A 72,089-nucleotide genomic window follows, 5' to 3' on the forward strand; every position below is an offset into this window, starting at 1 on the left:
GACCACAGGTAAAAATGAATTTAAAAATCGAGCCTTAGCCATCCTTGGATAAAAATACAACTGCTACCAAGTTTTCCCTATTTTTCAGTGATCTTCCTCTCTCTTTCCATTTTGAGACTAGTTTTTTAAATTCCAGTTGTGATTAATATGTCTCACGAGACTAGGTATGGTGTCATGTGCCTATGACCCCCAAGACTTGGGAGATGAAGGCAGGGGGATAGCTACAACTTTACATCCAGTCTAGTGTACATATTTCCTATCAGCCCAGCCAGAACTATAAGGTGAGAACCCACTACAAAAAGTCAATATCAGTCTGGGGAAGACAGTTCAGCCAATAAGTGCTTTTTGTACAAACATGACATTCCAAGTTCAAATCTTCAACATACAAGTAAAAAGCAGATCATGGCAGATACATCTGTAACTCTAATGCTGAAGGTAGGAGGACAGAGAGCATGTGTAACTCCAGTGCTGGGCTGGGGCAGAGCTATGCAAGTCCCTAGAACAGATGTGTTTGCCAGTCTAGCCTTAACAGGCTCAATGAGAGACCCTGCCTCAAAAACAAGGTGTCTATCAAAAAAAAGAAGGCACTCAGATTTAACCTCTAGTTTCTTCTACACACACACACACAAATATATGTGTTTATTTTATATTGCACCATATACACACACAGCCAAAATAAAATCCCAGCACTTGGGAAGAGAAGGCAGGCCAACCAAGAGTTCAAGATCATCACGGCTGCATAGGAATTTGAAGGCTAGCCTGAGCTTCATGAGACCCTGCCTCAAACACCAAAAATAAAATAAAATAAAATCCCATGAAGTCAGATCACCCTGCCCTAACCTTCCCATGGCTACTTTGATGTCCATTTCCATGCATTTACACATGCTGTCTGGCAGACGCATGTTATAGCCACATACACACACTGGAGACCATTATCACTCGGAGAGCAAGGAGCTTATGTTGTAAAGGTGGAGCAACCAAGAATCCCTTTCAGAAACAACCTTGGAAACACTTCTCCCGTGTCACCAGCTGAGTGCCATAGGCTGTATGCTGTGTGCCCTGTGTCTTGTCTTTAAAAATATAAATAGGGAGCTTCTGGACTGAAAAATTCAATTTATAATCGACTCTGCTACGCCCTATAACCACCATTAAAAATGATAGACTTTACTATTACCTACACCCCTAGACAACTATCCGGCAACGATGACAGGTCCTGTGTTATGAACTGCCTCATTCCACAGGCCTGGGTAAGTCTCTAGATAAAGTAAAAGACTATGCAGAATGGATGTTTCCCCTGCTCTATAGAATGGCTCCGTGTCAAGGTGACTATCTGAAACTATCGGGGTAGTGGGAGCCCCACTGTGCTGAATTTTCGGCAGCAGGACACCAGGGGCACACAGGCACACAGGTCTGACAGGCCTGACCTGGACCACATTGACTCAGGCTGTAAAGAGCATCCCTTATCTCGTGCTGGAAGAATGGTTCTCTGACCTCTCTCGCCCTCAAGGGAAATCAGAAGCTGCCCTGCAGAGGGAGAGCTTCAGCCACTGTCCCACCCTGGGGAGCTGCTGCTTCATTTCACAGATGCTCTTCCCTCATCACCCTGACCCACCTTGGCTGCCCCCCAACTGCTGGGCTTCTGCCGCTGCTTCCAAAGCACAGAAAAGCCTCCTCCAGCCCCTGCTGCTGGAGACTGTAAGGGAAGTCTTAGGTGTGTCCTGCTGCATAGGATGCCCGGCTGTGTGGACCAGATGCCCACTCGTCGGCCCTATGGGAGATACAACTCAGAAGCACCAGTGTGAGCTAGCAACTTCCTCAGGAGCTGCTGAGAGCCAAATTATGTATCATCTCTCTGCCAAATTCATCCACTGACACCCAACCCTCCATGATACGGCATTTAGAAATGGGGCTAATTGAAGGTGCCCAGGCTTAGGTGAGCCCCATGGGTAGACATGGTCCAGGATGGGAAGAAAAGAATATGCCTCGTTTCTGTGCTCCACTCCCCCACCCCCCTTACTGTGAGGGTGTACAGAAGGACAGCCCTCACCACAATCTAGCTGTGGCCTTCTGACCCGGGGCTTCTGGCCTCTCCAGCTGTAAGAAACTGGTGCCTGTTGTTTACTCAGTCTCTGGTAATTTGTTAGAAGATCCAAGTTATAATGAAAAACACCCACCACTCCATATAAAAATTTAGTTAAGAAAGACAAACACAGGAAGGTCCCCTTATCCTCTGGGACTATGTGTAAAGGTGGCCAGCAGATGCCTGAAAGCAAGCAACACACACACACACACACACACAGAGAGAGAGAGAGAGAGAGAGAGAGAGAGAGAGAGAGAGAGAGAGCCTTTCTATAAATAGTATCTAAGATAAAGTTTCATCTACAAACTAGGCACCCAGATTAGCCACAGTGACTAATACTAAAATAGGTCATCTCTATTCCATTTTTAAATGACATCACCATGGGCCTTCTTTTCTTTTGTGTATAAGATCTATATATCATAACCCTGCCGGACAAAGAACTAATTCAGTCCTGGGTGGGATGACGTGGGATGGTGTGAGATTTCATCACAGCACTCAGAACAGCGCACAATTTGAAAGTTATGAATTGTTTATTTCTGGAATTTTCCATTTAACATTTCAGACTGTGGTTGCCCACGGGTAATTGAAGCCACAGAAAGTGAAACCACAGATAAGGCTGAGGATGGGGAGGGGAGGTGGGGGTGGAAGTGTGACCACTGTGTTCTGTCCTCGGAGACAAACACTTGAGGACACAGTAACCAAGAGCCATCTGACCCAGTATCAACCCCAGCTCCACCCCGCAAGTCACCCTAGCAAGTGACTGAGCTCTTCCAGACGTACCTAGAAAACACAAATGACCCCCTCCCCCCAGCAAGGTGGTCATCCCGGGTACTTGTAATAAGAAGCATTGAGAAACAGACATGGATATTTAGCTTTACCCAGTGTGCTGGACTTAGAATAAACTCCAAAGACTCCAAAGCAAGACCCAATGGTTCAGGCCTGTCATCCTGGTAACTCAGTAAGCTGGGACAAGAAGATCTTGAGTCCAGAGTCTGCCTTGAGCAATAGAGTGAGTTGAAGGTCAGCCTGGGTTACAACGTGGATTGAAAGCCAGCTTAGAATACAGGGTAAGTTCAAAGTCAGTCTGGACAACTTAGTGAACCTCTGCCTCCCAGCAAAAAGTAGAGAGAGATGTAGACATTAGCTTAGTGTTAGAGCACTTACCTAGCATGAGGTTCCAAAGGATGGATGGAAGGAGGGATGAATGAATGGATAGATGAATGGATGGATGGATGGATGGATGGATGGTGTGATGGATGGTGTGATGGGTGGACAGATGGTTTGATGGATGGATGGATGGATGGATGGATGGATGGATGGACAGACAGTTGGATAACTGGATGGACAGATAGACAGATGTGTGGATGGATGGATGGATGGATGGTATGATGGGTGGACAGATGGTTGGATGGATGGATGGATGGATGGATGGATGGATGGATGGATGGATGGACAAACAGACGGATGAATAGAGGGTGGATGATTGGATGGACAGATAGACAGATGTGTGGATAGATGGATGGATGGATTATAACAAAAAAAAAACAGTTTCCTATGGAAGGTGGAGAAAAGGTTGCCCCAAGAAAGAATACAGGAAGCAGCACCTTCAGGTAAAATAGTGTCACCATGGGGTTACAGCCAGAGTACCAACCTGTGACTGCTGGCAGGTGTAAGGTCTGATTTAACCAGACCATCATCTCAAATGGCCACATGCCAAGCTACTGACAGGACTGAAGATGTGGCTCTCTGAAGTCCAAACCTGAGCTCACCTACTTCCTCATCCTGAGCCCAAACCCTGGTAGCTACCAGCCACCCTGCTTATACTCACTTGTAAACATCTGGCATCTCTAATTTTACCAACAACTGAACATATGGGAAGAACCACAAGACCCAGCAGTGTGAACCATTCTTTTTTAAAAAACAGAACAGGCCCTAAATACCAGCTGATCGCTAAAAGGGCACTTACGAGGTTTATTAAGTATATAGAACATAAATCTGCTTGGCATGTAATTAATTCAAAATTACACGAACAGTAAATGTGTGATTAAATCTATATGGAATGTGGAGGCCCTCACTGGCATTTACCATGGAGGCTACGGGAGCTTTATTGACTAGCAATTTATTGTTCACAATACAGGCAAATCAGGAGTCTGTGGACTGAAGTCTGGCTTGCTGTCAGTTTGTTGCTACGGGCCAATTAAAGTCCATCACCTTCTAAGCCAGCAGCCAAGTAAGACTGCACTGCAAAAGTCAAAGTTTGGCAGTGATACCTAAGTTTTCCCTTTCTGATCCACTTCAGCAGGTGGCTGTGCACGTGTGCTTGCTGCAGAGGTCAAAGGGTAGCATCGGGTGTCCTTCCTCAAGTGCTATCCAAAATAGGTTGTTTTGGGTAATTATCGTTTTTATTAATTTGAGTGTTTGCCTGCATGGACGTATGCACACCATGTTCGTGCAGTTCTTGCTGAGGCCAGAAGAGGGTACATGATCCCCTGGAAGTAGAGTGAGAGATGGCACTGAGCCATCACGTGGGTGTTAGGAACCAAAGCCTGGTCCTCTGCAAGAGCAGTCAGTGCTCTTCACCAGCAAGCGAGCCCCCTTCACTCCCTCCACCTGGCTCTTTTGAGAGAGGGCCTCTGAATTGGACTTAGAATACAAGACAGAATAGTTGCTCACTTAGGAGCAGTTAGGAAATAGAACCAGACTGGATTGTCCATTGGCAGATAAAGAAAACGTGGTACGTGAACACAAAATGAAGCTGTATACAGCCAGGACGAACAGTGAACCGGTGGCATTCCTGGGGAAATGGCTGCAAGGGGAAGTCATTATGTTAAGTGGAATAAGCCTGGTTCAGGAAGATTAGGACTGCGTGTTTTCTTTATAGAGAGAAAGTAAATTTAAAAGTTTGTGTGTGTGAGTGTGTTCATGGAAATAGAAATGGAATCATAAGTGAGAAAGAAAAGAGAGATCTCAAGGAAGGCAGGAAATGAAGGGGGAGGAGAGTACATGTAACTGGAAAGCAAAGGTAAGGACTACCTGGGGAAAGAGAGGGGTCTGATGAAGGGGGGAAGAAAGAGGGAGCGGGAGAGAGGAAGGAATGAGAACAAAATAGGTTAGCACAGATATTTGCCAATGCCATGGTGAAAACTACTACGTTTTAAGCTTACCTAGAAAAAAAGCAAAAAAAAAAAAAAAAAAAAAAAAAAAAAAGAAGCTGAAATTACAGGACAGGACAAATGTTAGCATGTACATCCATTATTAAATGGACCATTTCTACCATCCAGGCCTGTCCTCCAGGGAAGCTCCCAAGGTTCCTGTAGACCAACACTTCCATGTTGCCTCACGCTCCTCTACCCAAGTCTTTGGAGATACCCACATCTTCCCCTGGATGACCACTTTCAGAAGCAATCTTTCCGGCTGAGGTATGGCTCAGTGGGTAGAGCACTTACCTAACAGGCATGAAGGTTGGGTTCCATTGCCAGCACCACATATATTGGGCATGCTGGTACACACCTGTAATCCCAGCACTCGAGAGGTGAAGACAGGAGGATCAGAGGATCAAGGTCATCCTCAGCAACTTGGGTACACGGGACCCTGTCTCAAATCCTCAAGCCACTCAGATCTTGTCTCAGACAATAGAAAGTTGGCCTTCCAGGCTACTCCCTCGTACAATCACCCTTTCTACAGGGTAACAAGACACCAACAACTTAGGAAAGACTTCACATTTTTAACTTGCATGTGTCAAGCTGAGCAAAAGATTTTATGCAAATACAGCAAAAACAGAGCCCCCCAAAAGTCATCTTCATTAGGCTCGTTTCAACAGATCTAATATTAATTCCCAGGCAACAACACTCATTGCAATGAAAAGACTTGATTACTCTATAGGGGCTCCAGTGAATAGAGCCTTCACTAGGGCTGAGAACGGCTTTCTTCCTTCCCTCCCTTCCTTCCTCCCTCTCACCATCCTCCTTTTCGTCCTTCCGTCCTTCCTTCCTTTCCCCTTCCTTCCCTCCCCTCTTCCCTCCCAGCCTCCCTTCCTTTTCCTCCTCCCCCTCCCTTTCTTCCTTCTTTCTTCCCCTCGTTCCCTCTCATTCCTCCCTCTTTCTTTCTTTCTTTATAAAAAATACTGTTATCTGCAATGTATCTTCAAAGTTGAGAGCCCCAGTCTTAACATTGGCAACAGAGTCACAGAGCCCTGGAGGGGGGCAATCAGCTGAGTGAGTCCACTGTGCTGCAGGTGGTCAATCTGAAAATCTGAATAACCAAAAACAGAATCAGCCTTTGTCCAGACTGGGGAATGCAAGAGCAAGAATCTCAAGGGGCAGGGAAACAGCAGAAACTGGAAGGCTGAAAGCAAACCTGCGGAAGGTGGAGCTACACAGTAGCTGTTCACTGTAGTGTCTCTGCTGCTAGCCAGAGGGCAGCCCAGAGAGACCTGCCATCCAGTCTGCTGTGTCTGACTTAGAAACATCTTGGGTCTGTGGACCCACAGGAAACTCTCCTTCATACACTGTGGGCCCGGAAGAAGAGCCTTCGCCCCACTAGGCTCATCCTATAAGAAGTCCATTGGACATTTGCTGAAAGACTCTTTGAAGCCCAAGTTGGATGCTGGAAAGGCCTGTGGTTTCACCAAGATTGCTGTGAGTTTAACCTCTGAACACCAACCGAAGCAACACACCGGCCTCTTCTCGGGTTGTGAACAGAAAGGGCAACTTCAGATCACAACTGTGTTCTTCAGGTTGACCTTGAGGAGGCGAAGAACAGAGCCAAGCTCCAGGGAGATGCTTCAGGGGGTAAAGGTTGCTTGTCATAAGCTCAACCATCTGAGTTTGGTCTCCAGGACCCACGTGGTAGAAAGCTGCTGCAAGCTGTCCTCTGACCTCCACACACATAGTTACAGGCATGGCATGCACGTCCAAACACGTGAACACAGACATGCATTCTCATAATAAATAAATGTAATGTTTTAAAACGTGTAAGAAAAAAAGAACAGAACCTGAATCCTGACTAATAAGGAACTGTGCATGTGTGTGTGCATGTATGTGTGTGTATCCCTAGCACAGAGCAGGTCACTGTACACAACAAAAGCAGCCTGCTGGTGACCTTCTGAAGAAACCCATGCCCATCTTCCCCAGCTGAGGCTATCAGCAACCAGACTGCCTAGAGCCCTTCTGTTTGGCTGAACAGTGCTATGAAGGGCACAGGGCATCTACCAGCAGCCAACGGGTGAAAGCCAGGCAAGCAGGGAACTCCACCCAGGGAAGGTACACAGGCCTTCCTCTAAGACAGGGGGAGCTTCCAAGGATCAGAAAGCACAGCAGAGACAGCCACACCATGAGCTTCCTGGGTGACTGGGTCCTCCAGGTCATGTCCCATAGCACAGAACTACCATGAGAAGCACCAACAGACCAGGAAACGGAAGGTGGAGTTGAAAACTTGTGTTTTGTTTTAACTTGATTATTTCATGTTCCTTGTAGAAAACAATGGGTTTGCTGTAATACCCTTCCCTAACATACAGTGTGCACTTTGCGTTCATTTTCTATGACCCTCTCCTGATCCCCTGCTGCCCCTTCCTTTTCCATGATGATTTCTTCTACTTCTGAGACATATATGTATAATGTATATGCCTCGTGTTGGTGAATGTCAATTTGACAGAGTCTAGATTCACCTGGGAGATGGGCTTCTGGCCACGTCTGTGTGGAGTTGCTCTGGGATGAGATGATTTTCCACCATGGGTAGCACCATTCCCTAGATTGCATAGATGGCGAAATGGAGGTGAAGTGCTACTCTGTTCTGGCTACGAATGAGATATGACCCCCTACTCAAGCCCCTGCTGTGCCAGCTGCCCTGACACACTTAAGTACATTTAAACTGGTAGATAGAATGAACTCTTTCTCCGTAGGTTGATATCGTTAGGGTGTTTCCTCACCTATAGCAACAGGAAAGGAAACCCGTGTGTGCATGGGGCCAGGATATGTAGATATAATGTAGATCCCACCTAGGAAAGAAATGTGATGTGTGTCTTTCCAAGTCTGACTTGTTTTTAGCAGGATGCTCTCTGATCCCACCCATCTTTATCTGCTCACCGGCTGACAGGCATCTAGGCAGGTTTCACAACTCGCCTGTTGTAAATGGGGCGCAGTGAGTGTGGCCAGTGGCCTCACGGGACTCCTGCAGATGCATTCCCAGGGCTGGTGTGTCTGGGTCATCCTGTCGCAGGGGCTGATGTGTGAGAGATGGAGCGTGCCTGTGGACACAGCCTCCATTTTCACATGAGGCTGGAAATGGCTTTCCAAGGCAGGTGCCAAGCAGCTCTACCAGAAGAGAACAGCCTGTTCCACGGCAGGTGAAGTCCAGGACCAGGAAAGCTCAGTATAGCACTGGCACCTGTGCAGAAGGGCGCACTGAGAAGGGAAAGCAGGCAGGAGCTCCAGCTTGAAAAAAACCACCCATTGGAACCATGGTTCCTGCCTACCTCTGACCTGCCACCGCCCGAGTGATGGGACCCTACACAAATGCTGCAGGGGCCACCTGACTCTGGCTTTGGGACCCCAACCAATACCAGAAACACTCAAGAGCTTGTGAAAACGTTTGACTTCCAGCTATCTCAGTGTTTAAGTGTACAGCGGCACAAAACCGGCAGGGACTTCAAACCCAATAAACTTAGAACTGAAACTGAGGTCACCAACAGTTAAGAGGTGCTAAATGCAACCATCCCATGAACACTCACGTTGTGATATTGCTCTAGGCATTTGCCTGCCTGCAACATCCCAAAGTAGCGCTGACCAAGAGAACTTTAGTAATGTACCCAGATTCACAGGGCTTGTAGCCACAAGACAGGATTCGAGACCCACTGTCTGACTCCAGAACATACACAAAGTATCGAAAAGGATGTCCTGTCTTCAAATTTAAATTTCAGATAAATTTCAAAAGAAAAAAATTCTTGTTTTGATGCAAGAACACCATGTAGTTGGCCCCTGTCTGGATCAACACAAGCCCTCAGTACAGATTTCAAGGGGAAGAGGCAAGAGCAGTTCAGACCCCAACTTCTCCTGCCCCACCAAGGCTGTGTGTGGAACCTGCTTGCACACCCCTCTTCACTATCCACAACTGCAATAAACAACCCCACCCCAACCCCCAAAAAGCCTCCCCCCAGCCCCAGCAGCTGGTGCTGTTAGAGAGGGAGAGGCCTACAGGGGCTTCTGCCAAGGCAGAGCTGTTGGTGTGGCTCTGAGCCGGCCAGACACACAGCTGTGACCTTCCTTGCTCCAAGCAGATAGATGCTCCCTAGAGCTTGGGTGTGGATGGAAAGAGTCCAAGGACACTCCTGTCCCCTAAAGGGACGCGGACACCATCCCTTGGCTTTAGTCTGAGTGTAAATCCTGACGACCTGATGTCGGGAAGTGGGCTTGCGGAAGAAGAGGAGGGCCCACGAACAACCCCCCCAGAAGACTCTGATAACCACTGAGTCGGTGCACACCGCAGCGCCACACACCCTCACTGCGGCAGGCTCGAGCTCGAGCGGGAGGGATCCAGATGTGGGTGGATTTCCAGATTGCCATTTGGGGTGTGTCTTGGGGCTAAGAACCGTGAAGACACGTGGCACCCCTGTGGTTTTATGACCATGCTTAGCAATGAGTGATGGGTCTGTTTGGTTCTGCAGAAGAGGCCCCGGGCCTCCAGGCCTGGCATTGCCGCCCCCTCCTCCACCCTGGGCTCAGCTGGGCTGGGTAGAAGCGCAGACTTCCGCGCTTGCCCTCCAAAGCCTTCTGTTTTCACGGAAGGGATCCTCAGACAGTGGCCTCTGTGGCAGGTAACCGCGGGCCGGGCCTCTTTCTCTTTAAAGCGCTTCTTTGCAACCACAAACATGTATGTTTTTGATAAAGCTCTGAAAATTGTACTAGACCCTGGGGGATCCCGGGGAAACGGTGGATACTGAGAGACTAGAACTCGGCTACTCCAGAGGTAGCCTGTGCTGTTTGTAACAATTACAGTAATACACCTGTACCCCCATTGTCGACACGGCCCGCCACTCGGGGGCTCATTAGTATTGTATTAGGGCTGCGTGGGGAAACAGATAATGGCCCATAATGAAAAATGCCAAATTTTCTATATAATAAAAATGAACTTGATTAATGGAAATCACTTTCGGGGAAAGAGTTACAGCGTGGTTAGAAATAAAAAATGATGTATTAATCCGACATTCTTACAGATGGTCCCAACCTCCTGACAACTGCTATTCATTTGAGATGCCATTAGCATGCATAATTATGCTAATTAAGTTGTAATTAAGCACCAATTCTTCGGAGGGCTTTTTTTGTCTATCATTCGCTACAACTCTATTGCTTCAGAGTACTTAAAGGCTTTGTGCTGGGCTCCATTCAAAAGGGGCTCCCAAATTTCCTAGGCAAGATTGAGCAGCTGAGGCAGGAATGGGAGCTAAGATCGTTGTTTTGGTTAAAGAAAAGTCAGTAAATACCAGCGGGGTCTGCCAGTTGTTGATAAAATAATGAACGCTTTCCACCAAAATAAGCGTAGTTCAACCCGGGGCAATTACAATGAGAGCAGAATGTATCGTTAAGGGTCGCCATAAACCCATTGTCAAAATATGTGGTGGGTTTTCGTCCTTTCATTTAAAGAAAGGGGAGCTTAAGGGGTGCATTCAATAAGAAATAATTCAGAAAAAAATGGCTTTCAATATTTTATTTAAAGGAACATAAATCAGAAGCTAAAGATATCTCCGGGGGAAGGGTGTAAGGCTTGGGAAGGCAGAAAACAAACTCTCTGATTCCAAGTGCTGTTGGGATGAGCCTTGTAAGTACATCGTAAATGACGGCACTCAAGCAAGCTGAGATCTTTGTTTTGAAAATCTGTAGAGGAGAAGGTAGCCCTTTCCCAAAGGAGGCTATAAAACCGGCCATTTGACAACTTAGCAGTCACCGTCTGTCGGCTGACTTGACCGATGTCTACTTTTGTCCCCCAAGTATTTATGGTGTGGTTAGGACACAGGCTGGAGGTTTGCGTTCAGGTCTCTGTATCTTTCAGTGGCCAGGGAGCTGGCAACAGCCCCAGAGCTTAGAACAAAGGAGTCAAGGTGACAGGTGACAGCAGGGCCTGGGTACATCCCCCTGAGGACAAAAAGCTGGCAGGGTGCTTGGCCAGGGTGCTGCACCGGCTCACCTTCCTCTCTTTAGAGTCCTCTCCCAGAACCCAGATGCTAACTCAGAGATGCTCTGACTCTGGCTACCCTTGACTTTAACTGGCTTTAAAAGAAACAAAAAAATACTGAGCCTGGACTGCTGTTCATCACGGTCACATCTCCAGTGGCCATGTGGCATGTGCCTCAGTGGAGAAACTGTTAAAGGAAGTGGGTTTTGGACTTTTGACATGTGCCTCTTGGATGCCTGTCTGCCTCTCTCTTCTAACAACGACATCTTATTTTAAAATAAAACAAATCCCTAAGGGGCTGGGAGATACCTCAATTGGTAAAGTAGTTCCTGTGCAAACATGAGGACCTGACTTCAGTCTCCAACCCTGGAGTAAAAAGCCAGGGGATGCACCCTTGTAATCACGACCTGACAAATGGAGGAGGGAAAAGGAACGGTGAGGCTTATTGTCAGCCAGCCTAGCCTACATGGCCAGTTCCAGCCCAATGAGAGACCCTGCCTCAAAAAACAAGGTGGGTGGTACCTAAGGAAAAATATCTGAGGTTGACCTCTAGCCTTCACACATGGGTGTACACACATGCATGCACACTTACACACACACACACACACACACAATTTCCTTGAAATTAGAGTTTTCAGAGGGTTTTTTGTTTGTTTGTTTGTTTTTGTTATTTTTCTGCTCCAATCTCTACTTGGACCCAGTCTTTACATTTAGTTTAACATTAAGTCTCTAGAAAACCCACTCCACTGTGGGATGGACGCTCTGAGGCCACCATTTCTTTTGTTTGGCTTCACCTCTAGGCAAACTGCCCTGGAAGTCCACAGGAGCCAGTCCAGAGCTGCCCAGGGAAATGCCCCAGAAGAATATTCAGTGGCTTGGCCTGTTCTTAGGACACCCACTCTCTGCTCAAGACAGCTTGTATGTGACAGACAAGATTGTGCAAAGGAAGGAGAGATGAGGAAGGGGCCGTGGTGCACATGTGTGAGACTTCTGCTCAGTGAAGTCTGGGGCCAGTGTTTAAATGTGGATACGGGGACTCTTCAAGTTCACTCCCACTCAGCAACGCGCACTCCACAGCTGCTCTGACTGCACAGGGTTCTAGGCATCGGGGAGACATCCGTGAACAAGCAGTCACATTTAAATAGGATTTCAAGTGTAGGTGCTGTAGAGGAGGAAGGAAGAGGTAGAGGAGGAGACGATGACAGAGATAGGGCAGAGATCAGCTGGAGTCCAGGGTGGCCTCGGATGGGAGAGCTGAGAAGGCCATTTCTCAATGGCACCACGTGAACAAACCTGAGACAGCCTGCAGTGACCTCACAGGTGTGGTGAGCTGCTTGTGTCTAGGCCCCAAAGCAGGCATGAGATGAAGCTTGTTGTAAAGAAGAAAGGGGTAGTTATTAGTGGAGACATGGAGGTCTATGTGCTCAAGGGGGACCTGGGATATTAAATACACAGGGCTCTTCTTCCTTGGGAAGGGATGAAAACCCTGTCTTCTACCTAGAAGGCTGGAGAGGTCATGCTTTCTAGCCTGGAGACCTTTGCACAATCTATGTGGCCAGAGCCTTTCCAGCACCAGATCCTCCTCCAGAGCCTTCTCGTGAACTTGTCTCAGTCACTCTATGGAACCTATTGTTGTATAATGTGAGTTTAAGATGGTTACATCTGTTTATCCTGTGGAACATTATGTTGCATTTGTTTAACTCTGTGAAGCTGTGTTACTTTTCCTGTCTAAAACACCTGGTTGGTCTAATAAAGAACTGAATGGCCAATAGCTAGGCAGGAGAAAGGATAGGTGGGGCTGCCAGGCAGAGAGAATGAATAGGAGGAGAAATCAGGGAATAGCAGATCAAGGAACAAGAAAAGGAGGAGAGGAGGATGCAAGGAGCCAGTTACCCAGCTACACAGACAGCCAAGGCATAAGAAGTAAAGAGAGATATGTAGAATAGGGAAAAGTAAAAAAAAAACAAAACAAAACAAAAAAATAGAGAAAAGTAAAGGCCCAGAGGCAAAAAGTAGATGGGATAATTTAAGAAAAACTGGATAGAAACAAGCCAAGCGAAGGCCGGGCACTCATAAGAAAGAATAAGACTTTGTGTGATTTATTAGGGAGCTGGGTGGTAGCCCCTCCAAAGAGTCAAAGAATAAAAAACAACCAATAACAATCTATCTTTGTGGAAGGTGTCACCAGTACTGTACAAGGAGTTTCCATGTAGTCTGATCTGTATTTAGTTAATTTGTTTCACAAAGAGATGTAGGTCTGCTTTATTGTTGGGATGGAGTTAATCATCACAAGAATAGTTTTGACCAGCTTGTGTTGCGTGTAAATATGCATAAAATAAAACATCTGATGTCAGACTCCCGGAGTTTGAACCAGCACTGGCTACCGAGTCTTGTTGTACTGCACTTCCTTCTTGCAGCTCCCAGTTCATCGCTCTGTGAAAGTAGCAGAGACCCCTGCAGGCCGTTAGGAAGCAGAGCCTGGTATACGATGTGTCTTCCTGGGAGCGTGCCTCTAAATTATACATCTTGTCCCCAGCTCTTTCCTTCTCTCTGCTTCCTGGCAGTTGGGATGTGAGCTGTGTTCCTTTGTCATGTCCTTCCATCTGGTGCAACACAGTTGCCAGAAATAACAGCCAACCACTCCGAGGGGGTCATGCTAAAACCATGAGCCAAAGTAAAGATTTTGTCATTTAAGTCATTTCAATCAGGATCTACGTTCTACCCCGGGACCAACACAGTAGAAGGAAAGAAATGACTCCTGCAAGTTGTTCTCTGACCTCTACGCACAAACCATGGCTGAAGCACAAGCACACACACACACACACACACACACACACACAAAATGTTAAATATGTAACACAGATCTATTTATAAAAGGTTAAAGGGGAAAAATAAGAATATAAAGTTGACCATTTGTGTGTATATGAATTATGTAAACTCACTTCAGCTAGAATTTCTGCAGCGAAGAGAAAGAATAAAATTATATTTATATAAAAATCTAAGAGCAGAAAAGAATTTTTAACATTACTTTTTTTATGAATATGAGTGTTTGCCTGAATGTGTGTATACAACATGTAAGTGCTCACAGTAGCCAGAAGAGGGCACTAGATCCCTTGGAACTGGAGTTAAAGACAGTTGAAAGCTGCCCTGTGAATGCTGGAAGTCAAATCCCAGGCCTCTGAAAGACCTCTAGTCCTTTTAATGGTTGAACCATCTCTTCAGCACCTATGTTATCTTTTAATTCTAAGGAACAGGTAAGAATGGTGTATATCTGTGTTGTGGAATATTATTTTAACTATGTGAAGGTATATTACATTTGTTTAGGCTGCATTTGTTTAATGATGTAAGGATACGAGTCTAATTACGTAAAGATGTGTTGCATTTGCTTCACCTTGCCTGCCTAAGACAGCTGATTGGTTAATAAAAACCTGGAGGGCCAATAAGAGAGGGATAGGTGGGACTGCCTGGCAAAGAGAATAAATAGGATGAGAACTCCAGGCAAAAGAGGAGAGAAGAAGAGAATAAGGAAGAGAGGGATAGGCCCAGGACCAGAAGCCAGGCAGCTGCCATCCAGAAATAGAGACAGCAGGAAAGTAAAATAAACAGAAAAAAAAAGACAGGTAAAAAGTCCCCAAACAAAACATAGATTAAAAAGAAGCAGATTAAAAGAAAAGCTAAGATAAAATAAGATAAACTAAATAGGAAGTCTCCATGTCATGATTTGGGAGCTGGTTGGTGGCCAAAAAGAGAAAGCCTGTTACATATCTGTTTATAGTTATAAACATGCACACGCGTGCTCATGCACACACCTATGCTTATGCTTCAGCTATAACATGCATGTGGAGGTCAAAGGACAGCTTGCAGGACTGAGTTTTCTCCTTCCAACACGTGGGCCTCAGGATTGAAGCTCAGGTGCTGAGGTTTGGTGGCAAACGCCTTTGATCTCTGAGTCATCTCTCAGGCCCCCTATGTATTTGTTTAAAAAAAAAAAAATCTCTATTGTCATTATCACCTTATTTTTCTCTAAAACTACATTTTCCTAAATCTGTTTACAAAACAGAAGTACACACTGAAAAGCCAATACAAGAAACTCCCCCAATGGCCAGACTCTGGTGAGGGAACACTATAGACAGAGGGATTGGGCCAACCATGTCTTTTCCGCTGCTTGATTTTAACCTCATAAAAATCGATACACAGAGGCCTTATGTATCTCTTGGTAGATGGTCTCAGTGTTCCCCAGGAGACTCAGATCTGAAGGGAGACTCAAGAACTAACAAGATGGCATACTAGGTAAAACACTTACGGCCAAGGCTTAAGGCCAAGTCCAATCTTCAGAACTCATAGTGGAAGGCAAAAACCGAGGCAAAGTCAAGAGAAAATAAAGCGAGAGAAAATTGGTAGAGAGAATCACAAAGCCTCAATAGACTACTCTTGTTTAGGCAGTGAGTGTTATCACTGATCGTCCGAGTAGATGTCTAACCAGAGTTTTCATGGATCTGTGGAGCAAAATCAAGGTGGTGACCAGCAGGTTTTGGTCCTAGAAATGCAAGGATGGCTGAATAGCAAAAAGCTGTCAATTCAGATGATATAAATTCTTACAAAAATCACTATCAAAGCCGGGCGGCGGTGGCGCACGCCTTTAATCCCAGCACTCGGGAGGCAGAGGCAGGTGGATCTCTGTGAGTTCGAGGCCAGCCTGGTCTACAAGAGCTAGTTCCAGGACAGGCTCCAAAAAAGCTGCAGAGAAACCCTGTCTCGAAAAACCAAAAAAAAAAAAAATCACTATCAATTCATACCAGAGAATAGGAGATTTAAAAAGTAAAATTTTGCTTGAGGACAGGGTGTTGAGGATTGAAACTCAAGGCCTTGTTTGTGACAAGCTGAACTCTACCACCTGAACTGCACCCCAGGCCGAGAAGAGAAAAAAAAATTCACTGGATACAAAGTGATTTCTAAAATCTTGTTGTAAAATTCAAACCCAGATCCAAAATATTAGAAACACTATTTTTAAAGTCGGGGAAAAGGATTACAGACATGGAGCGGTAGTAGAGCATCTGCAAGGCTTATGCAGGAAGCCATTTCAAACCCTGGTACTGCAAAATAATAATGATAGTGAGGAGGAGGAGGAGGAAGAGGAGGAGGAGGAGGAAGAGGAGGAGGAGGAGGAGCAGACAAAGAAAAGATGAAGATGAAGAAGAAGATGGTCAAGAAGTCAGTAGTCAGGAAAAAGACAAATATATCCTCTGTAGCACACGGTTCTTTTTCCCTGGAGGTCTGTGCTTACAAAACAGGGTAAGAAGTAGAAATCAAAGCTAGCTATTAGAAATTAATTTATTCTCTATGCAATTATAAAACCCCCAAATTCATACAAGAAATCAAAACTATTAAAAGGTTAGTTTAGAATAGTGTCAAATATAGATGTTCAGAATGAAAATAACACCACAAACCAGCCCCGGCCAACTAGACAATGTCGTAGGAAAGGTTCCTAGCATTTCATCATTGGGAGAGGATGGAGTTGTTTAAACAGTTGTTTAAGATTGTGGGAGGGATATAACAGGACTCATCATAGGACCTAAAAATTTACAAATGGCAAATCGCCTGCACTCTCACCATTGGCTAAATTAATACCATTAGGAGTTCAAGTCTTGACATATCATTTGATAAACTCAATACAATTATGAAAATCCCAGCAGGGGTTCTCCTTTTTCCACCTCCCACTTCCCATGGGCGCACTTTTATTCGGGGTGCTTGTGCTCATGTACCTGGCCTTTATCAGTCCTGGGGATCTGGCTCCGGTTAAGGGGCTTGTAGCACAAGCACTTGTACCCTCTGGACCATCTCTGCCATGCTAAACTTCCCACATAGGTCTCTCTACTTCCCTCCAATGTGCATTCTAGTAAAATGCTCTCCTCCGGAAGAAATCAATAAACATGCTGAGTATCTGTGAGTATGAGAAAAAACACAAATACTTAAAAGCAAATAAAGGAATGAAGTCAAGTATTCATTAGGAGAGGAAGAGGAAGTCATCTTCAGATGCTGAAAATTGTGACATGTAAAGCGGAGAAACTGGGCCTGTGTTTGTGTTGGTTTTGAAAAGCAGATTGCAGCGGGGTAACGATAATGCGCTAACAGTGAGTTTCAACCCTCCATCGCCTATTGGTGCCTACTTATGTAGTGAACACAGAATCGTGCGAGTGAAGGATACACACATACTAGTTTTGTCTGGCGAAGAGGGAAGGGAAAGAGGGCCAATGAGTTCACGAGGGCTTCTGTGATCTTTATCACAGTTTATATAACAATAATTGTTGAAATTAAAATCTGAAGCAAAAATGTCAACATGTTCAACTTCATTACAGCTAATGGGGAGTCTGCATTATATTACTTTTATGATTGACTCATTTGTGCTAAATGTGCCGAGCGCTCGGTAAATGCGGTTATTGGATCCCGTGCCAAGTGCTCTGTAAATATGATTATTGGACCCTTGGTGTCGAACTTAAAGCATGGCTCAGACACATCAGTCAAGAAGGGGTTTATGGCCTCACAGACTTCGACAAAGGATGGGAAGGCAAGCTCTGTTACCAACAGATCTGCAGATCACAGCAGTGAGCCTCAACTACTGAACAGACATCATCCGGATTCTCTTCCTGGTTGGTGTCTGGCTTTTCACATACAATAATACTAGTGTAATTCTGCAATGTCTGCCGCCACTGCTGTTGACAGCAATAAACATTTATGTAGTGCCAACTGTGTACACACCATTGGCCCATGCACTTCACATTTGTTAACAATACCATTATATGGATGAAGAAACAGGCACGGGCATACTGTTTGTTGATGGAGAGAAAAGCCGGGGACTGAACTCAATACAGATTGTGCTGCCTCTCCATCCCTGGAAAGAGCTTTTTACCACTTGATAAATACTTGAGTTTTTGAGTGGTTTGGTTTTGGGTTTTGCGATTCTAGGGGTTGCTGTCATGGACTCACACACTCTAGGGAAGCCTCCTACCACTGAGCTAACTACCCGGAACTCTTCTCACTTCTCATTTCTGGACAGGAGGACACAAAGTCACCACGGTGGCCTTGAACTCACTCTGCAGCACAAGAAGGCCTTGACCTCCTGATCTTCCTGACTCAGCTTTCCAAGGACCTGGGATTGCAGATCTGTGTGCGCTACCAGACCTGGATCTTCCGTGCTTTTCAAAGGATGTTTTCATATCATACCCAACAATCTCCATTTCTTTTTTGGAGAGAGACAGCTTATTTGAAGTGTGAAAACCCAAGAGATGGCTGATAATAGCAAGGCCAGGCCATCCTCTGTGGCTAGAGATGGAGGAAGGACAAAAGGCATGGGGGGGGGGGAATGGAAGTTTCTACGGAAACCATAAATTTCGAGCAAATAATGGGACTATCAGAGAAAATAAAAAGTCAATTCTCAAAAAGCAGAATAGCTGAATAGACATTAGGTACAAATTCACCATGGCCTTCAATATGGCGCTGTGCTCTTTGCAGACTCATCTCAGATGCGTCCAATAAGTGTGTCACATTTTATAACTTTGAATGGCAGTGTCTGACCGTACTCTGAATTCTTCCTTGTTGCCTTGCCTCACTGCCGGGAACCGAGCCTGCCCACTGTGCCAGTGAATGAAAGGACTCACTGTCTCCTATACAGTCCTCAAGTTAAACAACCCACCATAGAGAAATAAGAAAACCATTGGACGGTGATAGCTGTTATGTTGTCTTAAGTGACTTAGTTAAATGTTTTCACTTTCTGCTTTTGGAGTTGACATGAGCAAACAGAAAGAAATGATGGGTTAGACCCTATGACCTGGGTGCCAGTCTTGGCTCTGATTGTGATGGAAACAATTTTACAAATGTTTTTCTTGCATCTTATCTAAAAGACATTTTAAAAATAATCTTGTTTATTCTTATTTTAAGCATGTGGATGTTTTGATTGTATGTATATGTGTGTACCACATGCATGTCTATTACCTGCAGAAGCCAGAGGGTCAGATCCCCTTAAACTGGACTCACAGACAGTTGTAAGGCACCACATGGGTACTGGAAACTGAACTTGGATCCTGTGCTAAAGGGAGCAAGGCTTCCTATCCCCTGAGCCATCATTCCAGTTTGAAGTCATTTTAAATGAGGTAAAAACAGCGTCCTCGCGGCAAGCCCATCCACGGTGGAGGAAGATTTTCATCAGTTGTTCAGAAAAGCATGAAGACTGTTCCACAAAGGTGCTGTACAGGTTCTTATGCGTGCATCTGTGGCTCTTTGGATAAGAATGGCCCCCATAGGCCCGTGTCTCTGAATGCTTAGTTACCAGGAAGTAGCACTCTTTGAGAAGGATTAGAAGGTGTGGCCTTGTGGAGTAGGCGTGGCCTTGCTGAAGGAAGTCTATCTCTGGGTGTAAGCGTTGGGGTTTTAAAAAGCTCACACCAGACCATGCCAGCATGGCTTTCTGTCTCTGCCTGCAAATCAGGATATAGCTCTCAACTACTTCTCCAGCACTCTGCCTGCCATGGTGGTAATGGATTAAGTCTCTGAGATTGTAAGCAGCCCCCATTAGCTGTTTTCCTTTATAAGAAGCTCCATGGTCATGGTGTCTCTCTTTTTTTAAGTGCATTTCTTTATTTTGTGTTTTTAAAATTCTTTTTTTAAAGAAAAAAATCTATCTTTTTCTAATTTTACTTAGCAATCCCAGTTCCCATTCCCCTCCTCCTCCTGTTGCCTCCAGCTTCTCCCCCACATCACCCCCTCATCCACTCCTCAGAGAGGGTAAGGCTTATCATGGGTAGTCAACAAAGTCTAGCACACTGCTTTGAGGAAGGCCCAAGGCTTTCCCTATTATACATAGGCTGAGCAAGCTATCCCTCCAAAGAGAATGGGTTCCAAATGGCTAGTACAAGCAGTAGGGATAAATCCTGGCCCCACTGCCAGTAGTCCCTCAGTCTGCCCCAGCCATACAACTGTCACCCACATTCACAGGGCCTAGTTTGGTCCTATGGTGGTTCCTTCCCTGTCAGGCTAGAGTTGGTGAGCTCCCATTAGTTCAGGTAAGCTGTCTCAGTGGGTGTCCCCATCATGGTCTTGACCTCTTTGCTCATATTCTCACTCCTCCCAGCCTTCTACTGGACTTTGTGTGCTCAGCCCAGTGCTTTGCTGTGGATCTCTGTCTCTGCTTTCATCAGTTGCTGGGTGAAGGTTCTAGGGTGATATTTAAGATAGTCATGAATCTGACTATAGGGCAAAGCCAGTTCAGGTACCCTCTCCACTATTGCTTAGGGTCTTGGCTGGGGTCATCCTTGTGGATTCCTGGGAATTTCTCTATTGCCAGCTTTCTTGCTAGCCCCTTAATGGCTCCTTCACCAAGTTATCTCTTTTCTTCCTCTCCATCTCTGTCCTTCCCCAATCTCAACTATTCTATTCCCTTAAGTTCCCCTCCCCCTCCCCTTCTCCATCATCCTTATAAAGTTACATTTAAAATCATTTTCTTCTGATTCTTCTGGGTTAGGATGATCATGTCTTCCCGTTTTATGGCCACTGGGTTCCGTTGTTATCACATTGCTTTTTAGGTTGTTAAATGAATTCTTGCATTGCCACCTACCCATCTCTTCCTGCAATTGGTGCCAGCAGTGTCTGCCTCTTGGTCCATTCCTTGTAGTGGCTTTCTGTGTCTTAGGGAGCTGTTCTCGGTCTGCTCTGTACTGTCACTGTCTGTGTCTCAGGGAGCTGCTGAGGTCTCTCTCTCTTGTGTAGTCGCAGCCTGTGCTTCAGAGTTCCTCTGAGGTCATGGTTGACGGAGGTAAGTAGGGGGACAGGTGGGTTTTGGTCATGGTGTCTCTTCATAGCAATAGAAACCCTAACTAAGACAACATTTATTTCTAAGATAAATTATTCTTCTCTTTACTCAAGGTGAATTAATTACCCATTTCCTTGTTCTACACTCAACAAGAAACAACTTAAGGAAGAGAAAGCTTATTCTGGCTCATAGTTGGGGCTATGGTTGCCCAGGCATGGAGGTGATGCAGTTTGAAGCTATGATAGAATGTGGGCCTGGAAGCTTGTTCACAGCTCCTCAGACTAGAAAGCTGAGAGGGGAATGAGCCAGAAGTGTAGTTGAAGACTACTTTTGTTTCTCAGTTGCCTTGACCTGAATAATCACACAGAAACTATATTGATTACAACACTGTTTCTACAATGGCTCAGGCATATTCCTAGCTAGCTCTTACATTTTAAACTAACCTATAACTGTTAATCTATGTATTGCTATGTGGCCATGACATTACCTCATTTTCTACATCTTATATTTTCGGTGGCTGGCTGGCATCTTTGTCTGTCTTCCTCTTCCCAGAATTCTCCCCATCTGGTTGCCCCACCTATACTTCCTGCCTGGTTACTGGCCAACCAGCGTTTTATTTAACCAATAAGAATGACAGATCTTTACAGTATACAAAAGCATTATCCTACAGCAAGAAGCAAGGCCCTCACACTCAAGGCCCGTTCCCAGTGACCTACTTCCTCCAGGGATACACCATTTTCTGATGGTTCTGCAATCCCCAAGGACAGCACCACCAACTGGGGACCAAGCATTTAAATACATGTGACTGTGGTGGTAGAGTAGGGGTGGAGATTTCATCTGGAAGCCATAACGAGAGGGGATGATTTACCACCATATTTATCCCAGGTGTGTGGTCAGGTCTCCCTGAAATGATGGTAAATGCCTGTGGAGAAAGAAGTTTCCTATAGTATATTCATGTAGTATTCTTGCCGATGGACACACACTTTACAAACCACGTTCTGCCCATGACCTTCTCTGGTTTCTCTGAATTGAGTACACTTCTGTCTTTCTCATTAGGATTCATCCCAAAGAGTGCTGATAATAAGCTCTTCTGGAATTAGCAAGTTCCTCTGGCCTCTCTGGGGAAGCAGACAAGTTGGATGGGTGCCCTTTAGGGTTGTGTACAGAAGGGTGTATGAGATGTAGAAATACTGTGTAAACTCTCCACACATGTGGAGACAGGAGACAGAGATGAGCATCCTTTAAAGTAAACACAACTGAACTAGAAGGATCTGGATGTCTTATAGCTACAAAACAAGAAGAAACCACCAGTAGCCTTTGGCCCATCTACAGGGACATTGGGCTTTTAGGGACAGGAACAATGTCTCATTCCAGAGACATAACAGAATTTATGATGGGACTTGATCCCCAAACAGCGCTCACCTTGATACATCACAGAGGCTCAGGATAGTGAAGAAAGGATTTGGAGAACAATTGGGTCATGGAAGTGATAGTTGTCTAAATTCAAAACAAAAAGCTGGATGTGGGAAGTGACTCAATGGAACACATCCTGGAGCTGAACTGAGGGTAGGGTGAAGATTGACTGAGTGAATGGAGTAAAGAAAAGGAGTCTAGAAAATGGTCCCTGCCTTAGTTAATGTCCTATTGCTGCAAAGAGATGCCCAACATAATCAAGGCAACTTACAGAAGAAAGCATTCAATTGGGGTGCAGGGTGCAGAGGGTTAGTCTATTATTATCATGTCAGGGAGCATGACAGAGTGTAGACAGACAAGCATGGTACTGGAGAAGTAGCTGAGAGCTACATCCTAATCTGTAGACAGGAGAGAGTGGGGGGGGGGGGGGACTCAGTGGTTAAGAGTGTTTGCATGCTCTTGTAGAGAACTCAAGTTCAGTTCCCAGTATGACATCAGGTAGTTCACAACTGTTTGTAATTCCAGATCCGGGGCTCCAAGCCTTCTTCTGGCCTCCATGAGCACTGCATGAATACACATAATCAGACAGACGATAGACACACACACAGACACACACATGATAGGTAGGTAGATAGATAGATAGATAGATAGATAGATAGATAGATAGATAGATAGATAGATAGATAGATGAGATAGCTATAGATAAACAATAGAATATAGGGTAGATATAGAGATAGAGATAAATAAACAATAGAAATATAATAATTTTTTAAAAGAAAAATCCCAACTACTGATAAAAGACAGGGACAAGCAGGGAGAGGAAATGCCCAGATGGGGCAGTCAAGAAAGACATCTATAAAGAGGGAGCTTTGATGCCAAGACCTCAAGAAAGAAGTGTGTGTGAAAAAAACTAGGAAGAAAAGTGGACTTTTTTCCATCTTTACAGCAAGAGCAATAAAATGATCAACATGTCCACGGTAACTTTCAGGGTCCTGAGCATTTCTGCAAGCATTGCTCCACATCACCCCACACTGGCAAAGCTTTAGGAACAACCCCCACTTGAAGCCCTTCCTATAGCTTGTGTCTAGTTTCTTGTTTTCATTGCCCTCCACTATCTGTGAGTGGGTTGGTTAATCACTGCAGATCATCAGTAAATGCTGGCATAAAGGTCAACAAACTCCGAGAGAAAAGAGAATCTTCCAATTAGTTAAAAATTAGTGCAGAGTGTTGCCCGTGGCCAGGGTGAAAAGTCTCAGGTTCATCAACCATCGTTCACAAAGCAACTCTGTGCTCCTTGGGGAAGACCATGGTTGGCTGGTCTAATGAGCCTTGAAACCTTGAGCAAACAAATTCCGAGTTCACAGTAGAGGCAAGCAGAGGGCAGCAACAAAAGAAATCATTAACCACTCCAATAGGTCTCAGGCCCCTCTCTGCTGTAGTGTAAGTCCATGTGCTGGATAGTTCTCATTGTCAACTTGTAACAATCTAGAATCACTTGACACAAGGACCTCTGAGAACTTCTGGGAGGATTACCTTTTCTCTGTTATTTTACATGGAAGGACCCGCCCACTGTGAGTGGCACCATTCCCTAGGCTTGCGCTCCTAAGACTGACTAAGAGGAGAGAGAGCTACATGAGCCTTAACGCTCTGTTCTCTGCTCTTGATCGTGGGTATGGGTGTGACTGACTGCTTCAAGTTCCTGCTTTCTTGACAACCCTGCAGTGCTGGCCTCTAACCTGGAACTAGGAGCTGAGCAAACCCTCCCTCTGTAAATTGCTTTGTTACAGGGCATGCAGGAGAGTGAGTGAGAGGAGAAACTACTCAAACATACTTTACTTGGAAATGCTACAGTGAAACTGAAAACCTTAGAGGTTGTATTTTTTTTTTTAATTTGGTGTATTTTAAAAATTGCTTTTTCGGGGCATTTTATCACAGCACCCAGAATGAAAACTAGGACAGCCTACGACCCTGCCATTGGGGAGACATGAGGTCAGGATGAGCCTCCCTTCCCATCCTTTCCCCACGTCATTCCCAACACCCTCGTCTTCCACTCCACATCGGACATTGAGAGCAGTTTCCCTTAGAGCCAGAGTTATCAGTGTGGATACAGACACTGCTGATACACATAGATACACATAGAGCAACAATTGCTGACCTGCGGTGCCAGCCTCTGAATCCGGCTCAACACAAATCTGCAACCATAAAGCCGAACAAACTTTCTTCCATTAGTTGCTCTTGGTTGCAGTTTTCATCACAACAGCAGAAAAGAGCTATCACATCATCCGTCCCCCTCCTCTGCCTATACCTCCCTCCCAGATTCTCACCCTCAGAGCATCTCCTCTTTCCCTCCATGCAGCCCTCTTATGGCCCGTCACTCCATCTCCCTGCCAACACCCGAGCTGATGGAATATCAAGTGACCTCAGAGCTCTCAGGATTCTAAGAGCCAAAATGAGACCTTTGTGCCACTCGAAATCACACACACACACACACACACACACGCACACGCACACGCACACGCACACACACACACACACACACACTGACTCACACACTCTACTGAGCCTCCTTTCCTCTCTAGAAAGTTTTCGAAGTTGTAGGAGAAAGCAAACTCAGCTTCTATTAACAACAAAACCCACGCCAATATGTACTGGGCTCGGCTAATTCTTCTCCTCATTCCATTTGGGTTTTAACGCCACCTCTCTCACTGGACTGTACACTCTTAGGAAGAAAGGACCATACCTTTGAAATCTGAACTTTCTGGAAATGTGTCTACACCAAGATTCAAGAGTGTGTTTGTTCAACAGTATGGTTCTGTTTATGGAAACATGTGTAAAACGTAATTTATCTCCTGATTTAATTTTCTCTCTTGACTTTTTCTTGAGAATATAATAGTCCCAAAGACTTTAGAGAGATCCTATTCAGCTTGATACCCTTGTGTTTACACTAAATTAGGAACGCCTGCACACACACACACACATACACACACACACACACACCAGTTCTCCAAACCCTAGAATTAATCATCCAGGGCACTGGGGACTGGGATGAGGGGAATACTTTATGTTAAGGACACCGTAACTTAAGCTTGTATAAAGAAGCACTAAAGGCTCCTAGAGACACATGTCAGAGTCGTAATCTCAGAGGTCCTGGCTCCAGCAATCTGGGAATGGTCCCAAGTCCTAAGGTTTCAGGCTTACTAATACTGCTGGTCCAGGGACCAGAGTCTTTGAAACACCGCCCCATGCCTTTGAGGGTACCAAAGATACATAGACACATGGGTCTACATTCTAATACTGCCAAAATCAAGATTTCTAACCTGAATCAACCAGCTACGAAGCCGTATTTTCTTTAAATGGAAGCTGTGAGGCAGGAACTCTATAGGATGCTTTCCATGCCTCTCAATCACTCGCCCTCACCCTGGAAGCATAGCCCATCATTATTCTCAATCCACAAATAAGAACAAGATGCGACTGAGAGACAAATTGTTCTGATTTATAAAATAACACAATTGGGGCCTGTGAGATGGCTCGGTGGGTGGAAAGAGAGAGCAGGTCATCATAAGTGTCCTCTGGTCTCTGCATCCATGTGATACGCACATGCCCACAAACATACACATATCTGTATGTATATATAATGTACATATGTATATCTGTAAGTATGCTTCAAAGCAGTGTCTTCTATCGATGTCAGGAAAGCTGCACTTATGAAGTCTCAACTGTATGACCTGCACAATGACAGCACCAATTGATAGGACAACAGAGATGGGGAACTCTCACAAGTCCCCATCTCTAGATGAAGAACTACGACTAGTTAATGACTGACCACCGAGAGGTAGAGAATCAACCTCGCCCAGGGTTAAGCCCCAAGCTGGTTATCGAAAACCAAGTAGTCATCCCTAAAACCACATGCATATAAGCAACACTAAATGGACTCAACAGACTGTGTTTACATGTGCAGTGTTTTTATAAATATGAAAGATAATAAATAAATAATAATAATAATAATAAATAAATAAAAAGAGGCCATGATTTGAGAGAGAGCAAGAGGTTTAGGCACACGAGGAAGGCTGGAGGAAGTGGAGGGAGGTGGGAAAATATGTAATTACAGTGCACATATATGAAAAGTTTAAGTTAGATTATAGCCATCATACAAAAGAAAAATGACTAAATTGCTCATAAATTAAAATATTTTATCATAAAAATCGTCACATACCTAACCATTTTTATAGCTATTTCTACTTTCTAATCTCTACTGCCTTTATTAATACTGAACAACTTATCTAGGTCCACATATTGTTTCCTCAGACGGCAAATGTGTTTTGTGTAATGCGATATGGTGCCCACACCTTCCAGACTGGGTGGGACTGTGCCCCAGAGTCTGTGTCTTAAGGAGAAAGTTCTGCTGTGGGAAATACCAAAACTATGCACAAAACAGGAATCCAAATTCCAATCAGCAAATATTTCTAAAAGCTTGTATTTGTATATTTGATGCGCACCCCAATTAGACCCAAGCATATTTAATTAAGCCCGTCAGCCCCAGTGGAAGCCGCCGAGTTCAATGCTAACAACGCTGATAAAGGTGCCTGCGTCTCACACTCCTCTTATTTAATGCCTCAACCATGTTAAGTCAATCTGTAACATATGGGCAGTTCTCCCACCGTGGATTTATCATTTGGGTGTTGCTTTCTGTGAATTAATGCAATCAAACTCCTGCTAGTGTTAATTATTTTTCTCGGAGAAACAAATCCCAGACTGGAGCAATAACCAGCTGTGATTTACCACTGGCAGAGCCGCGGCCGGCATAATAGCCTTCCACTGTCTGCCCCAACCCGGGGCGGATGGAGAGACCCTGTGATGCTCCGGGCTGACCTCCTAGCCTCTTCCTGGATCTAGACGCTGCTCTATATGTTCTGGGCACTTCCCGCCCAGCCCCACCACCACTTCGGGAGCATATTCCTTGTGGTTTGCAGCAAGTGTAACTCCTGGAAGTCTTGCTTGCTGCTACATGGCCGCAGGCCCAGGGGGACTTGTTAGTGACACTCACTTGCACCCGAACTACATTCTCAGGTCCTGCTTCTAGAACACAGTTCCCAGAGACAGGGGCTGCACCTCTGTACCTTTGCAATGCTCTTTCCAACCGCTAGGGTGCTTTTTCCCACTGTGGGTGATAGTGAGCAATCACTCCTCTCAAAATGTGGGCTTCAACAACACTATACTCTCACGATCCCTGTTTATTTGGTTGTCTGCCCCCCCCAACCCCTTTCTTAGTGAAATTTCTCTGAGATGTGGTGACATAAACTTAACCAGCTCAGCACCCTCAGCGCCTAGTCCCTGTTGGGAGAGAAAATAGGAACCAAGCCAACAGTCCCATCCCGAATAGACAATGAAATCTCAGGGAGATGACTATGTGGTTTTTTCTTTCCTGACTCTTTCCTAATTATTATAAGATAAAACAGCATTTGTGGTTCAAATGAGAAAAGTCCCCCATCTGCTCACGTGTCTATACACTTGGTCTCCAGCTGGTGGCGCTGTTTAGGGAGGTTGTGGAGCCTCTAGGAGGTGGAGCCTTGCTGGAGGAAGTATACAGCTAAAGGGGCAGCCCGCCCCCCTCCTTCCTGTGTGCGGCTGGAATGTGATTTCTTTGCTTCCCAACCAACCAACTTTCCCCTCTGGAACTGTAAGCTAAAGCAAACACTGTTCTCTTTCAAGTTGCTTTTGGCCATGGTATTTTATCCTAGCTAGGCGGGAAGTAACTAGGACAGCACCAAATAACTGAAAGCGTCATTGTGATCCACGCCTTGGAGTATCTCCTGCTCCTCAACAACAGAACAGAAGCAAAGTGGACAGTCAGACACAGCATGTAGATGCTCCTAGCTAAATGGCGAAAAGGATTCAAATTTAGGATGGAAAGAACTAGGTCTTGAATTCTGGTGGGGCAGCACCAAGCCAGTCACTGCCTTCTCCAAGTTTAGTTTTCTTAGTATCCACCATGACAGGAGTCATCACTAAACTAACCTGAAAACATAATTCTTCAACCAATGGTCTTTAAGATTGGTATGGTCGCTTATGCCTGTGATCCCAGCATTCAGTAGGCTGAGGCAGGAAGATTGTCATGAGTCCTATGCCAACCTCAGCTACACAGCGAGATGTTGTCTCAAATAACAATAACCAGGTTCTCAAATCTGAATCGGAGGAAAACCATTCTCGTGAGAAGAGATCTTGTTATTGGAGATCCTATCTGCACATAGCAATAAGCAAATGCCCAGCTGAGGTGTACATTCATGACACAGGACCACATGGTCCTATGGAAGGTGGGTTTGTTGGGCTGGTTCTCAACAGTAGGTCCTAGTCCTACTGAGGTTGTATCAGCATAGCTTAATGGAGTATGGCTTAAAGAAAATTCTTCTGTCCCAAGCATTCCTGTCAAACAGGAAGAAGGGGGAACTAGTCTGTGTTCAAATTGAGCTTCACGTTCGGCATTGTCAATAGAATCCAGAAGGTCAGGTGGCATGGGGATTCGAGGGATGCCCACTTCTTTGAAATGCTAAAGAGCCTCTTTGTGTGGAGAATGCCACGTCCCATGAAGGCTGTAGGGGGTATATACTACATACTGAGCTCATGTCTCGCTCCTAGAAAATGTATTGCCTTAGGATGGAGTTTGCCCAAGCTATGCATCTAGTCTATGGACACACTTGGAGAAAGAGTGGGTGAGAATAGCTAACAGTGGAAATGGGAGGTTGTTTGGAAGCCAGTTCAGGAACGTGGGACAGCGGAAGGAGCAGAAACATTACCATAAAACGTCCTTGCTCAGTGAAAGAAGTAAGAATATTGAAGAGCCCAGAAAGTGAAGCAGCTGGGTTTTGGGCCTCGGGGATTTCCAGTGGGAGAGGAAAAGGGCAAGGCCACCAGTGCTAGAGGATGAGTCAGAGGGGCAGACATTCTCTGGAGCTACACGGAAACCTCCCAGAAATGCTACCGCCTGTGGAGAGCAGTTTGGGGCTGGCTTTCTGAAGAGATGAGAATCTGATTCAGAAATCATATCCTCAAACTATTTAGTACCTCTGTGGCCAGAAAAAGGGAATCAGAAATATGAGACATTTCTTAGCCCTCTCAATGGCCAAACTAAAGCAAGAGCGGGACCACACATTCTGCCTTTGACGTTGGATAAGTCTTGAGGGACAAACAAAACCTAGTCACGGCTAGGATCTAAGGACAGAGGGAGACGTAGGAGGGCAGGAGCACGTCACAGGGCCACAGCTCTTCCAAATGGTAGCTTGCTCCACCTAAGACTCTTCGGTGTTTGTTTGTTTTTGAGGTAAGGCCTTACTAGGTAGCCTCTGGTGGCCTGGGACTATGTAGATCAGCTGGCTTCAGACTCACAGAGACCCACCTGCCTCTGCCTCCTGAGTGCCAGCGTGAAAGGTGGGCATCACCACACCCAGTTGGTTCATTTTCTTTTCGGTCACTAAAAATTCTAGGTTCAGTGATTCTCAACCTGTGAATCTCAACCCAACAGGGTTCGCATATCAGATATTTACATTATGATTCATGACAGTTGCAATATCACAGTTATGAAGTAACAGTGAAATAATTTTATAAGAGGACACCACCACAATGAGGAACTGTGATTCAGGATCAGAGCCTTAGGAAGGCTGAGAACCGCTGGAATCTAGAGAAACATTCACCTAAGAATTTATAGATGTTCCCTATAATCTTGTTGATAATTTCTCATTTTAATATTTCAAAAATAGGCTGTTTCCATGCATTCAAATCCATACACCTGCTTAAAGAGAGTTTTAGCTTTGAAATTCTGATACAAAGATGTCTTTGTATATTGTTGAGAAAAGCAAGGTAATTTACAAAATAGTACATAATACTATAACACAATTTGGTAGAAGTTAAAATTGTGAGTGTGTATTATGTTTTTATACACACATGGACCTAACTGGAATATATATTCTTGGGCATTAAACTATGAAGAAAGGTTCATTATTGTTTATTTGTCCCTACTTTTAACAAGAAGGTAGATTATATTTATGATCAGAAATTAAAATTTTAATACTACAAACAAAGACTTTGGGGAATCCAATCCAGACATCTGGTCAACATAGCTCTATCCATTGCCTCACCCTTGAGACAGGAAAGGATTGGTTCCTGTCAGTCAGCAAGTTATGAATTTAGCATGCTCTGCAGTTGTCATGGGTCCTACATGTCTGCATTTCCTGCAAGTCAGCTCTCTAGTTGGCACTAAGCTGCATGATTAGGGTACCAGGGTGTTCTCCAGATGTCCACAGTTCTCTGGAACTCGCCACTGGCAGGCAGTCTTCTTAGAAATACCACGCAGCAGCAAGGATGAAGTAGCCAAGAGAACTAGCCCAATGGCTGAGGTCCAGCCACCCCAGAACAGCGTGGCCATTCCCTCTGTATCTCATGACATTGTTGATGTATGAGCTGTGTGACGGAGAGCGGTCCAAGACTCATCTCTGAGACTTTGCCTAGTCATCTACCAACAGAAGGGTGTGGAATGAAGAAACAGCTCAACTATAAGCTAAGCCCTTTACAGGGAGACTTGCTGTACACAGAAACTTACACACTCATATACACATATACAGACATGCACACACATACATCAAATAGACCAATAATTCCATGTTAAGTGTCACTATCGTGATGTCACAAACTCACATGCAATTTAAGTGGGATTCAAAGAAGGGCATTGGAGCCATGTCCTTGAACTTTTAAATTATACAAGACCATCATGAGGATCCAAGAATAAAGGGTCCGCGTAGATGAAACCCTGACACACTCTATAGAGTTGGGAATATAATTACTTTTTTTTAAAAAAAAAATAATGAAGCCATAAACAGGGTTTATTCCATTACAATTTCTGATGGTGTGCACTATGGGACTTCTTCCTTCTAGCACCTTCTGCTCTGCATTCTGGCAATATCCATTTCACATTCATAGTTAAGACAAAAAGATCCATCCACTTTTCAGATGCCCTTGTTTTTTCTATCATCTATACACTGTTCTCCCGTGAAGCTGTGGCCATGCATCTTTTCTTGGCACCTTCCCCCTAGTTTATCTTCTCTGCACACCCCGTCTGCTCTGAGCCTTATAATGAAACCAAAGGTTACATGTTTGAAGACTCAACACCCACAACATTAAAACAATTGGATGGGAAATAATCTCATCACGGCACGCTGGGAGAGATGGCTGCACGCCCATTAGAGTTAATGGGAGTTCCAGCCAAATCGAGGTGCAGCCTCTGCTCCCAAGGGCACAGGGATAAAGGGAAGTGAAGAAATGTAAATGGGAAAAACTCCGCAGAAAGCCAGCAGGAAGGAACCAAGGAGTCCGGTGATAGACTTTGTGAAAACCACAGACCTTGGAGAGATGGTCTCTAGTCTTGGACTCAGAGGAAAGTAAGACAATCCCTTCTGTTCTCACCTGCTCTATTTATAACCTTGAGAAACTGAGTCATTAGCACATGGGACCTCAGTTTGTTTATCCGAGGAAGGGACAAAATGGTAGCATATAATAATCCGAGGAGGCAAAGCCCTGTTGGGATGCTAGATGTGACAATGCACAGCACACTGTAAAGATTTCTGTAAACTGGCTAGATCTGGGTGGAATTCTGTTCAGACTGAAACAGGGCAGTTCCTGCTAGAAGAGGACAATGCAGAGACCGACCCAGAAGCCCAAAAGCTGGGGTTGCTGAAAATTTCAGAACAGTATGAATAGAGATAGATCAACTAGCAAATGCCCATCAACATTTCTATATGAATTCCCCTCTGGAGATATTTGAAACACCTAAGAGGACCGAGATCCAAGAGAAAACTAGCCACAGAGCCCTGGTAAAAGTCCATGAAAACCCTGACAACCCATAAGCAATCTCTGTAATGTCCAAAGAGATGGCGGGTGCTGTGGATGCCGGAGGCTCCGTGTACATAAAACTTTCTCTCTCATCTCTGTCACCCCCTCCACCTTTCTCACTGCCACTATTCCAGGCAGGATTGGAGAGGTCTTTAGTCTGCCATGTCACTTAAAATATTCCACGCAAGCCAAATTTGGATTTAAAAAAAAATCTTGGTTATAAATTCCATCTAGAACTGAAATATAACATCTCTAGGCTCAGGAGCATTTTCTCACCAACTCGTTTGGAGTCTCCAGTTTTCCACTGAGGTCTTCAATCAAGAGCTGTTCACCTAAGCTTCAGGACCACCCCAGGGTAGGAGTTATCCTCCACGCCCAGATAAATGACCAGAAGCAGAAACAGTTGCTGCAGAACGCCCAGGTCAGATGACACTGAGCAAGCAGAGGTTCCGATCTCCCCGTCCCTAACTATCCTGCAGCATTCTCCCTGCTTTCCCACTGTAGTCTGTCCCGACCCCAAGGTCAACAGACAATCCCTTCTCTGAAATGTGTCCGCGTCACTTCTGGCTTCACTTTGCTTCCTCTAAACTGTCTTTCTTCCCTGCTTCCACCCCCAAAACACTGAGTCAGAAGGCAAGAAGGCTTCCCTTGCATTCTCTAGAGGAAGAAAAACATGTACCTGGTCTTAGTTTTCCAGAGAAGAGTAGGGACCGGGCACAGCCTCCAATCTCAGCAGCCTGTGTCGCTGGTCTGTTTCATTCTTTCCATACACCTTAATTTGCCTGGAAAAGAAACAGATATGTGATATGACAGGTGTGCGCTTGGTGAGTTGTTTTGTTTTGTTTTCCCAGAGATCTGACTGTTCTTTTTTTATTTTTTTTTTCACCCCCCTTGGAAGGGCCAGAGTGTCTTTCAAAAGTTTCGACTCTGGCTTTTTGAGAAACCTATCCGTGTGGCATGTCTGTCACTTTTTACACTCCTCAAATGAGTCTTGGCAATTTTCACATAATGGCATTTGTTGACAGGTTGTTAGGGCTGACAGTGAATATGTTTGAAAAACTGTCAGGCTGGTGGAAAAAGAATCAAAGAGAAAACCTCCTTCCATTTGAAACATCATGTTCAACTTCCCATGTATTCTCAAAAGCAGGGTCCTCGCTCTCAGCCAGAGACAAGCTCAAACAGCGACAGCCCAGGAGGGCGGGATCCCTAAAAATTAATGTTAGCTTGTCACTTTCAAAGGTCAGAAGGCACATTACCACTAAGCTCTATTTACCTGCATAAAATTGAGTTGCCATTAATGTTCAATAACAGGCGATGGGAGAGAGAGGAGCCACTGCCTGTGCAGCCAGAGGAAGGACAGGTGTTTAATTGGGCAAGTGGAACAGCCCAAGGAGTTGGCAGGGAGCCTTAGAGGGTGGCATTGCAGGCCCTTTCCCTGGGACCGCTGAGGTGGATAATTATCACTCAGTGGGTCTGCAGGGTATGTGGGAACTGATGAGCGGGGATAAAAGCCACGGTGGACAGAGTGACATTGTCAATTGCCCATCAGTTGAGCCCAAGGAAACCGTCCTCCTGGGTCTCAGAGGCTTCCACTGATAGGCATGTCAGGGGTCACGGAGATGACCTCGGTGCAAGCACATGACAGTCCTCCGTGATCACTGGAGTGTGGGAATGACTGCGCCTGACAGTTGAGCACAAACTGTGGGTCACTCTGGGAGACTCACAGCCCATCTAGAAACCCAGGACAGGCCCCTAAACTGTGAGCTCACAGTACAGCGGAATAAGAGCCCCTCAGAGAATCAGAGGCCTGAAGGCGTCCAAGTCAGTGCTGCTTCCTCTCAGTCCTCCCAATTCTCAGGGATCTCAGCTCACCTGCGGCTCTTCTCCCCAGTCTCCTGCTGAGATAATGCTACCGTCCATTTTATCTGTTCTTCAAGGGTGATCTTCACTGCTCCCAGTGGCTGGGCTGTGGACAACGGCCACAGTTAGTTTTCGTGGTCAGCTTGACACGCTTGGGAGAAGGACATCTCAGGTGAGGAACCGCCTCTGTGAACTGGTTGTCCCGTTCCCACGTTTTCTTGATTGCTAACTGATGGAGGAGGGCCCCAGTAAGCCTCATTCCTCCAGGTTCCTGCCTCCGCGTCCCTTGATTTTAGATTGTATCCAACAAGCCAACAAGCCCTTTCCTCCCCAAGTTGTTTTCGGTCATTGCAACAGGTAGGAAAGCACACTGGGAGAGCTATCGAATTGGCACATCTAAAACCCAGCCGTCCTGGGTTACCTAATCATCACATGTCCTTGAGTAACAATCCCTGAGAATTAAATCCCCAGTGGATGAAATGATAGCGTCTTTATTGCTGAGTTATCCCAAGGATGGAACATGGAATAATATATACACAATCGTCCTATTAAGTACAAACTAGGTAAGGTTCCCACCAACTTTGTTAGGTATTTCCAACTCTTCCCTTTAAAGGGAACCAAATTCTGTTAGGGCCAGATCACTCTAGCTATAAACATGCTTTCTTCCAGCGTCTTTGGGTAAACCCTTCGACTGTTTAGTTAAAAATGTGAGCATTTCCACAGGGTCTCCCTCCAGCCCCTGAGATCTAGTCACCCGGAGTCTGCAAGCTCCACAAAATGTAGCATTTAATCAACCCAGGGCTTGAAGGCCCCAGTGCATGCTGCCTGAGGGGCAAAACTGCTGTCTCCTTCCCACTTGGGGTAGAATTTTTGAAGGGGAGAGTCAAGTCTTATTTTACAGCCCTGTTTCCGAGATTAACCAGCGGGAGGACAGACAGCTGACAAGGGGATTTTTCAGAGCGGTGGGCGTGGCCTTTCAGGAAGGAGGCTCCTGCTGGCACAGGGTCTACAAAGGCAGGACGCTCACAGGGAAAGCCTCCAAGGCAGCTACTCAGAGTAGAAAGCCGCCACTGCTCTGTTTAAATGTAAACAGTTTTGATTAGCGCCCAGCAAACACACGGAGCCACGCACAGCCATCAGTCTGGCTTCAGGAGTGTCTGTAGATCGCCCACGTTCTTCTGGCCAGGTTCAGAAGTATCGACAATTTATGTCTAACCCCCTTCCTCATTCTTCTTGAAGGGCATTCTCTCCTCTGACTTCTTTTGAAATTTTTAATTATTTGTTTATTTGCGTGTGCGTGTTGTGTGCACACGCAGGCACAGAGAGAAGCCGGAGAAGAATGTCAGCTGTCCCATTGCATCACTCTCCACCGTATTCCTTTGCGACAGAGCCTCTCATTGAACTTAGAGCTAGAGTAGTGGCCGCCAAGCCCCGGGCATTCTCCTGTCTCCGCACCGCACAGTGCCAGGATTACAGGCTTGCACAGCTATGCTCTGGCTTCTTGCGTTGGTACTAGGATTTGAACTCAGATCTTCTTGCAGGTTCTCTTACACTGTGAGTCACCTCCCTAGGCCTCCACCCCACTCCCCCTCTGCTAACCCCTAACCCCTTCTAGTGCACACATCCCTTGTACTTTTCTTGGAACTTTACAGGGACACATACTCTGCCCCGCGTCCTATGTGTCCAGCATCATTTGCATAACGTGCTGCTAATGAGGTCCATCTGCAGAACCCTGCATAGCAGTGGCCGCTCATCTTCATCACTGCAGATTCCGCTGGGATGCGGTGGTGTGTGTGTGCGCGCGCGCGCACACACACACACACACACACACACACGCACACGCACACGCTACAATTCTAGGAGTTGTCCCTCAGGGGCTAGGGACAGAAAGGAGAGTCACCTGGACTGAGCAATGTGCTCTGCACTTCCCTCACTGTAGCTATTTCTTCCTCCACCGTATCCAGCCTTCCCAAACTGCCTGAATCACTAGCACCCCTCACATCTGAACCCTAACAGGATAATCAGGGAGGAACGCTCCAAGATTTGCTCATAAAACAGTAATTTTTTTTGTCATTCGTTGCCATTAACAAGTAACTTGTGACCTAATAAATGTCACTATCCATTTTCTTTAATTAAAATAATAAATATTATGCAGTCACACAGATTGGCATTTATAACCTCCATTTCTGAAATGTGGAATTTACAACAGAGCCTTTTATTTATTTTTTTGAGGGATTCCACAAATAAAGATCATTAAGCTGCCTCAAGAGGAACCCGAGAGCCCAGGTTAATGAAGTTGAGTGCTGAAGGCCATGAGGGATAAAGCCCTTAGCCAGGAAGGAAAGGGAATTTCCACCCAAAGCCAGCGTTTCCTTGGGCTGAGGTCATATGCTCAGGTCTTCCAGACAGTTCACCTGGAAAGACAGACAGGTACACTCAGAGACATCAACAGCAGCTCTGGAGCTTTAAGGTGGACAGGGCTGTGTTCTTCCTGTGTCCTTGAGAATCACTGTTGACCGTTACATCATGGCTCATGCAAAGGGTACAGGAGAAGTTCAAACAAGCTCACTCCATTTTACAAGTGGTGGTGGGGGGAGATAAAAAGGAAAAGTGGAGAGAAGAGAAAAAGGAGGGGGAGAAGGGGTGGAACCTTCTCTCCTCTCTCCAAAGACCCAACAACAAATAACAACAAACAAGCAAATGACAGCAAAAGCCAGAAAAATAAGCTCAACAGCATTGTCCTCCCCCAGCCCTGTCTCTTCTTACATCTCGGACTCCTCTCACATTTAAATTGAAGACAGGACTTTAATGTCCTCACCCTGAGACCTGTCTCAGTATCATTTGCATCCCAAGTGATCCAACCAAGCCACCTGCCATTCCTCTTCCCCTACCCTAGACAAGAGCCTGGCAGTTTGGCTCGGTGACCTGGACTCCCACCAGCCATCAGGAGCCAGCACTCCAGCTCCTCTGCTCAGAATGTTCTAGAATCCCCGGATCATGAGGAATCGCACCTGCATGCCTGAGATTTATCTCTGCGGGCTGATTTACACCTCAGAGCCACAGACACTCCACACATAGCCCTCCATATCCAGGTGAAAGCTAAGCCCGAGAGCTTAGCTTTTTTTTAACACCACTAAATGGCACTCCTCAGTGACCAAGACAGGCTCTGATATGGTCACAACTCTCAGTGACAGCCTCTGCCTTTGGAGCTAAGCTAGAAGCCGTCTATCTCCATGAGGCTTAGGGCCCAGGATAACCAGCAATTCTCCACTGCAGAGTGAGTCCAAGGAAGGAAAAGAGACACAGTGACTTTTGTTGAAGGAGTAATGACTCTACACGTGGCCAGAGCTGAGTTCGAATTTTGACTCCACAGCACACTAGAGAAAACGGGTATGGCTGAGACTCAAGTTTCCGGTCCCAGCACAAAGAAAACTCTGCCTTCCTCTTTCCTACAGTATTCCATGTCAGATAAGATCTGCTTTAAGACATTAGGGACATTTCTCTCTCCATCTCTCCCTTCTCCCCCGCCCCTGCACCCTCTCACGTTTGGAGGCCCAATTGTTGTCAGACAATGGTCTTCTCCTCTATAAAGATTTGTTGCTTGTATTGGTTTAATAAAACCACTGATTGGCCAGTAGCCAGACAGGAAGCATGGGTAGGACAACAAGAAAAGAAGAATTCTGGGAAAAGAAAAAGCTGAGTCTGCAGTCATCACCCAGATGCAGAGGAAGCAAGATGTGACTGCTTTGCTATAAAAGGTACCAAGCCATGTGACTGACACAGACAAGAATTATGGATTAATGTAGGATGTAAGAGTTAATAAGAGGCCTGAGCTAATAGGCCAACCAGTTTATAATAATGTAGACCTCTGTGTGTTTCTTTGGGGCTGAATGGCTGTGGGACCAGGTGGGACAAAAACCTCTGTCAACACCCAATGACTGACTCCCTTTATTCTTTTTTTTTTTTTTTTTTTTTTTTTTTTCCTCAAGACAGGGTTTCCCTGTAGTTTCTAGAGCCTGTCCTGGAACTAGCTCTTATAGACCAGGCTGGCCTTGAACTCAGAGATCCGCCTGCCTCTGCCTCCGGAGTGCTGGGATTAAAGGCGTGCGCCACCGCCGCCCGGCCCACTCCCTTTATTCTTTAAAGAGTTCATGACTGACTTGCTGAGTGATCCCAGTAGGACAAATTACACAGTGAATTACATCACTGAATTCTCACTAGAAATGATGATGTCCAGTTTAAAGAGAAGAGAAGTGGCCTTCATAGGTGATGGAGACACAATTGGCCTCAGGCTGCAACATTAGCCATTGGTACCACTGGTATTTGAGGCTGGAAGAATGTAGACCCCCAAGAGAAGAAGATGATAAAGAAACCAAGGTAATAAATAGGAAGCACCTTCACCGAGTGGGACTTCTGTCTGGCTCGGTCACTTCTGACGTGGCTGCCCCTAAGTGCAGGGATATTGCAGCAGTGATTCCCGAAATGGCCCAGGATACTTTTAAGTCCAGGTTGGTTTCACAAACTTCATTACTTCCCTGTTTGTTCATCTCCAGCCAAGTTCAAGTTGCTTCTCCTTTGTCATAGGGGACCACATGAATAATAGATACGTCATTTTTAACTGTCAACAACATAGCTTGAGTGGTGTCCGTAGGATTTTAAATAACCCAGTGAACCTTTCTGCTGACATCATTTCTACTACACTCTTTAGGAGGGAACGAAACACAACCTGGAATAAAGCAAGCATGCGAACACATACACACACATGCATGTTCATGAACGCGCACACATATACATTACCCTACAGAATTACACTTGCCTGCATGCCTTTGTCTGCATTTGGTGTTTCTCTGTGTTCTGCATTCCCCTCCTCCACTGATAACAGCCATCTGCCGTGGAAGCAACACAATTAAACTGTTCTATCATCTTGCTGTGGTTAAATAGGCCCATCTTTCCCTATGACAGTTAGTTTATGGAATCGGGAGGGGATAGCTGTCACCCATGCCTACTTGGAAGTGACATCAGGATGATTAAGAAAAACAAACTGTTTTGCTTCCAATAGGATCCCGGTTAGTCAGGTTTCAAGCACCCTGAGTTTGGACACAGTGACATGAAGCTCCCGCTTTCCTGGCATGAAAGAACATTTGTCCTGAGACAAAAATCTTGTCAGGGACATGTGTGTCTCCACACAAAATAAATCTTTAGGCTGGTTTGTCAGGTAATATACAGTGACCTGGCACCATTATAAACAAACAAAGCTTTGGGTTTCTTTGGGCTCAGTCGGTAGAGAGACTGGCAAATGCCAGTCATATTGTGAGCACTCAAACAAAATTCAAAGGTGATGAATGGGCGGTTCACCTTGGGGAATGGAGCATCCTCAAGTGTGTCATGTTAAGGTGCTTTGATTTTCAGAAATTATAGCACAGGAAAGCACAGAGAGGAGCAGGGCATACACATCACAGAAGCACACGGACCCAGTGCGATGGCTCAGTGGGTAAAGGCACCTGCCATGAAGCCTGACGACCTGAGTTCAATACCCAGATTCCGCATGGTGGAAGGAAAGAGCCGACACCTGCAAGCTGTCTTCCTTCACCCCACCCCAACACACACACACACACACACACACACACACACACACAAAATAGATAGATAGATAGATAGATAGATAGATAGATAGATAGATAAACAAATCAAACAAATAGAAATATAGCATAATAGGTATCAACTCAGCCCATACACCCTGCCAGCCCAGGGTGATCCAAGAAAATCTTGCTTCATTTATTCCCTGCCTACTTCCTTCCTACGTTTGGATCTTTGTGCAGCAAGTCTCAGATGTTGTATCATCCTTTGAATAAACCCCAGCTGTTATCTAAATATTGTGCAAAGATATGCTCGATACTTTCCTTGCCCTTCTTCAGACCCTTGGTCTGTTGTGATGAATTAAATGTGATTTTTAAAAGATATGGCCAGGACCGAAGGCCAGGAAATTGTGACTATGGCTTAGTTTGAGAAGGGTCCTCCCAGATGTCATCACTTAAGAATCTCAAGATGAGAGTATCTTGTAGTTAGGGTTAACCCTAAGTTCAGGATTGGGTGTGCTGATGAAAGCCGGCGAGGGTGCTGTGAGGAGCACAGCTATGTAGGGGAAAGGCCGTGTGAGGATGGAGGTGGAGGCTGCAGTGATGTAACCTCACAAATGGGGAGAGTTAAGGAAGGATGCTCCCCCAGTGTCTCTAGAGAGAACACGACCTCTACAGACAGCTTAATGCAAAACTTCTGGGCTCCAGACCCACAAATGACTAAAGTCCTTCTGTTCCCCATCACCATATTGGGGGTCATTTGTAGCAGTAGTTGTGGGATGTGAACACACCCATCCTGGAACGCTAATCCAGCCCCTGCTAGCCTGTGGATATACATACACGAGTCAGAAGGAGTTCCCACAGGACAAGGGACTTTGGTGAGGTCTCTCATTAGCACAGAATCCCCCATACTCTCCCCTCTTTTCTGTCTCTGTTACCAGCATCTTCTCTTCATAGAGACAAACATGACATCCTTCCAGACAATTGGTGGCCTCCTCAGTGGAAAGCCAGACATGGTACTCTGCTCAAAAGCATGCAAACAATCCCATCAATGAGAAAATAGACGGAAATTGACCTGGTCAGCATTTAATGTCCTCCGCACGAGGCCATTATGTGTGCTTTAGTCTTATCTCATTATTTACAAACATGCTCTAGCAATCCACTACCCAGACTGCTCTGGAGTCCCTGTTCATCCAGCAGTCCCCACCCTCATCCCTGCTCCTCGGTCATCGCCTTTCAGACATGACTGATGAGATCCCACTTGCGTGCACAGAGATAATCGCTGCATGAGGGAATGAAGAAGATGCTCTCTTCCAAGGAAATGAAATAATGGGTCCTCTCGGGTATGGAGGAGAGGTGCTGAGGGTGGAGGATACACAAATAAAGCCTGTCTCAAATTTCTAGAATAAGAAAATGACGCTATAGAACACATAAATGAAGAGGAAACGGAGATGAGAAAATGGTGTTAGAAATCACATATGTAAATGAGGAAGCAGAGGTGAGAAAAGTAAGGGGAATGGGAAAAAAGGAAAAACTGAGAGAACTGTACAAATTAAAGAAATAGGTGGGTATAATGGATCTTGCCTGTAATCCCACACCTGGGATGTGGAGTCAAAGAAGGAGGAGTGGGAGTTCAAGGTCAGCCTTGACTACGTAGTGAGTTAAGAACCAGCCCAAGTTGCATCATGAGACCCTCGCTGGACAAGGAGAGAAGAAACATCTAGGTATAGGTACGTCTAGCCAGGTTTCTTAGCCCATATTTTTTTGATAAACTGGCCTTGATAGACTTTGTTCCCGTGTCTTGATGAACAGACGACTAGACTATAAAATGCAAATGAAATAAAATAAAATAAAACGAAAACCAAAAACCAAACGAACAAACGAAAACAGGTCTAGAGAAAGGGTTGAGCATTTCAGAGTATGCACTGCTCTTGCAGGGAAATCCCAGTTCTGCTCTCGGCAGCCAACTGGGCAGCTTACAACCACCTGTAACCCCAGAGTCAAGTGATCCAGTCCCCTCTTCTGGCCTCCACAGGCACTGCAGTCATGTGCACATATCCGCACAACTAGTTGAAGATTCATAGAATAGATCTTTAAAATGCAGGAAACCAATGAATGCTACCTGTGACCTCACCCCTTGAGCACATCAGTGTGACCTCACTCCTGGGCATGCCCCTGTGAATAATATGTGTGAACACCTCACTAGGACACTGAGCCGTGGCCATCTTTTGGGAGGAGGAATTGGAAGCAGGACTCATCCTTCTCTGGCTTTCTTTCTTCCAGCTGAGGTCTATTCACCAGATTCCATCTATCTAACCTCTGATTCCCGAGGCCTTTTGTCCTGTCATTTTTTGGCAATTGTTCTGCCTCCTCACCATCTCTACTTTGTCTCTCCCAAAGTGACCTCTCTCCAAACTATCAATAATATTTGTTCTTTGTTTTATTTTTTTTTTCACCTGCTCCTCTCCTGTCTGTACCCAAATCAAACATCTGGCACTGAGCAGTCACTCCATAAACCTTTCTGGAAAAGGAAGCATGCTATGTTATACAGCTGAAACGCCCAATATTTTAAGGACATCTTCGTGTGAATGTTGACTGAGGTTTTCTGTCCCACAGCTGTTCAGTCCCAAAGAGACACACAGGTCTACATTAATCATAAACTGATTGGCCTAGCAGCTCAGGCTTCTTATTAACTCTTAGAACTTATATTAGCCCATAATTCTTGTCTGTGTTAGCCACGTGGCTGGGTACCTTTTTCGGCAAGGCAGTTGCAGCTTGCTTCCTTTGCTTCCTCTGTGCCCAGATGACGACAGCAAACTGACTCTTTCCTCTTCCCAGGATCCTCCTGTTCTCCTTGCCCCGCCTCTACTTCCTGCCTGGCTACTGGCCAACCAGCATTTATTTAAAATACAAGTGACAATACAGACCATTGTCCCACAGCATGTGAATATGATAAATCACTTGGAATTTAATTAATTAATCGGTATAAGTATTTTTCCCATGAAGTACTGTGTGTGTGTGTGTGTGTGTGTGTGTGTGTGTGTGTGTGCACATATGGAGGCCAGAGGTCGTTGTTGGGAGTCTTCCTCTGTCCTTTTCCACTGTATATTTTGATGCAGGGTCTTTTACTGACCTAAAGTTTACTGATGTGGCTAGCCAGAGCTTCTGTGATCTTCCTCTTTCTGCCTTCCCAGCACTAGGATTTACAAGTGCATGTCACCATCTTCATCCTTTTTTTAAATTGTGGGTTCTGGGGATCTGAATCCAGGTCTTCATTCTTGTGTGGGAAGCACTGTGCCAACTGAGCCATCTTCTCAGCCCCAAGGTGCCCTTTGTAAGTGAACAAAGCACACACCATAACCCCAAAGTAGACAGCCCTGCTCTTTTCAGGACACGGTAAATGATGACAGTTAACATGCATTGGATATCTAGTGTATTCCAGACTTCCTTCCAATGTTCAATCAAGTCACTTAATCCATCAACTCAAGATTCAAAAAACAACCCCCTACCTCCATATGTAGATTAGAAAACTGAGTTTCAGAAGTATTGAGCTTCTTAGGAATAAAATATAGGTGAGAAGCAGTCAGAGAAAGATTCAATCCCAAGTATTCAGGCTTTAAATCTCACAGTGGGGCCAGGGAGATACTCGGTGGATAATCGAGCTTGCTAAGCAAACATTAGGACCTGAGTTTGACTCTCCAGCACCCAGGTAAAAAGCCACATGTGGCTGACATACTTGAGACCCCATTATTGGTGGGCTGAGACATACAGATAGATCCCAAGAGCTCACTGGGTAGCCAGCCTAGCCAAACCAACAAGCTTCCAGCCCAGTTCAGGAAGAAACAAGTTCAGTTCAAACAAGTTCAGGTCAAACAAGTTCAGTTCAAACAAGAAGCTTGCCCACTCATAGGCATGCACACAAACAGACAGAAAGACAGAATAAATAATAAACAAACAAACAAAGAATATTTCAGCCTTTCCCAAAAGGAAGTGGAGCCACATTGTCTGTAAGTCCTCAAAAATCGCAGCTATTCATATTGATGAGGAATCATTCTGTTGCAAATCCAATTTAAATTAGCTACATGAGGAACAAGTATTCACTGGCTTGTGTAATGGAAAAATCAAGAATAGAGGGTCCTTCAGATCCAGCTGAGAGTCTCCAGTGATTTCATTGGGACGGGAACGTCTTCTCTCTCCGTTTCTCAGCCATTCTGTCCTCCCAGTCAGTCCTTTCTCTAGCTAATGCGTTCTGGGTGGTGACTCTGGAAGTCGCGGGTGTGCACCCACATTGCAGTGGCAGCAGATAGAAAACCTATCCCGCTTCCAAGGATGGTGCCGAAAGCCACCAAGTTTCGTCTCATTGAGTCATGAGCAAACCAATATCTTGGGAGCGGGAAATCGAGCATTAACGCCCACCTACAAAACAGGCATAGAGATGAGGCATCTTCTAAGGTAAAAAAATCACAGTGTCGAGACTCTGCTGATAATAAATCCTAGACCTGCAAAATACCCACTCCCCATTAATAATCCAATGTTCTAAACCGATGGCTTTCCTGGCCCTTCCACCTCTCCCCAGCAATGAGCCTCTGCAGCCAGCCTCAGCGCAGTCCACCCTACAGAGTCCTCTAACTCCAACAAAGCACTGGCCCTGCACTTCAGCTACTGCAGGGCTCAAATTAGTCACTCCGTGGGCCCCTTCCGAGGCATATCAGAGACCAGCTGTGCAAAGGCCTGTCACCCTCTCGTCAGCGAAAGTTTCCCGTCCAAAGAACTTTCGTCATTGCTCCTTTCTCAAGGAGCTGGGTGTCACTTGAAGAGACAGCTGAAGTCACTCACAATGGCTGGTCTCAAATCAGCACTCGCTGGCCTTGTCAGTAAAAGTCTCACCCCGCAGCGAAAACTGTCACTGATAATGTTTAGATACGGACTCCGAGGTATTAGATTAGAAGAGAGGACGTATGAGATGGGAGTGCAAAAGAGGCCAAGTAGCAAAGGCAACCTTAATGGGAAGCAGTGGAGGTTTAGGGCTGCAAGAAACAGGGGCGCCTTTTACCCAAACACAATTTGTACTCCCCAACACAAGCAGAAAGAGCACGTGTACACACACACACACACACACACACACACACACACCAACAGTTTCATATACAAAATGTCCTCAGAGGACATTCATATATGTTCTGAGGACACATACACGCCTGCACCTAGGCAGGAGATCATATGTTATTGGCTCCATTTATAAGGTTCCAAAGGTTCATTTTCACCCATTTATGGCCCTGCTTGATAACGTCGGAAAACAAATATTCACTCAGAAATCTCAACTCTCTCGTACAAAAGGTTAACTAGTCCCCCCGTATTAACCAGAGCAAAGGGGTTGTCTTGCTCTACATATGCTCTTTATTTAAGGAAGTATTTTTTCGGGCTCTGCATTAGTGATGTTCTGGGATGAGTAATTCAATCTTTGGGCACGTTATTAGGGGGGAAGCTGCCTCATTCATGCGCGGTGCTTAACGGCACCATTACCCCAGCATCGACAGAAATTATTTTCCTAGTCATCCCCACATGTCTGCCAGGGTCAACCTCCCCCCATTAATTGAGAACATCCAATTAGATGATTCTAATGAACACTATCTTTACTGTTGCTATAGTTTAATTGACTAATTATTAATTAACGTACACTGGGAAGAAAAGGATGCTGTGGCTCAACTTTTGCTAGTTTTACGTTGGATTTCTGTTACTGTCAATGCCCACCTGTAAAAGACCAGTTGAATTTACATTACTTAAGGGATTGGGATGTCTTTCAACTGCTTGCCTGAAACTTGGGAGAGACCACAGCGTGGGTGAAGAGAGGCTGGGCTTTCCAAGGGTGAAGGGTTGGGTTTGGATTCACATGTATAGAAGGACTGTGCATTAACCTGACATATAATAGTTGTTTACGGAATAGGTACCAAGCAAGGGCATCAGATGCTCCCACGTTCTAAGACTCTCTAGAAGGGAGTCGAAATGGACTGAGTGGCTAGTACGTGGAATGAGTTCACTGAAGGGTTGAGGATGCTAAGGGAAGTGATGAAAGCTCAAGGCACCGAGGCTCTAAAATGGTGGTAAAGTAGCTACACTTGGGGTCAAGAGTGCGTGCGTGCACACACACACACACACACACACACACACACACTTTGCAAATGAAATTGGTAGTCCCAGAGAGCACAGCTGAGAGAATGAAATGCAGATTGTTAGCGTGGAAGAAACGTACTCAGGGAGTTGGCAGAACAGGGAGTGTGGAGGGTGATGGTTGTGGCCACAAAGGGCCTCTTTGACCCATTTTAAAACACTAACAAATGAAAACAGAGCTACTTGATACAACTGCTTAATAAATAGACTCAGGGAAATTCTAAAGGTATTTTGAGTTCTTGGTAAAAGGGCATATAACTAGAATGCAATGTTTTCAGGATGCGAAATGTAAATAGCTAGAATCGTATAAAAATAAAAATCTACACAGATGATGGTTAAGATTTTCTGGTAAAAAAATCAAATAGCATATTACACTTTATTATAGGAAAGACACAGAATTTAACAACGTATTTCAGAAAGCAGTAGTCATGTGTGGAAGTATAATGAATATATTATCTTACATGTCAAATACAAAGTTGATTTTTTAAAAAAACAAAGTACTCTTCCCCAAAAATATCAACTTCAAGGGGTATACTGAGACACATCTACTCAGTCCCATAGCACACGAGAGCTTACACGATGCCTTTGAAGATAAATTTATAAAGTTAATCAAGAGCATTAAAACATCCCCATGTTTTTGGCCAACATTACTACTTCTAGAAGTAAATGCCAAGAAAAATTCATAAATGTGGACAGAGATTTATGTGAAAGCTTCGCTAGGAGGGGACACAAAACCCCTGAAAACCACTCTAATGATTGCAAAGAGCCAGGCATCTCTGCAGAGCAGAGTGGCAGGCAGCCATCTGCAATTCCATTTATGGAGCGTGCTGATGGCATGGGAACTGTTATGCAATAAGGTCAAATGAAGGTCAGGGCACTTGGGGACAGTACCACTGAGGACATACATCTCAACTACAATCGTAAGAACCATCATATGTTATATTTTATTTCATCTCTACTAGGGTTGTTTAAGAATATCTCCTGCTTTTGCAGAGGACTTGGGTTCAGTTCCCAGCACTCACATTAAGTGGTTCACAATCACCTATAACTCCAGCTTCAGGGAAACTGAGGCCCTTTTCTATCATTCTATCATTGACTGTTTCAAAATCTAAATTTTTCTCACATAGAGCTATAGTCCTAAGACATTAGGTATAAAAAATAATCACCAGGGTTTAAAAAACAAAGTACTCTTCCCCAAAAATATCAGCTTCAAGGGGTATACTGAGTCACAATAGTGAAAGATAGAGTGAACAGATTTGGCCATTTTGGATCCTTGGTTACCAGGGCTGTCACTGCATCTTTCACTGGCATAGTGAAAATTATTGCTGTTAGTGATCTCTTCATTGGCCTCAACTATATAGTCTTTACATTCCAGTATGACTCTACCCACAGCAAGTTCAACAGCCCAGTCAAGACTGAGAACAGGAAGTCTGCCATCAATGGGAAGGCTGTCACCACCTTCTTCCAGGAGTGAGAACCCACCACCAACAAACTGGGTGATGTTGGTAGGAGTAAGTTGTGAAGTCTACTGACATTTTCACCACCATAGAAAAGGCCGGGTCTATTTGAAGGGTGGGGCCAAATGAGTCATCATCTCTACCCTTCTGCTGATACTCCCATGTTTGTGATGGGTGTGAACCCCAAGAAGTATGACAATTTCCTCAAGATTGTCAGCAATGCTTCCTGCATCACCAACTGCTCAGCCCCCCTGGCCAAGGTCATCCATGGCAACATTGGCATTAAAGAAGGGCTCATGACTACAGTCCATGCCATTACTGCCACCCAGAAAACTGTGGATGACCCCTTTGGTAAGTTGTGTGCATTGATTGTGGGGCTGCTCAGAACATCATCCCTACATCCACTGGTGCTGCCAATGCTGTGGGAAGCTCACTGATATGGCCATCTGTGTCCCTGCCCCCAATGTGTCCATCATAGATCTGACATGCTTCCTGGAAAAATTTGCCAAGCATGATGACATCAGGAAGGTAGTGAAGTAAACATCAGAGGGTTCAATAAAGGGCATCCTGGGTTACACAGAGAACCAGATTTTCTCCTGAAGCTGTAACAGGTGACGCCCGCTCTTCCATTACTGATGCTGGGGTTGGCATTGCTCTCAATGACAACTCTGTGAAGTTTATTTCCTGGTATGACAATGAAGAGGGCTAGAACAACAGGGTGGTAGACCTCATGGCCTATATGGCCCCCAAGGAGTAAAAAAGCCCTGGACCACCCACTCCAGCAGGGACACGAGAGCAAGAGAGAAGTCCTTGGCTGCTGAGCAGTCCCTGTTCCAACTCAGTCCCCAACACTGAGGCTCTCCCCTCACTGTTTCAACCCTAAAATAATGGGAGGGACTTAGGGGGTCCCTACTCTCTTGTATACCATCAATAAAGTTCACTGTGCCCCCCCCCAATTCAATGAATACTGCTATTTTAAAGGTCTATTTTGTTTATATGCCTGCATTTGTGCATATGTGTGCAGGTACCTGTGGAGACCGGAAGAGGTGAACTTCAAAGAAACTACCACTTGGGTCTGTTATGAGTGCCCTACCTAGGATGAGATGCTGGTTCGTGTTTCTCCAGGAATGGTCTCCCCAGTACACTCAGGTTTTGTTTCCTATCCCTTCTCTCCCCATCGGTTCTGCAGCACAGACAGGCTAAGGTAGACAGAAAGAGCAAAGCTCTTTGGATACAGCATTTATGTGAAACAGGCCAAGGGTGGTCACTCCTAGTACGTGTCTCCCATCTTGCTTATCTGATATCCCTCTGGCGCCTAGGAGATGACCCGTGAGCTGAACTGGAGGATGGATGGGTGACACTGAAAAACAAGGTATATATGGAAGCCTGAGTTTACCCAAACCAAGGCAGAGGGATGTCCTGCATCTCTACTTCCTAGGGTCTGGTTTGGGTTCTGCATGTGCGATTTAGACTAAATCCAAGACCCCTATTAACATTCTTATGGACACCTTGCATGGACATAGTTGTTCAAACACAAGAACTATCAAAGGAGGATTTTACACTCCCTCTTTCTCCTGAGAAGAGCATCCCAGGAAATACAGTGTCATCTGGAGGATTGTTTCAGAAGTCTATGGCCTGACCCACAACAGACACCCAACAGATATGCCCTTATCCTATGTCATTGCATGGCGATATCCTCAAGGTTTTGAGCATCTCCAATATAGATATAATTAAGATTACAAATCTGCAATTCAGAAAGAGGAAGAGGGAAAGGAGAAGGAAAGAAAGATGAAGAGGTGGAAGTGGTAAGCGAGGAAGAAGAGGAGGAGGTGGGGACATTAAAATATATGGAGCAAGCATAGTAGCGCCAAGCGTGCACTCACTCATCCCTGACAGCTGCCATGAGAAAGGCACCATCAGGCTCGTAGTGCAGCAATAGAGCCATGACGTCAGCAGAAGGAAGAATCTCCATGGCCCTGGCCCGCTGGATCCTATGTAACCCACGTCTGCCCAGGCTCCAAATTCCAGGTTTTCATTTATCATCTGGTCTGACCTGCTTCATCCCATTATAGCCTCTGTCGTCCAAAGCATTCAGGAAGAGGAACTAAGTCAGAACGCATATGTCCTTAGTCTCACTTGCCAGATTGAGACACAGAGGAAAATATTCGAAGAAGGGATGCCAGAGCACGCTGGAAAAAGAGGGACACACTTGGAGAGACAAGACTCTAATGCAGACTCTGCTAGTAGCCTTCTGGGGGATACTGACCAAGCAACTGTCCTTCTCTGACCCTTAGCATCCTCACCTACAATCAGAGTGCTTGGATTATTCGGGGACACCAAAGCCCCACATTTCATCCTTGGCCCGATGCTCTAGACTGCAAGCAGAAATTTGGGAAACCTGTCTTTCTCAGGCCTTCAACCCAGCACACAACTCAGTCTCATCCATGCAGTCCAAGCTGGAGGTGATAGAAAAGAGTCAAGAGACTCGAATGTAGGGGCTCGCGAGGTGTTCAGGGGTTTAGAGTGAGTACTGCTCTTACAGAGGACCTGAGTTTGGTCCAGCATACCCGCATTGGGCAGCCCACACCTTCTCATAACTTCAGCTTCAGGGGATTCAGTTCTCTCTCCTAGCTTTCATGGAGACCCCCATGCACATGTACAGTGTGTGTGTGTGTGCGTGTGTGTGTGTGTGTCTGTGTATGTGTGTGCACGCACGTGCGTGTGAACACACACACAAATTGAAAAATTTTTTAAATAAAATAAGGAAACTTGAATGGAGACGGGACAGAATGCAGTCCCCGATCAGCTTCAGCCAAATGAGGATATTATTCTGCAGACTCTATTTGCCAAAGGAAAATTACATTCCACAACACCCGGAGGAGGAGGAGAAGGGAGGAAGCTGCTGCTTCCAATGAGGACTTCATTCCAGAAATCCCACATACTGGCCTCACAAGAGCCCTAGTGTGATAAAGAGATGACTATTTCGGATGAGAGGATCCAGTCCTCCGGGAGAGGTGGGAGGAGGACAAGGCCAGGACTCTCTCCCAGTGAAGTGCAGCTCAGCCCTCAACTGCGATATGGGTTCTGCATTCCCAGAGTAATGATTTAAACCTGGGGAAGCCAAAAACCTGTCGCCATTAAGTATGTTTTCAATTGGGAAATGGAAGCACATAGGTCCTGGCAGCAAAACAGGAAAGCAAGTCTTCATTAGAGCTTGAGAGTTCACACCCACATCTGGGTCTGGCAGCTGAGCTGCTGCCAGCCCCGGCAGAGGTTCGTTCTGCCTCTCACTCTCAGAATGCAGACTGTGAGGACACCATTTTCTCAGCAAATTTCCAGGTTTGAAAAAAATTGCCAGGACGTGGAAAAATGGCTGAGTTGGTAAAGTGTTTGCTATATGAACGTGCCAGACCAAGCTCAGTTCCCGCTGTGTGAAATCTGGGCATGGTGGGTGGGGTATGCCTGTCATCCCAGAACTAGCTGAGAGAGGCAGGGCCTGGCTGGTCAAGGTAAAGGGAGAAACCCTGTCTCGAAAACTAAAGTGGAGAACTATTGTGGGTCCTAGTCTCATGTCTGCTGCTGCGATAAAGAAGCAACCTGGGTTAAAGAAGCAACACAGGGGCTCTTATACTTCCAAATCATAGCTCGTTATTTTGGGGAAGTCAAACCATCCGCAATCAAGAGTAAAGAGTAAGCGCATCTTTGCTTCCTTGCTCTCAGCAAGCTTTCTTCTCTTTTGTGCCCTCAACACTCACTGCCTAGGGGATGGTGCCACCCACTAGGGGCTGTGTCTTCTTCTTCAATCACTCACCAGGACAATCCCTCATAGACATGCTTATAAGTAACCCTGATCTAGATAATTCCTTACAAAAGCTCAACTCTCAGGTGATTCTAGATTGTGTCAAGTTGACAGTTAAGACCAATTCAGAAAAGTACATAAAGTCAACCTCTAGCTGAAACAAATACACACGTGCAGGTACGCACGAATGAATGCAGACATACACATACACGAAAGAATGCCATAAAATCTTCCATTGCTTTCATTTTCAGCTGAAAAATATAAGCGATTTCTCCCGATTGTGTTATTCCTTCTAAGATTTTCCCGATCCTGCTCGTCTTTGAACACTCCACCCTCAACACTCAACCTTCCATCCATGATCCTAGGAAGACAGAGCTTGAACACCCGTGTGTGTGATCAACACGATCCCTTCTAAATCCATCTAAACATGGTAGTAAGACATTGGACTATGTGTCCGTTTTCCTCTAAGCTTTGTCCATCAGTGTATCTCACTCTGTCCCTCTTCCCTTGCTTTAACCATCATGGAAACTGAGCATCCCGGAAAGGTCAGGAAGACATGGAGCTGTGGAGCCAGACAACAATGGGTGTGGTCTTGGAACTCATGTGGTTTTGCATCTAGGCGATGTTCCTTCTTGGTAAAATAGAAACTATATGAAAAGAGTTTAGTGTAGGGTTGTCAGGAGTTGCTCTGTCCCTTCCAGTCTTCCTTCTGGGTGGTTCCATGAGGAGACTACCATTGCTGCTCAGAGGTGGGGCACATAAAGGAAGCCGTGAGAGGCACTGGCAATGAGACAGGGGAGCCTGAACAGTCCCCCTGCCCAGATGACTTAAAGGCAGATTCCTGGAAGATGCAATCGCAGTGCTAGAACTTGACAGTCCAGATAGAAGGAAGGGGACACTTTGACAAAGCATAGGAAAGCAGAATAAATGTTGGGATGCCCAAATTATGTGGCAGTAGGAGTGGTTAGAGTTTGACGAAGGTCAGTGATGAAGGTCCCTTGAATCACTAGAGCTGGCCTAGAAAAGGTGCTCAAAAAAAGTGCCAACTGCTGTAAAACGAGCTAGTTTGAAAATGTGTCAGTTCTTTGCTGAAACCCTCCATAACCATCACTTTGCCCCACTCCCATTCTATCCAGGAGGGAGAGAAGCAGTCCTGATTCCCATTTCTGTATATTTTGTTTCACCCAGGGCCTCTGAAACCCTGGGAGATGTTAGTCAGTGTGAGGCAGTGTCCTGAGTTCGTGAGAGCAGCTCAAAGACAGTGCCTATTCATTCCCTCTAGCAGTTCATCCCGTTTCAGCATCCCACGGACCAGAAGTCCATTCCAACAGATCCCAGGACCTCCTCCATCACAGTCACCATCATTCCAGGGGTCTGTGATCATGGCTCCACTCCTCCTCCTTGGGTCTCACAACCCAAGTCTGAGAATGACCTGGATAAAAAGTATAGTGGAAGAGCCACCCACCCCTGATTGCATGGTCAGCCTGTGTCATCCTGCTGGATCTCACTTGCCACCCAACCCTGAATGCATGGGCAGCCTGTGTCATCATATTGGATCTCACTTGCTAGCCATCCTTGAACGCAAGAACAGTCAATGTTGACTGCAGGCTCCCATTTCCAGTCCCTGCAGCCTGCTTTAGGAAGTTTGTTTTTAAAGCAATGAAAATGTGGAAAGGCCTTAAGATTTCTGTTCTCTACTGCGCCCGAGGTGACACTTCACGCAACCAAGGATGGGAACTGGGGTGTGGTGCTCCGTGGGTTCTCCCGGAGGTACACAAACTTTCCCCGGACCTCCTATGATATGTGACTTAGGAATACATGTCTTCCAACCTCGAACATTCTGCAAGGTTTCCTCGCCTTTCTCAAAGTCGTTGATTCACTGAGGTCTGCAAACAGGTGTTGTAGCCTCTTCTCTGATAATGCATTCTGGCCAAAAGCTTACCTGGGGAAGTGGAGGGTTTACTTGGCTGTAGTGATGAGCTGTGGGCTGCTTCCCACCGCCCTGCTCTCGGCCGCCAGCTACCTTATGCCCCAAAATAACAACACACAAACTGTATTCTTTTAAACACTGCCTGGCCCACTATTTTCAACCTCTTATTCACATCTTGACTAACCCATATCTAATAATGTATGTAACACCCTGAGCGTTGTCTTACCGGGGAAGATTCAGGACGTCTGACCTGGTGGCTGGCATCATCGCATCTCTCTCTGAGGAGAGGCACGGCAGTCTGCCCCAGAGAGGAGAGGCGGGGCAATTGTCTGAGCCATCTACCTCACTTCCTTCTTCCTGTTCTGTCTACTCCACCCACCTAAGGGCTGGCCAAGGCAGTTTCTTTATTAGCGAATGAAATCAACACAAACAGAACACTGTCCCACATCACTTGGCTTCTACTTCCAGGTCATGGTCCATCACTGAGTGACGTCAGGGAAGGAACTCATCGGGAACTTGAAGCAGAAACCTTGGAGGATTGCTGCTCCAACTCGCTCATAGTCTTATGCTTAACTGACCTTGTACAGCCCAGGACCAGCTGGCTGGCAAAGCGAATTGCTCAGCGTGGGCTGAGCCCTCCTCTACCAGTTAACAAACAGGGTAATCTGCCCTAGAAACATGCCTACAAGCCAATCTGATCTGGGAAAGACCTCAAGTTGAGACTCTTAGGCCGCGTCAAGTTGACAGAGCTAACTGGGACACTACCAAAAGGACAACAGCATAAAGAGAATAGAGAAAAGGGAAAGAACAGATGATGATAAATAATTATACATGGACAATTGTAATTGCTCGTTCTTGATACATACAGGACCAGCGATCATGGGCTCATCTGTCACAGATTCCTAGATTCCCAGCTACTTCCTATGTGGAAACATGACTTTACCTTCACAAACCCCAGGGAAAAGTAGGCCCCATGAGAGGGAAGGAATTTGTTACTGTTGTCAACTGTTAGCTTCCTGTCAACAGAAAGGTAGGAAGACTTCAAAGCACATGCGCACAATGAGAGAGAAGACACACATGCTTCCCCTGGATGGCCAGACTCCACGTGTACCGTGGACACTGAGAAAATTTCCCCCTTGCACCCAATGTACACCTGAGCGTCTCACACACAAGTGCACATGCGCACACAGAAAGACATTAGTGTGGGTATATGTACTAGGATCTCCGACGTGTCTTCAGAAGGGTATTGAGGACATGTTAGAGAAGCCTGGTGCAGAATGGACACCCTTATCCACAGCTGATAGCCAGGACGTCTTGAACAGAGGTGACAAGCTTGTTCTGTTAAAGACTGCCTAGTCAATAGTTCAGGCATCGCCTTCCCATTAGTCTCCGCCGAAGCTACTGAGCCCGGCTGCTGTACCAAGGAAACCACACACGAAGCAGACAAGAACTAGTGGCTAGGTTTCTAATGTCCTTTACTGTGATTGTCAACTTGATGGGACTTAGAATCACCATGGAAACAAACCTGTAGGCATGTCTGTGAGGGAGTCTCTAGACTTGGTTACAGTGGGGTGGAGAGAACCACCCGGAATGTGTGCAGCACGACCACGGTGGCTGGGGCCCTGGACTGAATAAAGAGAAGGCAAGGTGGCCATTGGCATTTGTCTACCCTTACTTCCTAACTAAGTAGAGAGTGATCAGACACGTTCCTGCTGCTGCGCCTTTCTGACATTGGCTGACTGCACTTCTGCAAACCACACCTCAAAAGAAGCTCTCTCTCCCTTAGGGGGCTTCTTGTCAGATATTTGGTCACAGCCGAGCAAAGTAACAAACACATTTATAAAACAGGAGGTGACTACATGTGGCTCTAGGGTTACTTACAGCTTGGTAAGAGATCAGAACACAGGAGACGGATCGACAATCGTTCCCCATCAGAGGGGAGCTTCTTTTCAAAGGCCTGGGCTTATTCATCCTTCATTTTCTGTTTGTTTGTGGTACTGTAGATCTAGCTGAGAACATCAGGCAAGTGCTGTACCACCAAGGGCTATCCCAAGTCTTTATCAATCTATCTACTTACTTATCTACTTATCTATCTATCTATCTATCTATCTATCTATCTATCTATCTATCTACTTATCTATCTATCTATCCAGCCAGCCAGCCATCCAGCCATCTATCTATCTATCTATCTATCTATCTATCTATCTATCATCTATCTATCAATCAATCATCTATCTATTTATTTGTCTATCTACCTATCTATCTATCTATCTATCTATCATCTATCTATCTATCTACTTATCTGTCTGTCTGTCTATCTATCTATAGGCAGGGCCTCAACAAGTTGCCCAGGCTGTCCTTCCAGCTCACTCTGTTGCCTAGGCAGACCTCGAATTTGTGATCATCCTGTCTCGGTCTCCCAAGTACCTGGGCTTACTAGACTGAACCACCAGGTTCAGCTGGTCTAATCTATTCTAACCAATGTTTCTCCTTTAGCATAAGTCTCTAATAGAAAAATTTCTAAAATTAGAATAAAGTAAGGAGAAAAATCCCCTTTCTCACGAAGCAAGCCTTTCAAAATCACCAGTTTCACCTGCGTTTTCTACCTGCCATCTCAGGGGGAGGAGTCCCACTGACAGGTCCAAGAAATGCCATGAGTGGGGTCTGGTGACGCCCTGCTCGTGTTAAGCACCCTGGATCACACACGCAGCTGGCGAATGATTTATTAAAGACTCCAAGATAAATACCGATAAAGACTTCAAATAGAGAGAGGCTCATGACATCTGCACAGGATGAGAAGAGACGATGATTAATAGGGAAGGAGATGGGCTACAAATTCAGACTACCTTCTCCACCTGCGGGAGGCACCCAGAGAAAGCCCTTCTTGTCGGCAAGCGGCCTTCGCAAGTAGGATGATGAAATATATTTCTAATAACCAGAGCTGTTCCACACCGTTTTCCTCTAGGGTTTGAGAGGTAACTCACAAGTCCTCCGGAGCATCCAGACGTGAGCTTATACTATCTATTCTCAACAGGCATCCACAAGACAGAAAGACCCTGCCTCTGCTGAATCCTAATGAGCAAGTGGCTCTTAGCCTGCAGCCTCGGGCTGAGAAATTTTGCCAGTGTGCCTCCCGTGCCCTCTGTGCTGGCCTCTTTCCCTGGACGAGCTGGGCCTGTCAGGGATCGGTGCCTGCACTTAACTCAGCGTTGTGCTCAACTGCCTGCTCCAACCTTGCCCTTTTTCTACACAGACCCGAGGTTTCCTCTGAGGATTTCACACCCCAGTGGGGAGGTGACACTCCAATTAAACCTTCCCCTTGTGATGGCTCCTGCTTCCTACCTCATATTCCTGTCCTCCCTTATTTCTGGGACATTCTCCTTTCTCTGTCAGGATCAGTCTTGGGTCCTGGAGATAGAGAGGGTCAGGAAGACAAAATTAGAATGTGTTAATAACTTGCAGCCTGTGGGACAAGACAGAAATATGCACACACACAAAAAAAAAACCACAACACAGTGCAACCAGTATCGTTGTCAGAGATTATCAAGGGTGCGAAAGATAATACAATTACAAAAAGAATGTAATTGAAAAAACTTCTAGAAGGCTCTATTTCAAATAGATTTCAATGACTGTTGCCTCTTTCCATAACAGAGTCTGAGGGCCAGCGTTAGGTGACTAGGGCCATCTGGAACAAGCATGGCCTCCCTGAGAGATGGGAGAAATTCCTAAGTGCAATGGTGACTGATGATTCCTCCCAGTGGTCCAGACTGAAGAGTGTAGATGGGGAAGTGAAACAGAAACAGGCACTTCTTGCTTCTACTGCACACCTGAGACCAGAGCCTCTTTCTATTGGATGACACTGAGGGACTGGCAGCCCAGCGTCACCACTGTAGTCGGGGTGTCCTCATGCAGCTTGTCACCATTGCTTTCCTCTGAACAGTGCCTGTCTCTGTGATCCTGATATCCAAATCAAGGGCGCCACTCAGACCTCTCGTTGCTCCCTTCTTCATCCTCTCCCTTCTTTCAGGAGATCATCAGCAAGACTAGTAACTGTACTTTGTACTCTCTTGTAATGAGTATGCCTCTTTAACTAGATCAGACATTTGTTTCGGGTACCTGACATACAATATCTCATGCATATTTTCTAACAACTCGCACATTCTGGTGTTCCCATTGCATAGATGAGGCAAGTTGGGGTCTAACTGATTAAACAACTACTCAGAATACACAGGAACTACGTGATGCTGCTGGGGCTCACCCTCATAGGGCTGGTGCCTTGTTGACCCCTTTGCTGGCCGCTGGGTTGAATGACGAGTAACATCTGTGCAAATGCCTATGGGGTTCTAGGCAGTGAAGGAGAGAGAAGCCCAGCTCGGGAAGAGAATAGCCTGGGTCTACAGAGCCAGCACTGAGAAATGGTTGTTACTGAGGGACACTGTGGCTCTTGTCTTACATCAGGCTGAGTTTTAGGAAAGCTGCCTCCAGAGGAGGCTGGGATTGGATGCTACCAACATCATCTCTGGGTACCACACACGCTACTTTGCCCATAGTGTTTCTGCCAATTCTCTTTGTATCTCAAATACTGATGAGAACAGGGGCCCCAGAACAGCATCGCTGAGGATGTCCTTTCTGGAGCCCAGGACCATCAGAGTTCAAACTCTGAGAGTTCAAACTCTGGCTCCCTGTCGTCTCTTTCTCCCATCTAGAAGCTATACCTGCCAACATCACTGAAACTCAGGTGAGCTATCTAGACACTCCTCAGTTGGACCAACTGAGTTGACCAACTCATCATCCACCATGCCTTGCTCACGTTCAAGACTAGCACCTTCATGGCACCCAATCCCTAGGAACCCATTGATGCTTGCAAAGACTGTGGGCTGTAGGCTCTCTCTCCCTTCCTCTCTGTCTCTCAGCCTCTCCTTCCCTCTAGCTCACTCACTCTTTCATTCTCTCATGCTTCCTCTTTCTTGTGTTCTCTCCCTTATGAATATATAATAATCTTTCCTCTAAAACCCACTCTCTGTGGTCTATGCATTTCTTTCTTTTAATCCATAAGGCAAGAATATAAAGCCTCTAGCTCAGGGTGACATTGGAAGTCATTGAGATTTCCAGGATCTAGGCCCCTGAGCCAAGCTCACCAACAGCTGAGAAAGGTTCTGTCAAACTAAAAGACCTCCAACCAAATTCCCCATATCTTATATACCGTGGGGGGGTGGGGGTGCACTTTTATTCTGGAGGCTAACTGTTGGGGTTTCATTCTTCGAAAGCCATTCTGGGGGAATTTAGATAAGGAAACAAGATGTGAGACGTGGACGCCAATTGGAGCTCAAGTCCAAATTGCTTGAGTTCTCTGTGGGCCCAGTACAGTATTCTCCAGAATCACGCTGACACTGTCAACAAATGACAGCTTGGCCATCCAGAAGTGAGGAAAGACCCTTTCCCTGGGCCAACTCTCAATGCATTTTCTGTGTCTGCAGGGTTGCGGGACGACTGCAGATGAACTAGGGATGCTCCGCTCACATGAGAAAGATGGGGACACCAAGCACCGCCAGAGCCCTCTGCCTGGGGAGATGGGGACATCAAGCACCGCCAGAGCCCTCTGCCTGCGTAGAGAAAGCTGCCTGACACAAGGAGCAGAAGGATGCTGAGCACTGGAACCAGGAAGAAGAGCTGGGACATGCTGGACCATGACAAAGGAAACATCGCCACCTGGTGGGGCCAGGAGAGATGAGCCACTCTCCTGGCACATTGTCTCCTGGGGGCACAAAGTTAACTTAGCCCAGAGAAGTTTTTAAGGGGCTTGGGAAAGGAGGGTGGGTTGAGCTGTTTATGGACTGGATCACAGGGGAAGCAAAACCTGTCCCTGTTCCATCCTGTCTAGTCTGCAGCTAAGGGACAGAGATATGGCACGAGGTTAAAGTCATCCTTAGTGTGGTCCCTCCGGAAAGGGCAGAGCAGTCTTAGCTCTGCATGATGCACCTGCCCTTGAATTCGTATCCAAGGTCCTTTTGGTGTCTGTGGGACCAAGATTGAGGTTACAAGATCAAGCAAAAGAAAAGAAAATCTGTCGTGTTTGTCGTGTTGTTATTGGTAACTGCAAAAGCCAAGCAAGGGGTTCAAGAGAGGGTAACGTGGGGCAAATGGATAAAAAACAATGTAAGCAAGCATTATCATCAGGCTGGAGAGATAGCTCAGTCAGTAAAGTGCTCACCACACAAGCATAAGGACCTGAGTTCGATGCCCAGCACTCCAGCATGGTGGTGCGTGCTTGTAATCCTAGCCCTGGGGATATGAAGATCCCTGGGGTTCACCGGCCAGTCAGCCAAGCTGAATCAGGGAATTTCAGGTCAAGCAGGAGAGACTAGCTCAAAGAGCAAGGCGTTGGCATCCTGAGGAATGACACTGAAGACTGACTTCTGGATATATACATGCATGTGTACTCACACACACACAGACACACACGCACACGCACAAGGAGCGAGAAATTATCCTGGTGAGACTCATTATTGTGCCTGATAACTAAAACTAATTTAAAAATGGATAAAGCAGTTAATATTTGCCTGTCACTTGGCATTCATTAATGGATAATTAATGAATTAAAAACAATAATAGATCACTGAATGATGTTTAAAAATGAGCCCTTGCAGCAATCCCCTAAAGAAATAAAGGAAAGCAAAATGCTGTAATTGCGTGCACCTTGCAGATGTCCAGGCTGAGTCCCCGGAGATAAACGCACCTACCCTGGGCAAGGTCCCTTGCGTAGAAGGACTAGGGCCAGATGGAGAATGCAGGCCTGCCTCATCCAGCCTCAAGCTCGGAACGATGACTCCAATTTTTTGATTGTTTCTTTTGGGGGTCCATTTGTACTGGACATACACAGGGTGCAACTTAAAACAAATCCTGAGGCTGGAGCAATGCCTAAGAAACTGGGAGAACACACTGCTCTAATAGAGGATGCCAGTTCAGTTCCCAGCACCACCTTTGGGTGTTTTATATCCACCTATAACTCCTAGGGAGACCCCATGCCTCTGGCCTCTGAAGGCATCTGAACTCATACGAGGTAACCAGTCCATAAAAGGTATGGCTAAATTATCCTGCCCATGACAACATGTGGCCCTGGATAAACCCTAGGGTGATGGCATCCATATGATGCCTTTTGGAAGCTAATTAGTTTTAAGTGTGACCTGGGGTATGCCTCCCACACCATGGAAAATGGAATTAGTGCCCTTCTCCATAAAGGAAAGACAAGAGTTCTTTTCTTTTTCCACACAAGGGTGCATCAAGAAAGTGATCATGTGTAACGTCAGGATAAAGGGATTGTACCCAAACCCAGCCATATCAAATATTGATTTCAAACTTCCCAGCCTCCAGATATAAATGTTGTTTAAGCCTCCATGTTTATTCTTATATAAGTATTACTGTGGGCCAACTCCTTCAAGATGCTCGAGAGATGCCTGCAGAGTGAATGAATGTCCAGGGCTCTGCCCCTCTGCATCTCTGATGCAGTGCACAGTTTCCAAGATGTAGTCTTAAGATAGATGGGAGGCAGCTTTCCCCAGGCGCTGGGCATGGTAAAGCACTATTAAGAATCACCATTTAGGGCTCATGACAAGTTCTACACATGTATATTGTAATCATTCCAGGTGCTCAGTTTTCTATAAACAAGCAAAGACATGGTGACGGGGAAATCAGAGTCCCTACCAGACTCTGTACTACCCAGAAAACTTTGAGCACAAGGAAAATTGGTCAGTCAGCCCTCCCAACCATCCTCAAGCCTGCTCCATAGATACCTGGTCACAGTTATGCACAAGACTGGCTAATTGTTCCGGGTTGCTGGAAGCATGGGTTTGAACCAGGTAGTACTAGGGTCTTATAATCACAGGCCTCTTTGGACCAGACGGGTAGTATCTTCCCTGGTGGAAGGAACCACTAGGATCAGAGGCAATGCTGTGATTGGTCCAAAACACAAGCCTTCATGACTGTGATTGATACTAGAGGCAAGGTGGTGTGGAGTGATTAGCAGCCTGAGGGGCTGAACTGCCCGGAGCTGTGACATCTTGCCCGATAGACTTAGCTACAGCAGTGTGTCCTCTCCTCTGGACACACTGGAGCTGTCAGTACAGGCTGAGCTCAAACTACAAAGCAGGAGAGAAAGGCCTGTAGCCACCTACCTAGAAGATCTCCCAGGCACCAGGCAACACCTGGCCTTGACAGCTCAACCAACCTCACCTCCACCCTGTGAATGCCAACAGCAGCTAGAAACATCCCAGATTCTTCTCCTGCCATTGTCCCTCTGCCTATACAGCTCTTCCCATGTCCTATCCTAGCTACCAGAATAGTCCGGTAGGCGTTCCTGAGTCCCAGGCTTCCTAGCCCCAGACTACCCTCTACTGTTCGACAGCTAAGAAGGTCCAGTGGCCACAGAAGAACCAGTCCCAGTCAGATTACAATGCTGGCTTCTGGAACAGCCTTGCTGGTTACAGTCACTCGGCTCCTTATCCCTATTCCAGCCTTATACACAAGGGCTGCCTAGCAACTGAAAAGCTACAGGTGAGAAGTCCTGGTGAGGAACAGGCCGTCTGACTGTTGAGACTTCAAACCCACCTTTAGCAACCACGGGCTTGAATGGACCATGCCATTCTCCCTACCACTCATCACACCAAAGGGTCCGTAAATATGTCAGGATCTTACTCCAGTGAGGGGGGATACCTGCATCTCAGTGGACCAAGTGTTGCCCAGTGCCCAGATCCTAGATGGCCCTCTGAATGAGCTGGTGTGACAGAGATGGGTACCCTGAGTTGTTCAACAGCAGACGGTAACAACAGAAGAAACTACTGGACATTTTAAGAGCGGCCAGGATAGGAGGAAGGGAAGCAGAAACTGAAGAGGAGAGAACAGAGAGCTGGTGGGATTTTCTGTGGAAGCAGAGAGAAGGACCCACAAGCTCTGGTTACCAGAAGGCTCCAGAGACCTGTCAAGTCTTCAGGGTCAAGCGTCTCAGATCCCGTGCTAAACTTCTTAACATCAGCCATTGTCAAAGCCTACGAATTCTGACGCCACAGGCAAGCACGGGGACTATATAATATTAGAGACGGCTGCTCCTACCTGCCTACTGCCTTCACTTGCTGCTGTCAGACACCAAAGAAAACACAACTGAAGAACTTCCATACACCCAGGGCTTCTATCCAGGCAGAGCAAGAGAACCCTCCGCTGGCCAATCCTAAGAGCCTCTTTACGCCATCAAAGTGATGTATGCTGGAGTCAGTTTTCTTCCATATCTAAGAATGGCCAGGCCTCTTTCCTGCAGCACTAACAATTCATGAGGAACACTTCTGAGAGCAGAGGTGACAGCTGGTGTCAATGTGGGGAAGCTCTGCCCGGTCGAAGACTTCACAGTCCACAGAACTCTGGAGCTCATGATCCTGTCTGGTGGCTGTGGCTGCCCTGTGAGGTCTGGGGCTAGAGAACTCTGACTTTGGTTCAGCAGATAATAAAGCAAAGGCTGCCAGGGTGACAGAGCCTGCATGCAGCCATCCGCTGTGGCGTAGAGAGCTCGGCTCAGCGAGGACACGGGAGAGAAGTAACAGAAATATATAGGGTCAACGGAGAGACAATTAGAGGAACCTGGGTTCAACCCCAGCACTGTGGAAAAAAAGGTGAGGGAGGGAAGGAAGGAAAGAAGGAGGGAAGGAGGGAAGAAGGAAGGAGGGAGAGACTCAAGAGAGGGAGAGGGGGATGGGAGAAAATTGATTGACATTCCATCAGATTCTCCTCATCATGAGATAGCCAGCCCAGCCTATAGGTACTGAGAGAAAGAAATTAGAGAGTACAGCATGACTTGGGACATGGCTTCACCCCATCCACCAGGTTACTAGTACCAAGGAAATTCAATCCAGAAGTGCAGCGACAATGACAAACCTACAAGGTTTAGGATAAGCACAGGGGAACAGGCACACAGAGAGTGGTCCTTTGAGGCCAGGAGTAGAGTGGATCAGTTTCTACTCCTAAGACAAGGAGAGGGGATAGTGCTAGAAATTAAAACTAAGAGCTGGGTGTGATGAGCCAAGCAATAGCCAAGGCTGACAAAGGAGAGTCTCTGCTTCTGGGGAACTATTTCCGTCCAGCCACACCACTTTCTTTTCTGCCAGGTGTAACTGATTCCTAGGAAAGGCTTGAAAGGATCCCCCATGGGAGCCTGTTTCTCAGCCTCCTTCTGTGGAACAGGCTGGTCTTCCATTATCCCAGCCCACCCCTAACATGAAACTTCGTTTCAATTTGTATATATAAATTTTATTTTGGAGTTCTGCGATAATTTTCATTTTTAATATGGCATTAAACTATTACCCTCCAGTGCTAGAGAAAGATGGCTCAATGGTTAAGAACACTTGCTATTCTTTCAGAGAATGAGAGCTCAGTTGCCATCACCCAAATTGGGCAGCTCAGAAGAACTATCTACAACTCCAGCTCCAAAGGACCCAATGTCCTCTTGTGACTTTCTCAGGTACCACACAACATATGCTCACACACATATACACATAATTAAAATTAAAATAAATCTTAAAAAATGTATTATCTCCATTATTGAGTGATTTGGGTTGTCCCTCAAACACTGTATCTGAATTAAGACCCTCACCTGTCTCTGTCACAGCCTGGGCAAGGCGATGCTGGAGCCAATAACCTCATAAAGGACTTAATCTGCTTCCTTTCTAGGGCCATTCATTCATTCAGTTCTCCACTACATAACTAGCAAACTGTTTACAATGGATGCTTAGTAACTGTAATTGTAGAGCTCAGTCATTTTACATTTCCTAGTGTTACAGTTTCCTCTTCTATTCCTGCGATAGACATCTTCACTAAGAGTAACTTAGAGGGGAAAAGGGTTTGTGTTTGTTTGGTTGGTTGGTTTTTTTCAGCTTGCTCTTACAGGTCCTAATCCATCACCGAAAGAAGTCGGGGCAGGAATGCAAACAGGAACAGAAGCAGAAGCTTCTTGCTGGCTTGCTCTCTGAGTCCCCCAGCTTGCTTTCTTATATAACCCAGGCCCACCTGCCTAGGAATGGTGCTGCCCACAGTGGATTGGCTCTTCTCACATCAATCATCAATCAAGACAACCTCTCACAGACATGGGCACAGGCTAATCAGATCAAGGAAACTCTTCAAATGAGGTTCCCTCTTGCCAGATGACTCTAGATTGTGTCCTGGTGACAATCAAAACTAACGAGGACACTAAGTAATGGCTAAGGGATATAAGTAGAGTCATACTGGATGCTATCTAGAAAACACAGACGAGGGAAAGACTAGGAGCTGAGGAACCAGATGCAAGGGCAAAGAAATTGTCCAGACTAGGCAGCTGTGCACTGGACTAGGAAATTGGCTATGGACATGAGCATAGCAGGAAGAATTTTAAAAGCAAAATCAGCAGATATTTTTAATTATTAGACTGTAGGGGGTGAGGGTCAAGGGTATATTCTGGTTTTCTAACATGAGTGAATGGATGCATTTGCTTAAAGAGGCAAGCTGAAGGAGAAGGTTGGAAGTGTAGCAGGAGAATAGGGACCAGGAGAAGGCAGACATCAAGATTAACATGTGAAAGAAGCCAGCTGGCAGAGGATTAGAAACCCTTCCGCACCTGGCTTCAGGCAACAAACATACTCAAGAAAAACCTGCGCTGCACAAATATGGGAAAGGGAGTCACTATGTAAATGGTCACCTCAGCATTAAATAACTTTCTCCTCCTTTGATTTCTTAATAAGCCACCTCTATTCTAATTGTTAATTAAATGTCTCTGGTACATTCTTTGTTTTGGGGTTACAAGAACATGGACTTGTCACTGAGAACCCTCCAAGACCTGCCTTTAACAGGAGAAACTATGCATCTGAGACCAGAAGATGAGTTTCAGGATGGTCACATGAAGGACCAGCAATGCTCCCATGGGGAGTCCTCAGAACGGAAAGCTAGGAGAGAAAGATGACTTCAGGAATGCACAGGCTTCAGATGGTACCTGAGAGATACAATGTGAAAAGCTCCCCTGGAGACTGGCAAGAGTCAAGTCCTGGGGAGCATTTTGGTTTAAAAGGCAAGTGGAGAATCAATAACAGACACTGAAATTAGTAGGGGACAGTATGAGGCAAAAAGTGATATTTACATAATTGCAAAGCTATACAATGGTTCTACCGGATGTTAACATTCCCAGACTCTCTCCTTTGGAATAATTAATAATTATAAAGGGGAAGGGGGTAAGTCTGAACTTGACAAACAGCTGAAGCCTCCCTAACCCAGCTGTAAGAACTAACATCACAGCATGGGCACCAGGACACAAGGCCCTCTAGAACAAGGGAACCAAGTTTATATGGACTCACAGAGACAGAAGCAGCAATCACAGGGCCTACATGGGTCTGCATCCGGTCCTCTGCATTATATACTGTAGATTTCAGTTTAGAACTTTGATGGGACTTCTGAACGTGTGAACGAGTGGTTCTCTGATTCTTGTTTCTTTTCTTGAGACTCTCTTTTATTTTTCTATTGGCCTGGCTTGTCCAACTTCGATATGATGTATTTTGTTTTATCTTATTATATTTTATTTTGCTGTGTTTTGTTGTTATCTCTTAGAAACCTAATGAGAGACAGAAGAAAGGAAGTGAATCCAGATGCGAGAGGAGGTGGGGAGGAACTGGGAGGGGAAACTGTATTCAGATGTAAGAGAAAAGAATCTATGCTTAATGAAAGGGAAAAATAAATAAATAATGCAACCATTTTTTAATTAATTCACGGCAGCAAGGCACATGTCTCTCCTGTGCCCCCTGAGATGCTGCCCATCTGTCAAAGTCACAAAAGACAAAGAAACATGGAAGAATTTGAAAATCCTAAGAAGGCAAAGTGGCTGAAAACAATCTGATATCCTGGATTGGAGGCTGGAAGAGAGAAGAGATCTGATTGGTCTTTTGTAGACATGTGACTGTGACCAGCAGATCAGGCGATAAGTTACAAACATGTGGATTTGAGGCCCATAGTATGGTTATGTATGGAGTTAGCATCCTGAAAATGGGTGAAGGCTCCACAGAATTCCATGGATTCATTTTGCAACATTTGCTGATCATGGATGTTAAGATAAAGAATGTTAAAAACATGAAATGTAAGTAAGAGGGAGAGCAATTAGCAAGCTAGCAGTCAGAGAGGAAGACAGGAGGGGCACAGAGGAAGCTGTGCAAAGAGCCACATCAAGAAAAATGAATGAGGGGCTGGGGAGACAGCTCAGTGGTTATGAATATGTGTTGTTCTTCAAACCCAACTTTGGTTTGCTTCCCTTCACCCACACCAAGGGCTCACATTTGTAACTCCAGCTCCCAGAGATCTGATGCCTTCTTCCAGACTCTACCAGCATGGGTACGTACACACACACACACACACACACACACACACACACACACACTTACATTAAAACCCAACAGTGCTATGCTATATGCTTTTTAACTCTGGACTACTTACTCTATGTCTCTGAACTTTGTTTCTATGTGCTAAAGCATAGACCTCTTCAGTTCAAATGGTAATGATACATTTGCAGACACCCAATAGGAGAAATGTGAGGTCTTTCTGGAAAGTCCGGGCTGAGCTTTTCTCACCTTCCTCCTTACACCCTCACAGAGGCAAGATGCAATATCTTAATCTTGCAAAAGGAAGTCAACCAAATGCCATTCCCTCAACCAATTGTATGCAAGCTGCTTTGGCAGCTATGGGGTAGGCAGCTCTCTGCCCCAGCTCAACGCTTACCTTCTTTAAGCAGAGAGAGACGCTGTGAGAGCCAGAAACAGGATTTCAGGACATAGGCACTGGGAATCCTGCAGATGACACGTGATTCATAAGACAGCGGCAGCTACAAAGCAGAAAGGCTTACAGCTCTCCCTGAAAGCAGCATCACTGAAGTCGGTCCTTCTGCTGCTGGGGAAGACATTGCCGTACAACTAGAAAAGGAGAGACGAGAAAACACAGAGATACAATTCCCAAACTATGACTTCCTATCAAAGAACCAAGAATGGCAAGGATAATAAACCATGTTATCTGAGTCTCCCTTAGAGCTTGCCTGGCTAGCAGTAGTACAGGGAGTGGGGTGCCCTTTGCCCTCAATAAAGTCCCCCTGTCACTCCACACAGTATCATCCAGAGTCTTCAATTCGCGTCATCTTGGAAAATGTGCCAATAAATACACGGATAAGGCAGGCATATAGAAATCCACGCATGGGTGGGAAGGTTGTTTTGTTTGTTGTTGTGGTTTTTTTTCTTTTTGTTTAGTTTTACAGTGGAACAGAAACTTAAAACAAGTACCAGACTTTGCCTCTCAGGTATGAAATATCTGGAAAGAAGAAATATGTACTAGCTTTGAGGAAGAAGGATGAAAATGCTGTTGCTTTATTGTAAGATGAAAAAGATGTTCTCAGAAACAAGCATATTAATGTATTGATCTTTAAAAAAAACACTTGAAGATAAATTCCAGTCAACAGAAATGTTATTTAAAATTGGGTCAAATGAGGGAGCTGGACTGATGGCTCAAAAGTTAAGAGTGTTTCCTGCTCTTACAGAAAACCCAAGTTCAGTTCCCAGCATCCATGTCAGGTGGCTCCCAAGAAGCTGGAACTCCAGGTCCGGGGAATCTAATGCCCTCCAGCCTCCAGAGTCACCTGTACACACGCTACATGTAATAAACTCATGCAGACACACGCATACACGTAAGTTACATGAGCAAATATTTCAATGAGTTCGGACCACGGCAGAAAGTGTTTTTCCTGCACAGGAACTGGATTGAACATTTGCAGAGGCAGGCTCTCAGTGACCGCTGAGAAGGTACATCAGTGTCGTCTGGTTGCTGTGACAGATGACTATGCACCCAGTGTCTCAAAGGATGCCTTTCTGTGTCGCGAATGCTCTGAAGGTCAGAAATGCAAACTAGATCTTAGTGGGGCGAGACCAAAGCAATATCAAAGTCCTACTCCTTTCTGAGGTTCGAAAGGCAGGCCACTGACTTCCCTTTTCTAGCTTCTAAACAACCCATGGTGCTCTGCTTGTGGCCCCTTCTATTTTTACCTCCGCTGCTGGGAGGGTGGGAAATGGGGATTCCTAGGGCCTTGATGGCTAGTTTCGGACCAGGAGGGACCCGGTCTCACAAGCACACTCACAAAAATAAAATAGAAAAATGAATACCCAAGCTTGTACTCCAGCCTCTATATCCGTGAACGTTCGCATGGATGCCGAAGTAAAATAAAAGTAGTGTGTTTGCTGAGAGGCCCAGAGAACTATCGACAGACATAAAGACCTAATCATGACACATCACTATGCCCCAGAACTCACATGCCTCCCACTGAGTCCCTCATCAACTGCTCAGAATCCAAAGTTTTCCATTAGGGCTCTGTCTATGGGGCGAAGCCAGGGTCTCTAGAGCAAGATTCATCCTATGAGAGCTTCCGACTAGCAAGCCCACTCTTTGCCAAGTCTCACAGTGCCCCAAAGGTCTGGATTTTCGCACAGAAAATTCCGCTCTCTCCACAAAAGCAGCCACCAGGGCTGTATCTCCAGCAGCCCAGGAGACAGGAAAAAGTAATAATACATGCAATAAAAGGAATTTTTATACAGAAATGTATTCTGAGGCTATGATGTAAAAGTTCCCTTAGCAGGAACCACAATTTTCTTAAATAATCGTTCGCATAATTGGCTACTTGTGGGAACAACTAATTGTGCGTGTAATCACTTGCCTGTACAGCTCAGCATCAACCAGTAATTAAAGGCAGGGCCGTCCTCGCTAAATTTGGCTCTAGAAATAATAGTAATATTTCCAAGAGTCCAATGTCTCCCTGCCAGGGACTCTGAGCCCCATTCAAATGAGTATTGTTATTTTTAAGAACATCTTGAGAAAGGGAGACCCGCATGCTCACCCCAAGCAAACTCACATTCAGAAAAGAAGTCCCAAAGAATCGTCCTCGGCTCTTATTTACTTCATCACCAGATGTGGAGGGGCCACGGGGCATCTTCCACAGGAGTTCTCTCCCGCTCCTTCTCCTACTTCCTTGCCTCCTCCTCCTCTTCCCCTAACTTTATGTGGTGTGTGTGTGTGTGGTGTGTGTATGCAGTGTGTATGTGGTGTGTGCTCTCTGTGTGTTGTGTGTGTGTGTGTGTGTGTGTGTGCGGTGTGTGTGTGGATGTGGGGGGGTATGTGTATGTGTGGTGTGTGTATGTGTGGTGTATGTGTGGTGTGTGTATGCAGTGTGTATGTGGTGTGTGTGATGTGTGTTTGTGGTGTGTGTTGTGCTCTCTGTGTGTTGTGTGTGTGTGTGATGTGTATGCAGTGTGTGTATGGTGAGTGTGTGGACATGTGTGGGGTATGTGTATGGGTGGTGTGTGTATGTAGTGTGTGTGTGTAGTATGTGTGTGTAGTGCGTGTGTGTGATGTGTGTGTGGTGTGCTATGCAGTGTGTGTGCATGTGTGGTGTGCTCTCTGTGTGTAATGTGTGTGTATGTGTTGTCCTTGCTCTCTTCCCCTCCCTCTTCCCTTGTGTGGATGTGTTTGGAGGCCAGAGGCTGATGTCAGATGTCTTCCCCAGTCATTCACCATCTCAGTTGTGTCTTGGATCCTTGTGTCTCTGCCTCCACAGCTGGGGTTACACACACACACACACACACACTATAGGTGGCTCTTATTGGGTGGTGAGGATTCCAATCCAGGTCCCCATGCTGTGCCCACAGAACCCACTTCATCCACGGGCTCTCACCCTTCCCCTGCCTTAAGTTTCCTCAGCCCTTTCCGTACCCTCTCAGAGGGAGGCAGAAATCCTTGAGCTTCCTTTTTAGAGGAACCTCCTTGGTTTGCCTCTTTTAGAAAGCAGGTGGACCCCACAGTGCAGTGACTCCCACCCCTCCAGTCCTTGTCTACCTCAGGGTCGCCATGTTTGGGGAGCCGTGGTTACTTTTTATATCTGGAAACTTACTACAGCCTCTCAGTTGGTACCCCTGATCTCAAGTTCATGTCTCTTCAGCCCAGTCTCCTTCAAGAAGGCTGCAAGCAGTGACAGAAATCCAAAAACAGCTCAAGTTGTCCTCAGGAATGCACCCGTTCCTTTCCTCTCAATATCTATTGTATTAGTTAGTTTCCTCTAATTGCCATGACTAAATACCTTACAAAAGCAACTTAAGAAATCAAAATTTGATTTTGGTGTCCAGTTTGAGGGTGCGGCCCATTGTATTAGGGAAGACGTGGTGGCAGGAGCGTGCCTAGACTGGTTGCACACATCCACAGTCAGGAGACGTGAATGCTGGTATGCAGCTTGCTGTCTCCATTTTATTCGGTCTGGAAGCCCAGGCTGTGGCATGGTGCTGTCCTCAGTCAGGACGGCCCTCCCTCCTCAGTCAAACCTTTCGGGAAGCACCCTCATGGTCTCACCCAGAATGCTTCCATGATAACTGAAAACCCCATCAAGATGACGGTGAAGCTGAGCATGGACATCTATGGAGAGTTCACCTTTGGAAACTTGGCCATGTGCAGATATTACTAAGGGCCCACCCATAAAACTGAGTATTTTATCCTAAAGGAATATAAAATCCTTAAAGGTTCTTGGTTAAAGAATGATTTGTGCAAGCTAAGATCATGATACTTCCAACCCTTAATGATATGCGTGGCTTTCAACCTCAATACACAACCTACCCCTTCACCCTGCTGTCTAAGCCCTGAAGAACTTCAGACTACCCTTGGAAGGAACTCAGTGCCCCCTGCCATGGGACCTTTATATGTACCAGTTCCACCCACACCCACTGGAGGTGTCCCAACACCAAAATGGAGGTGTCATAGCTCAGAAGGAAAGGGATCCTGGCAGCTGGGAGGCGGGGATTATCAAGTGTTACAGCTCGGGTGGAAGAAGGCTCTGGTGGTTGGGAGGCAGGGAATAGCACAGACCACAGTAAGAGTAGCAGATTACAGCCCTGCTCTAGGGAAGGCTTCCCCAAAGTGACAGCTGTGCTCCACAAGAAAGGGATTCCCTAATGAAATTGTTACAACTCGATTCTGGTGCTCCAGAGTTTAGCAACTCTGCTCCGCTAGGGGAAAGTTTTCCCAACAAAAGTGTTACAGTGCTCCGTCTCAGCTCCAGCAAAAGAACAAACCTTGTTCAAGAGATTTATTGGAAGGGAAGCCTCCAGAAGAGTGGCTGCATCTACCGGGGTAAAAGAAGAGCAGCCACAAACTGAATAGACCCAGGGCTTCCATAGGTAGGACTTCTTAGGTGCAGAGTTTTCCCAGGGAGAAGGGTTGGTTAGTTTTCCCTGCTCAGGGATTGATTAGTTTATCAGGGGCAGAGATGGTTGATTTCAGGGCCAAACTGTATTTCTTCCACTGGCCTTTGTAAGTTTATTTGGCTCTGGTTTTGAGAATAGGGCATAGTTCTTTCACTGACTCTGATTCTAGGGGCAAAGTGTGTTCCGTTGGCACTGGTTTCAGAGTCGGGGTGCATTTTTTTGGTTCTGGGTTTGGGGCATTTCTTTCACTGTCTCTGGCTTCAGGGCCAAAGTGGGTTTCTTTGGGGGGGGGCTTTTCCCCTTCACCCACCATCCGAGTCACCTTTTCTTGTTCCCTTGTCTCACACTAGATGAAATAAAACCCAATACCATGAACCTGCTTAGGAGAACAACATACCCAAATCTCCTACCTAAAACATTTACATTGGAGTCTTCTGATAAATGTCATTGAGGTAATTCTGAACTGAGTTTAAATTACCTCAAAATCTTCAAGTCTGAAACAGACCACAGTGTCTTAGAATATGGGCTGAAAAGCTTTTAAATAAGAAAAGTCAAGTATACATTTGCAGGTTATTTAGGACTCCACAGGTCATTTAGTCTCTCGGACAGCTATTCAGGTCTCTCTTTGTAATGTGAAGTAATGATTGGCAGTACAGAAACAAATGGACATGCCTGTGTTTCAATAAAGCATTAT

The 72,089-nt window shown here is 45.7% G+C and overlaps 1 pseudogene; it reads left to right on the forward strand.

The window, feature by feature from the left end:
• The first annotated feature begins 8,208 nt into the window (after positions 1-8,208).
• LOC119801678 lies at positions 8,209-48,154 on the forward strand (annotated as a pseudogene).
• Positions 48,155-72,089: the final 23,935 nt, after the last annotated feature.

Source organism: Arvicola amphibius, chromosome 15, assembly GCF_903992535.2.
Source record: "Arvicola amphibius chromosome 15, mArvAmp1.2, whole genome shotgun sequence".
NCBI lineage: Eukaryota > Metazoa > Chordata > Mammalia > Rodentia > Cricetidae > Arvicola > Arvicola amphibius.